This window comes from Xenopus laevis, chromosome 5S (assembly GCF_017654675.1).
Source record: "Xenopus laevis strain J_2021 chromosome 5S, Xenopus_laevis_v10.1, whole genome shotgun sequence".
Classification (NCBI taxonomy): Eukaryota; Metazoa; Chordata; class Amphibia; order Anura; family Pipidae; genus Xenopus; species Xenopus laevis.
The window spans coordinates 27,743,196-27,804,143 of NC_054380.1; the positions used below are offsets into that span (position 1 = coordinate 27,743,196).

The 60,948-nt window shown below is 38.5% G+C and overlaps 1 protein-coding gene across 1 annotated transcript; it reads left to right on the plus strand.

Annotated features, from left to right (window-relative positions):
* The first annotated feature begins 8,919 nt into the window (after window positions 1-8,919).
* On the plus strand, window positions 8,920-57,933 carry pnpt1.S (polyribonucleotide nucleotidyltransferase 1 S homeolog). The gene is made up of 28 exons (XM_018265094.2): window positions 8,920-9,155; window positions 11,077-11,137; window positions 12,244-12,318; window positions 13,850-13,955; window positions 16,312-16,361; window positions 16,865-16,928; window positions 18,366-18,413; window positions 20,539-20,652; window positions 22,568-22,754; window positions 24,332-24,383; window positions 24,489-24,546; window positions 26,419-26,515; window positions 26,595-26,697; window positions 29,396-29,466; window positions 32,507-32,543; window positions 37,291-37,357; window positions 37,719-37,808; window positions 40,160-40,213; window positions 40,305-40,414; window positions 45,094-45,165; window positions 45,248-45,311; window positions 47,986-48,069; window positions 49,226-49,309; window positions 52,604-52,710; window positions 52,790-52,845; window positions 53,509-53,587; window positions 55,618-55,665; window positions 57,682-57,933. The coding sequence occupies exons 1-28, from the start codon at window positions 8,977-8,979 to the stop codon at window positions 57,820-57,822; spliced, it is 2,358 nt and encodes a 785-aa protein (XP_018120583.1). The 5' UTR covers window positions 8,920-8,976; the 3' UTR covers window positions 57,823-57,933.
* The last annotated feature ends 3,015 nt before the right edge of the window (window positions 57,934-60,948 follow it).

The window sequence follows — 60,948 nt, forward strand, 5'->3', positions numbered from 1 at the left end:
ACTGTGTATATTATAATAAAATATACAGTAAGTGCTAAAGCCCTGTTATATATAGTGATGCTCCAGGTTACAATACCACACCAAAAGGCTGCTGAAAAAGACACAAGCAACACCAACACCACAACTTTGGAATAAATGTGTATCTTTGCTTTATGGTGATTAAAATAATATATAAAACGTATTATTTTAATGTTATTCGATTTGAGACTTCAGCTGATCAAGCACAGCATGAATCTTACCATCATCATTTATACTGTTTATTAAAGAGCTTTATCTGTACCCACCTGATTCAGAAGAAGAATGACTGAATTTAAATGAAGGCAGTTCAGACCAAACAAAGTCCTTTGATTAAATTAATTTTGTTAAAAAGGATTATTGGGGGGAACCCATCCATGGATTAATGACTAGAATTTCTAAACATTGGAGTCAACATGTGATCAGCATTCATAGGCAATCATGATAAAATGTAGTCAAAAAGTTACTGCCACCACCAGTTCCATCATGAGTGACTCTGGTTATGCATGATACATGTTTTGAGAAATGTTCAGTTGTGATATTAAATGATGAATAGATTAAACTTCTTTTGGAGTATGAAACTATTAAGAATGCAGTGAGAATCAAGTGGTGCTCTGTTTTCTGGTACTGTTGATGGGAGGGATGGCTAGAGAAGGGAGGTGGGCCAGTAGATGAGTTTTCAGATATGATCAGCCAAGTGAACAATGCTTTACAGAATTCCTTAATGGTTGCTGCTATGCTATGTTGACAAGTGACAAAGCCTGGAGAAGACTGAAAAAAACCCACTATTAGCATTAGATGGCACAAAAATACCTAGTAGCGTAGCTAATGGCTAAAGGCCCCCATACACAGGCCAATAAAAGCTGCCAACAGACGGCAGCTTATTGGCCTGTGTGTGGGTCCATCCAGCGGGCTTCCCCATCGATATCTGGCTGAAAGTCGGGCAGGTCTCGATCGGGCAGGATAAAAAATCCCATCTGATCGCACCCACATCTATGAGTCCTACACATGAGCCCACTGTGTGAGTGTATGTGGTCCCGCAATCCATTAGGATCCGATCAATCAGCCCAATATCAATGTAGGCATATCGGGGGAGAGATCCGCTCATGTGTCGATCTCTACATCTATGGCCTCCTTTAGAGACTTCCTACCTAATCAACAATGACTTAAGGAAGTGGTGTACCTACCTGGGAAATAGACTGCAAGACTGCAGCAGAGCCTGGGTAAGGATGAGTGGGCCTAGTAATTCTAATTTGAAGGCAAGGATTATTACTGCTGTAAGGCTGCTGAACATCTGAACTGGTTTACGAAGTTCACTATAAAAAAATAAAGTATTTCTGGCCATTTTTTAACTCTCCTTTAGTAAAGAGATCTTTAAATGTATAAGGTTACACTTGACTAATGAGTTCATGTCATGACTGTTCTTATCAATTACGAATTATACTTAGAATTATGAAGCATCTCCTTACCTACAGTTTTTTTTAGTTTATTGTGGTCTTCCATGAGCTACTATTAAATTTCATTAACTTATGAAAAAAATCCAGAACGCAATGGTTACTACCGGAGCTTAAGCCTGAAAAGTCTATCTTATCTCTACATTTCTGAATCAATCTCTAAATCAAAATTGAGAATTGCTCCAAATGTACATCTACAAATTCCTTAGCCAGCAGTACCAGTGGACAAATGATGCAAACTAAATAACTTATGGTACATATATGTATAGTATGCTTGTCAATAAACTAGCAAGAGAATATACAACAATCTTCAAAGGGCTTTTATCTGTGGTTTTATTAAAGATTCAATCAAGATGACAAGTTTCCCACTCTTAGTCAAACTGAAAATAGTTATCTTAATTTGAAAATAGTTTAGCCTTCAGGATCAGCTAGAACAGGGAACCTGTTTTTACCCATGAGTCACATTAAAATGTTAAAAAAAAGTTGGAGAGCAACACAAATGTGAAAAAAGTTCCCAGGGGTGCCAATTATGGGCTGAGATTGACTACTGGCAGACCCTATGTGGACTGGCAGCCTACAGGAGGCTCTGTTTGGCAGTACATCTGGTTTTTATACAACCAAAACTTGCCTCCAAGCCTGGAATTGAAAAATAAGAGATAACTGGAAGCAACATCCAAGACTTTAGTGAGCAGCATGTTGCGTGAGACACTGGTTGGGGATCACTCAGCTAGAAGATTGGCAGGATATAAAGTTGAACTTAATGACCCAGGAATATAAAAATCCATGGAGGCACCTCACTTGGTCACTCCATTGCAGTAAAGGCTTTCTATATAAATCTCACAGTTATAGTACAGGGCAATGAAATTAACAGTGGGATGAGAGTTCATTATTACTTCACTCAGACTCTGCAGCCACTGGGTCTGTCCACTTCTCATTATTATTACACCACTGACTAGTAGACTTAATTATTCAAAGAGCATTTTTCAAAACATTCAAAAACAAAAGTGCTGCACAAATCCTAGTAAGCAATCCCCAACAGTAAGGCTATGAACACAAATACGGAGAACCACCGAGGTTTCAGCATGTTTTTTTTTTTAAAAAAAAAAAAAAGTCGACCGATGTGTAAACACGCTAGCGGTTTCCAATTTATGCTATGGCGCTTTCGCTATCGTGTTTACACAGCGGTCGGCTTTTTTAAAAACCGCGTCGCAAACCGCAGCGGTTCTCCACATGTGTGTCCATAGCCAAAGCAAATATATAAAAACATTTTAAGTATATCAAGGGAACTGTTTCATTCTACTCACATATTTTAAAGAGAAACATTTATCTAATCTTTATTCATCAATTTTCATTACTTCCCAGACAAGATAAAAAGCATTGTTCTAAAGGAGAGGCTCTTTGACAAGCCATTTGTCTGTATCTCTTTAGTCAGACGTGTACTTGAAAACAAAAATGTCACACAGGCTATTAGTTTGAAAACTGTGTGTCTCATGCTCTGTGCTTTGCGTGACTTGAAGTAAAATAATTGAGATGAATATGGCAATGCGAGAATGTTATACTAAACTGCTAAGGGAATGGAGCTATTCAAGTCAACATATTGTAAAATTAATGGATAGAGCCTTTGTTTTGAGATTGTATAAAACCCTTCTGATATCTACAAAATAAGCCAGTGTTAGAAGAAATCTCATTTCACTGGAAAATATGTTATTCGAACGAATAGTTCCTTAAAAGTGTAAAGGCCAGAGCAGAGTCAGACAAAATGAAACAAACTTGGTGGGCCCCACCGACACAGGCCCAGTCCCTTAACGGTAACACTGTATGCTTCTCCTATTCCCGGTCATGGCAATATGAAGGTGAAACATATGACGGCAGAGGTAGGTTGGTGTTGGGTTTGACTTGGGCTGTAGTATGCCACTGGGGTGATTGGTCTATGGGGTGAGGGGCCCTGAGATGGCAGTCTTATGGGATGGGAGTCTTATCCCCCTGAAAATTTCACCATTTTCACAAGCCAGACTGTGGCGCAATAAAATTGGTTAAATGACTTGGCTGCACGAGTGCCATTCCTGTTGTTGTTTAAGTTTATATTCAACTGATGATGTCATATCAGCATTTACTGGTCACTTTTTTAAATACATACAATGGTTGCAATCTAATGGCCAATCTCAGTGCCGTTTGTTACATAAGAAGGTTTGATAGTAACACGATCACACTATGAAGCTTGCTTGTTGCCATATGTATTTGATCATTGCAGATCACTTTTGGAAACATCAATAACATTCCACTTTCCCATTTATATAGAATTTGCATAATTATAACATTTAGTTATCAAAAAAGTTTCTGCCTATAAAGACATATTGTGATATCTGTGTAGATGATGTGCATGATGATGAATATACACGTTTTTCTGCCCAGAGATGGCTTGCTGCCTCGTTGCTTCACTCTTGTCCATAAGTAAAGAGCTGGGTAGGATAGAGATAAGAATACAAAACACTTAAGCATAAAACTTGCTTGTAAAAATGCTTAATTTTATTATACATTTGCATTCTTTTGGATAAATGGAAGCTGGGCACTCAAACGGATCGACAGGACCAGAGAAGTTTAGTTAAAAATATATTTTATTTATACAAAGTTAAAAAATGTTTCTCTATCTGCCCAAAGCGTTTTGCACCCACTTAGGGCACAGTCGGCTCTGAGCACCATGTTTCTCTTAACATTTGCATTCTTTTGGCCCAATGAGATTTGTTGCTGTCTTCTCAGAGACAAGCATTCACATAATTCTTAACAAGAAATGAAATGGTATCCTGAAACACAGACTTTCACATACCAGCAATACGCAAGAGTACTAGTGTCTGGGCAGACAGATGTAGAATAGAGGGCATAAACTGTGCCATACAACCAGCACAGGTATAAACTCTCATAGTTTTGTCTACTTATTCATTTCAGCAAAGTAGGTGTATCCATTTCTAAGATGTGCAGTAAAATAAATTACAAAATAAAATATGATAGAACAAAGAATGGGCTAAAATAAGAAAAGCAGTACTTGAAATCTCAAGATAGCAGAAACTCAAGCAATAACAATGCTCCTCTCACACCTGGAAGACATAGGACTAGATATAGGATTTCACTCCCAGCACAATATGCTTCAATAAATGACTTTCTATGGAAGAACCTTTAAGGTGTCCCTCATTGGCATTTCAAGTATTACATTACAATGTACAAGATTGTATGAAGAAACCACTTTCTCATGAAAATAAGTTTTCTATTTATATCTAAATGTCCCCAGTGTCACTGCCAGCTACATTGCATTTAAAAAGGGGAGTTTCTTAAGATGCCTTATTATGTTTTCTTACCCTGCAAGTGATGTAAAAAGAGTCTGTGTTGCTGTGGGTTCTGTTGAGGTGTACCAGACAATATGCCCTGAGCTTATGTACTTTTAGCAGATCTGCAAAACATCAAACATCTGTCATTTTAAATGGTTGGTAAACATAAAACAGACTTATTTATAAGATGCACAGTAGGTAGTTATAATACTGCCCAGTAGTAACTTGCTTAGCCCATCTGAGTAGAAACATATCTGATTCAAGCTTAGACTGAAAGCTCTTCGGGACAGAGACTTGCTTCTCTTTTGTCTCTTTAACACTTACCACTAATTGAATTTTGTAATTATTATTACAATAACCTGTTCTATTAATGTATAGTACAGTTAAGTGGCACTATAGAAATAAAAATATACACACACATACATACATACATAGACACAACAAAAACTCATTTGTCTGTTAAGCAACCTTCAACTTTATTGAATGTAAAATATCAGGGTGAGTAAAAGTGAAGTTGTTAACCTAAACAGTAAAGCTTCCTTTAGTAAAAGAAGTTACATACTGTATATAACAAAAAAATCCTGCAGTTAAGGGGCACTCCTGCCATAAAGCAAATTCAGAAACTTGCCTCCAGTAGCAGCTCCCCACAGGTTACCAGGGGTCTAAAAAAGCTGCTCCTGGTAACTGTAAACGCTAAAATTTAATTAATTTTTTTACATTTTTACGCTTTGTGAAAAAACAGGTCCTTGCTTATATTATAGGATATGTGTACTTTATCAGAGTGATGCTGTTTCTGCTGGGTACCAGCAGTACTTTATAATATAACTCTGGCATTCACTACTGGTTAGTATTCCCTACATATCGAGTGTGGCACACTTATATGCGTCTATTCACATACAGGCAAGTATACATGTGGCATGCTAGTGCTGCGCTAGAGTCCTGCAGCGGGTGGAGTACCTGCGGGTTACCCGCAAAAACCTGCGGTACCCTGCGGGTTGTGGGTAGAAGTTCCGGGTGCGGGTATAGACGCGGGTCGGTGGTTCTGTGGGTTTGCGGGTCGGGCCACGGGTCTTCTGAGTAGCGATATTTACTCCTTTTTTCTCGTCATGTCTACTTCCGATGATGTCACTTCCGGTTTACAATGTCAGCACTTCCTAATTATTGATGGTCAGCGGGTCCGGGTTGTAGATAAGGTACTTGCAGGTCAGGTATCGGGTCCAAGCGGGTAAGAATGCGGGTTGTGGATTGCAGGTTGCGGGTACGGGTCCCAAAAATGGACCCGCGCAGGACTGCACTATGTGTAGAGTAGAAAGAATCAGAATAATATGTAGTAGACAAAAAAAAATTACAAGATTATAGACTGATAACAAAGCAACAGCCCATTGTTAACATTTTATTATATATTAACTGGATTACAATAAACATTAATTGACTCAGACTAAATCTAATCACAGTACCATAAATATTACCATTGTGGAGGTGCAGGTATGTACTGTAGCAGTAATTAACCAGTCGGTTCTTTATGAATGGGCAAAGTTCTGTTTATTTGGTTTCTGAAGACAAAGGGACATGTATAACAGTTGTCACTAGGGAAGCTTAGCAAAGCCATTGCGACAATTTCCAGCATCTATCGTCCAGTACAGAGCGCCCCGTACAATAGCATTTACATTCTCTTGTCATATTCGCTTATTTGTGCAGTGCAACTGTTAGAAAAACTAGGAAACATCATTTTCCAGGCATTTTCTCATTTTATTTTGTAGTTGTGTAGATTGTGTGAAACAAAATGATTTGTGTGACTTAAAGGCTTAGTCATATAAGGGAACAAACCACTTATACCTACTCTCACTGCAACTGTCTTATCACTGATGGGCATATTTAGCATAGGGCTTCTATACTGGATACGTGTTTTCCCTATGCTCATGGTGGGGGGTTTTCAAAGATCTCCAAAGCAGACCATAATGTACAATGCAGCCCTTTACTTTTTCCTGGCTGAATGGAATGCTTATAGAGTTGCACCTGTTCAGTTTTAACCCAAACAGTTCAGATTTTCTCAGGTCTTTGTGAGCCACACTTTTTAGGTTTCAGCCTTGTGAATGCCAAACAATAATCTGGCCAACAATAATCTCTGATGGCCCTGCCCACACAAAGCACATACATACCCCCAAATATCATATTACCACCCAATATATCACTTACTGCTCCATGTCACCCTCCTGCTCTCAGGTTTGTTTTTTTTTGTGGAAGACAAAAATGGCAACCCTAAAGTTAGATAGAGCTCACATTTAATAGGTCACTATTGCACTGGGATGGCTGCCAATTTTAAATGTGTTTATCTTTAGATGACTAAGCCAACATTTGCCAGCATTCAACGACAGAAAGGACAATAATATCTTTTGTACCCCGAACCCCACCCTAAGGGCAGAGACACACGTGGAGGTTCGGCGAGATTTAGTCCATACCTCCCAACATTTTGGAAATAAAGAGAGGGAAACTTTCTCCAACTCTGCAGAATCAGTGGCTGCTGCAAAATAATCCTCTGAATAGAATCCCAGTTTATCTGTTTAAATCTGGCTCCATTATCTTTGTCCCTGTAGCTGGAGTTGGAAACAGTAAAGGGAATGTAAAGGAAAAAAAACAAATCCAATACAAATCTAACACACAGTAGTCAACTGCTCTACAGGAAAACAAACAAAGCAGCTTGAGTTCTGCATGGCTGGGAAGTAAGGTGGGGGCTCCCCCTGCTGTTCATAAGTATGATTGTTTCCCTGCTCAGCAGTTAGGGACCGTCTGACAATTCCTATCCACAGCAGTAAATGAAGGGGGAATTTCACTGCATACAGTCAGGTTTCTTATAAAAATGGTACACATTTTTTAATTAAAGTATAATGGAGATAGGTTTCTTTTTCATTAAAGAAAGTAAAAATTAGATATTATTGTTTTACCTTTACATGCCCTTTAAGCTGTGAGTCTAACTTTTCCCAAGGGACCTGTTATCCTATATTGTTACAATTATTTATTTCCTTATCTTGAAATTCTTACAAAAGTATCTTATAAGCAGCTGTGGCTGTTCTGGGGTTCTCTGCCAAAAGCCAATTAAGTTAGAAACATTGTTTTTTTTTCTGGCTGTTCCGTGCAGAGAAAAACAGGACTTTCAAGTACAAATGAGGGACTGCAGGTTGAGCTGTCAAAAGAAGGACTGTCCCTCTAAAAACAGGACAGTTGGGAGATATGATTTAGTCGACCGAAGTTTCTTCGTGAGGCAACTTCGGAAAACGAAGCACTCCGAGTGCCATCACGCCGCCGATTTACATTGTAGCCGGTGGGAAGGCAGTTCGGGGAGATTAGTCGCCCGAAGAAGAGGAGATCTGTCGCCGGGCGACTAATCTCCCCAAATCTCCGTGTGTGTGTCTGCCCTTAGAAGCATGACAGACCCCACCTAAAAAAGGGGGTGTAATCGAACCAGGGCATGTTGGAGGCTTGCTTGAATGCAAATCCGCCAATAAAGCGGATCTCTTCCGGATGGGGGGTGGGGGGCCTGTAGTTACCTTACTAGTTAAAACAAATTCTCTGTAAGGCTACAAATTGTTATTGTTTCTTTTTATTGCTCACCATTCTATTCCGGCCTCTCCTATATATATATATTCCAGTCTCTAATTCAAATCAGTGCATGGTTGCTAAGGTAATTTAGACCCTTGCAACCATATTGCTGAAACTGGCAACTGGAGAGCTGCTGAATAAAAAAGCTAAAGAACTGAAAAAACACAAATAATAAAAAATGAAAACCAACTGAAAAATGTCTCAGAATAGCCCTCTCTACCTTCATTTAAAGGTAAACAATCCCACTGACACCAGATTCAAATCAGCGATGGTGACATTGTCTTTTCCCAGAGCAGCCCCATCTAGCGGCAGAGAGTATAAGCGCAACGCCGCAGTTTCCGGGCTTTTTTCTAATTAAAACGAGCTACAATTGCCAAATGTCTATGTATGTGGCATACATCACTAGTTTCTATATTATATTTTATATCTTCCATAGTTCTGACTGCTTACAATACAGAACGTCCCATTGTTTCCATTGAACAGCGCCACAGATTGTACGTGACGTCACTGCGCTCGGCGTGGCTTCGTCCCGCGATAGCCAATGAGCAGCCGTGTTGCTCCAGTATGGTGAAAGGGCTAAAGGAAGTGTCATGGCGGCCCCCATTAGATACCGGTGTGACGCGATGAAACGATTTCTCTACAGAGCTGGAGGCGCTGTCTGTACCCGATGGCCCGGGGTGAAACGCCCTACGTTGCTTTGTTGTCGGCTGCCACTAACAACGAGCAGCAGGGAAGCGAGTGGAGGTGTGACAGTGGATCTGGGAACCAGGTGACTAGAATGGCACTGAGTGTGGAACGTGTCACATGTCACACAAGGGTAGAAGGACGAGGGGGTGGGGTGTAACTATGGGCGATTTAGACTGGCACTGTCCGGATAACCAACAACCAAGGGGGCTTCTGGGAAAGTTGTACATTTTAACCCTTAGTGGAGAAACATTTCAAATGTTCAAAATGTTATTGTTTGTCATAAGCAGGAGAGTTTTCTACCATTTGCCAGAAAAGACCGCAGGAGGGCGCTATCTACATACATGTGTGTAACCCCAGGGTTTCCTCCCATACCAAAAACATAACTCCTGATAAAATTGTCCCTTGTGTGTGAGCATTTCCCTTAGATTGTAAGCTTTGCGGGCACAGGGACCAATGGGATCTCTGTTTGGTGCTCAGAGTAGGTCTGGACTGGGATTCAAAATAGGCCCTGGCATTTAAAGTTCAAAGAGTTCCAAACAGACCCTCCCCAGCCCATTAAATATTCTCTGTCTGTGGCATTTTACAGCAGCTCCTTAGGTATTTGCCAGAATCCATAGTCTAGGCCTGGTACAGAGTAGCAGCACAAATTAACCCCCCCGTGTGCAGTGTCACAATTCATGGGAGTAGAGGTTATGGCTTTCCCTTACACTGGCAACAAGCAAAACGTATTTACTGTATATAAATATGTTTATATAGACCAGGGATCCCCAACCTTTTGTACCCGCCGTGAGCAACATTCAGAAGTAAAATGAGTTGGGGAGCAACACTAGCATGAACAATTTTCTTGGGGAGTCAAATAAGTGCTGTGATTGGCCATTTGGCAGCCTCTAGGTGGATTGTCAACCTACATTGAGGGTCTGTTTGGCATTACAGCTGTTTTTTATGATACCAAAACTTGCCTGGAATTCAAAAATAAGCACCTGCTTTGAGGCCACCGAGAGTGACATCCAAGGGGTTGGGGAGCAACATGTTGCTCATGAGATACTGCTGGGGGATCATTGATATAGACAATCAAACACACGCATTTGTCCAGCCCTGTGAATCCTCAGACACATAGTGAGGGGTTTTAATTAGGGATGCACCAGGATTCGGTTCGGGATTCGTCCTTTTTCAGCAGGATTCTGATTTGGCCAAATCGTTCTGCCCTGCCGAACCGAATCCTAATTTGCATATGCAGATTAGGGGCGGGGAGGTAAACCGCGTGACTTTGTGTCACAAAACAAGTAAAAAATGTCCGTTCCCATCCCTAATTTGCATTTGCGGTATTAGTCTGAATCCTAATTTGCATATTCAAATTAGGATTTAGTTCAGTATTAGCCCAAATCTTTAGCGAAGGATTGGGGGATTCGGCCAAATCCAAAATAGTGGATTCGGTGCATCCCTAGTTTTAATACAACCGTAACTGGAGGGCTGACTGTTCCATTCCTAAAGGTTTAACCATCAGCCTTCCAACTACTGCTCTACTTATTTGCCCTGTCTTTTAATCCTTGATCATTTTTAAATAAGAGACTGGAATCTATATAGGAAAGGGCCTGACTAGAAAGACGAGTAATTAAAAGTAGCAATAACAATACATTTGTAGCCTTAAAGAGCATTTGTTCTTTCGATGACATCAATCATCCCTTTTTTGAAAGCTGGAAAAAAAATAAGAAGAAAAGGGCAATTAAATTAAAAAAATCAACTGAAAGGTTGCTTAGAATTGGCCATTCTATAACATACTAAAAGTTAGTGTAATGGGGAACCATCCCTTTAATATGGGTTTCTCTTGTTTCAGCTCTTGAGAAGAATAGTTCTGGACCCCCTCCCTTATTACTAAGTTTCCAACCACTTTTTAAATTCCACCAAACTATACCAAGCAAATTAGAAAGAAATAATTTTAAAGCTTTTATAGACAATTAAAACACATTTTAATCTCCCCTTTACTATTTTTCCTAATTTGACAGGAAGCTGGAAATTTCTTCAGGAAAGTTGGCCCGATTTGCAGATGGCTGTGCGGTTGTTAAGGTAAAACTATTACATACAGATATAGATTCTGTACAGATCCTGATCTTCCTAGGAGGTTCTGTTTTCTGAATTTAAAGGGGTAATTCCCCTTTAAATTAACTTTTAGTATGGTGCAGACAGTGATATTTAGTCAATCTATGTTTCTATTCCAAAAATTTCTTTAATTTGCAATCTGTGTAGATCAATATTGGAGAGAATGTGGGTGAAGTTTTTTTTTCGTTCCTCTGTTCTTTCTATTTCTGAATGTAGATTTCCTATTAAAGGAGAACTAAAACGTAACGAAAGAAGTAGCTGGAAATGATGCACATTATGTTTTGTGCTTCTGTATCAGCCCAAGGCAACCGCAGCCCTTTAGCAGTAAAAATCTGTACAATATACAGTACACATAGAATATAAATGTCACAATATAAGGCTGATTAGTAATTAATACAGATAATTACTACATGGCAGCACAGAAACCAGTGCAACTAGCATCAGAAGTTAATAATCAGCCCTGTAGCATCAGCTTATATTACAAACAAACTTCATTTTTTGGTTGAAAATTTGTGACGACCCCTAAGCTTAGCTTCTTAACAGCTGCTCAAAACCCACTGAGCATGTGAGTGTGGCAGACACATTCCAAGATGGTGACCCCCTGTGACAAGTTTGAAGTCCTGGATCATCGCTGCTATTGAGATGCTGAAACTTTAGGCTGGCGCAATAAATTCAGTATATATAACATGGCATTTTTAGCCATATTAATTTTTAGGGTTTAGTTCTCATTTAAAGGGCAACTAAAGCCCATGATAGTAGAGCTTGCTTTACTAGCCCTGAGCTTTGCCAGGCCTGTGACACTGAAGATCAATGGCTCAAAGTTGATCCCTGTAATTGCATATGTTTTCATCGAGGCTGACCCGCTCACTGTTGCTGATCAGCAAGGTCCCGGATGAAGAGTGCAAAAGTGTTTGGGGTCATAGATTTCTGTCACTGTACTCTTACTATTCATAAGTTGATTAATTTTTTTGTCCAAAGCCTTAGGGGGAAAAAACTTATCTTATCTTATAGATAAACTATGTTTTCATGTCATTGGTGAAAAGTGTGTTATTCATTATTCATGTTTTTTCAAGTTAGGTGATTCTTCTGTGATGGTAACCGCAGTCAGTAGGACTAAGCCGTCTCCATCCCAATTCATGCCATTGGTGGTAAGTGATAATATGTCATTTTTCTGTTGGTATTTCCTGTTTGTTTCTGGGATCATTACTATACTATTGAAAGCAAATTGTTATTGTGTGATACTGTGCTCATATTGATAGACAAGACGCTGGTTCATAAAGTGGTTGGCCCAAAGCAGTGGTAGGACCTGCTTAAAGGGGACCTGTCACCCTAAAAAATAATTCTAAATTATTGTGTTTGTTAAGCAAAATAAACTTTACTTACAATATATAAATTATTTAAAACTTGGTTGCAGTCAGTCTTGGAATTCACCACCACAGCAAGCAGGCAGCAGCTATTTAGTGGACAGTGTTATTAAGACGAGCATTGTAACACTTCAAAATCTTGTTTATGCACCAGAATGGGGAACCTAATGACCATGCCTTTGCATTGGCTACACAATTATAGACAGGGAGGGGGGATGCAGTAACATGTAGGAAATGCAGAATGGAAAGTGAAAGTAATTGCTTGCCCCGCCTCTATGCCTAAGGCATAGAGGAGGGGCAGGCAGTATATGACTGACAGCTAAAATCTTTAAATGCATTTATAACAAGTATGGTTGTTTAAATGGAAAAAAAATTTTGAGTTTCGTGTCTAATTTGGAAAGGACTTTTACTATACAGCTTTTTATGTCTGGGTGACAAGTCCTCTTTAAGTGCTGTTCTTAAATCATTTTACAATAATTGCAAAATATTAATAAATAGGACAGACACTTTTGCCATATTTTATTTCTGCAGCTATGTGTAGAAAGTGGTTGACTTTTATACTTTCTGCGCCTGCTGCCAATTGTTGGTTTTGCTGAAACGAATGGAATAAATTCTCATCGATCGCTTCCCGTGAATGCACAAGCTCCATTACGTGGCATCAGGCCCGGGCTGGCAATCTGTGGGTTCTGGCAAATGCCAGAGGGGCTGCTATAAGGTGCCATAGAAACTCAGTATTTAGTGGGCTGGTGGGGACTGTTTGGGTCTCTGTGTGGGCTGATTGGGCCTCTGTGTACCTGAAATGCCAGGGCCTATTTTAATTCTCAGTCCGGACCTGCGTGGCATTTGTCCTAATTATTCCTCTTCAACCAACCAAGGGTTTGCTATTTCTTAGAAGTGCTTTATTCAAAAGTTGCAAGATAGTACTGCTTGCTGTTATAATCTCTTGTTCCTAGAGGCAGATATTTTCCATAGGCTGCAGTTGAACTCTATGACTCATGGTACAAGCAACACAACTGATGTTCATTTTGGAATAGCTTTTTATTAAAAAAAAAAACCGTAACACACAAAAAAAATGAAAGTGTTTTAAAGTAGTGGGAATATAATTTATCGTTGCCGTGCACTTGTAAAACTGGCGTGTTTGCTGCAGAAAGACTACTATAGTTTTTATGAACAAGCTGCAGTGTATCCTGTACTTGAATGGCTACACAGCAGCTTGTTTGTAGTGGCCAGAATTTCTAAAAAGTGATCTACATGAGAAATATCATGCAGGGGCGCTATATAGTTCTTTAACCATAATTTAATCTTCTTTTTAAAGGTTGATTATCGTGAAAAAGCTGCTGCTGCTGGAAGGATACCTACAAATCATCTCAGAAGAGAAATGGGCACCACACCTCATGAAATTCTTACCAGTAGAATAATAGGTACTTCACTGACGTGTAAACATTGTAAATGTTGTCTTCATCTGAGGATTTGATGTATCTTCACAGCTTTTCTTTATTTGCAAATCCAAGGAAACTAGCACACTGGTCCAGTTATTAAATTGCAACGGTTATTATTGGCTCTTGGTAGACAAAGAAAGGCAACGTTTCGGACCATACTGGGCCCGTTATCAAGCAATTATCTGCTTATCAAGCAATTATCTGCTATCTACATTTAGCTTGGCAGTGTAATGGGTGCAGCATGAGGCACTTGAAATCCTTCTGGTTTGAGAAGACTTCTTCTGTATGTCTTGCGTTTTGAAGGGCTTCTATTACAGATTCTCACTGTAATCTTGGTGGTTCCTCTGCTTTGCTGTCCATGTCCAACCCCCCCCCCCATATTCCAATAATTAGCCTGTTTAGATCTCATCAGAGCAGTCTTCAAGTTTGGATATATGACTCTGAGTTATAAGTCTGTATCTGTGCTATAAAACCAGTGGTTCTGGATGCCTAGTTAGTCACAGGGAGAGCAATTTGCACATCCAGACCTATAATACTTTAATTGAGTGTCAAAAGCCTCTAGTTTTAAGGCAGTGCTATGATTGTAGCATGAAGCATGTGAATAGATTGTGTTTTAAGAAGGCCTTATACTGCAGGTGTTGCATTGGGAAGGACTCGTCAACTCGTTTAAGCCCTTCTCATCCTAACTATCATGGTTTCTCTGCTACAGTACATTTCAATTTGTACATTTGTTCCTGGGCAGTCACCCAAAAAAACCCAATAAGAAATGTTTTTTATTTATACTGTTTTAAACTAATCAATACTTTTCTTGTTGGCTGCCATGAGTTACTGCTCTGAAGATATAGCACAAGTGTACATGCAGGTGGAGCAGGTTTATTGATGTCTCTGATGCACAATACTCATAACATTCAAATTAGAGATTAAATACTCTTGTGTGTAATCATTTTTATTTAAAAGGATTCTGTCATAATTTTTATTGCATAGTTATGGTGTAATAGTACTCCAACTTGCAGCGCAGCAGTAAAGAGTGGCTGAAGTTTATCAGAGCATGTTGGAGCAGTACTATTAACTTATGCATTTTGAAAAAAAAGTTTTCCCATGACAGGTTTCACCTTCCAAACACTTTTTTTCAGTTCAATTGTTTTCAGGTTGTTTCACAGAAATAAAGACTTTTTTCAATTACTTTCCATTTTTTATTTTTAGAGTTTTTTCAATTTCTAAGTATAAACGTATGTTCTTTAATGACTTGGGGCAGCTGGGAAATTGACAATATGCCCCATGTCAGATTTCAAAATTGAATATAAAAAAATCTGTTTGCTCTTTTGATAAATGGATTTCAGTGCAGAATTCTGCTGGAGCAGCACTATTAACTGATTCATTTTGGATTTTTTTCCCATGACATAAACTATTGTTTATATAAATAAGCTGCTGTGTAGCAATGGGGGCAGCCATTCAAAAGAGAAAAGGCTCCGGTTACACAGTAGATGGCAAATAAGCTCTGTCTGTCTAGTGGTTTTATCTGTTATCCATCTGTTCACCTGTGCCATATAGCCGTTTTTTATCGTGGAAAAGTACTATTTACCATCTTTGGCAGAACTGGAGGGAAGGAGGATCTAAGTATTTTCAATGCAAAGATTACATTTTTAGCATAATAAAGCAGCTGTAGGTAACATATTCTGCAGTAGAACCGAATTTGAATGTCGTCTATTACTCCCAGTGAGCATAGTTCTGGTGAACGGATATTTGGGAATGCTAGCTTTTCATTGAGAAATTGTAGCATGTCACCCCAGAATCTCTTGATTGCTGGACAAGTCCAGCAGACATGAAACATAGTGCCTATTTTCTCCATGTTTGTGGGACATTGATCAGATACATTATTATAGATTTTTGCCTGTCGATAGGGAGCTAGATCCGCTCTATTTAAAAATTGTATCTGTATGTATCTATCCCTCATTGAGATAGATAGATCAGGGACCAGCTTAAGAGCATCAGACCGCATATCATTGTCTAGCATGCAAATGTGTCTTTGCCATTTTCTTGTTTTTTTTCCCCGAAGGAGAGGGTCCTGTGTAATAAAATCTTAAAATAATCAGCTTTGATCTGTGCATTGGCAAACATGGGACACCTTCTGGGTAGGATTGCCATCAACTGGTTTTTAAAGATCCATTAAATTTCCTATCCAAAAGAATGTGTTGATACCATACTAAAAAAATATTTTCCTGTATTGAAAGCAAATAGATCAGATGCCGAATAGATCTTGTGGAAATTGAGGAAATTGAAATATCAGTTGTATTTTGTATATGAATTTGCTTTGACTAACCAAATTGTTTACCTGCAGATCGTTCTGTACGACCGTTGTTTCCTGCTGGCTATTTTTATGACACGCAAGTAAGTTTTGTGTAGAACTTTTACAATTTGTCTGAAGTCTATCCTTATGTTGCATATTTTTGCGAATAAATTACCTCAGCCAACTTAAGCACAGTCATATTTCTGTGACAGTAGCAATTTGTGAAGTATACTCTAAAACAGACGTCCTCAACATTTTGGAGTTGAGGAGCAACACAAGCATAAAAATGTTCCTGTGATATGCCAAATAAGGGTTATGATTGGCTATTTTGTAGCCCCTATGTGGACTGGCAGTCTACATTGGGCTCTGCTTGGCTGTATATTTGTTTTTTATTATACCAAAACCTGGCTCCAAGCCTGTAATTCAAAAACAAGCACCTGTATTGAGGCCACTGGGAGCAACATCCAAGAGGTTGGGGAGCAACATGTTCAGGAACCACTAGTTGGGGACCACTGCTCTAGAAGTTAGGCTAGAGCTTGCAATATTTTACGTGTTCTGTTCAGTGTTTTATCTCTCATACAACCATGTTCTTTCCATTATCCAGATCCTGTGCAATTTATTAGCAGTGGATGGTGTGAATAAACCAGATGTTTTGGCAATAAATGGAGGTGAACTATTTTATTTCTCCTCTTTACAGTTTTTAATTTTGGGTTGTTGCATAGGTATCTTTATTGAATCTTTTAGAGGAACTGTACCACCAAAGAAAATGTTTTAAAGGAATGACTATTTAATGTACTGCTGCCTGCAGCGATAAAACTAGTGTGTTTGCTTCAGAAAGACTGCTTCACTATTAAACAAGCAGTTGTGTAGCCATGGGGCAGCCATTCAAGCACAGGATGCACATTAGATACGGTAACAGATAAATTGAATAATCTGATTGTATACTATAGAGCATAACTGTTATCTGCTGTGTACCCAGTGTCTCTTCTCCTTTTTAAACATTGAATGGCTGCCCTCATTGATACATAGTAGCTTGTTTATATAAACTATTGTAGAGTTTCTGTTGCAAAAACACCAGTTGTGTCAGTGCAGCTAAACAGTACATTATATTTTCATTACTTATGAAAACTTTCATTTTTTGGTGTTACTGATCCTTTAAAGGGATACTGTCATGGGAAAAAATGTTTTTTTTTTCAAAACGCATCAGTTAATAGTGCTGCTCCAGCAGAATTCTGCACTGAAATCCGTTTCTCAAAAGAGCAAACAGGTTGTTTTATATTTAATTTTGAAATCTGACATGAGCTAGACATATTGTCAGTTTCCCATCTGTCCCAAGTCATGTGACTTGTGCTCTGATAAATTTCAGTCACTCTTTACTGCTGTACTGAAAGTTGGAGTGATATCATCCCCCCCAGCAGCCTAACAACAGAACAGTGGGAGATAAAGAGATAGCAGCTCCCTAACACAAGATAACAGACGCCTGATAGAGATAAGAACAGCACTCAATAGAAGCCAGGTCTCACTGCGACACATTCAGTTAAATTGAGTAGAAGAAACAACAGCCTGCCAGAAAGCAGTTCCATCCTAAAGTACTGGCTCTTTATAAAAGCACATTACCAGGCAAAATGACCTGAGATTGCGCCTACACACCAATATTACAACTTGAAAAAAAAAAAACCTTGCTGGTTCAGGAATTAAATTTTATACTGTAGAGTGAATTATTTTCAGTGTAAACAGTGTAAACAGTGTAATTTAGAAATAAAAAATTTTTATAAAAATCACGACAATCCTTTTAAGTTCCACATACCATAGAATCTGCAGTGCTGGCATAATCGTATCATTCCCTTCATTCTAGGGGTATAAACAGCAGTGCACATTTTTTTGTACATTCCCTTATTTAAGAAATTAAGCCTTCAAAGTAAAACTAATTCTAGCAATAGTATTAAAGCATTTAGCATTAAAATATATATATATATATATATATATATATATATATATATATATATATATATATATATATATATATATATATATATATATATATACTAAACTGTATTTCGGTAACTGATTTTTTTTTAACTTTTTTTTTTGTGTGTGTTTTGTAGCATCAGCTGCACTTGCGCTGTCAGACATACCATGGAATGGGCCTGTTGGTAAGCATATAATGCATATATTTAATTTGTATTAAACTATGAAACAATTACTATAAAAAAAAAAAAAAAGCCATAAAATGAATTTGATGTCTCTGTCTCGGAATGAAATGTTGCATTTTGAATTGTTTCTAAATGGTTCCTGAGTTTTAAGACAATAACATGTGGCCCATAAGCACCACAGTTACCAATATGTGTAATGAAGAGAAATTTGAGGCTTGTTATTTGCTCTTTGCTTTCCAAGGTTTGACTGTATAGGTCCATGTCAATGATATATGCTACAAAGAAGGACACTCGGATAATTACCCTAAATGGATGTTTTACTAAACCATTTTGGGGGGCGTTGGACACCATAAACATGTTATATGACTGTTCTTGTGACTATAAGGAGGGTACACCCTTGTCTAAGAGATGCCTCATCCACAGCTACTGTTCTGGAAATGAGCATTTTTTTTATTGCAGTTTATGGATGATATTCTCTTCTTATGGAGAGCAGAAAATGATTGCACTGCCTCTATGCCTCACATACTGCACATTTCTCTCCACCACCGCACTGTCTGTAGTCTCACATAGCTTGGGCATCAGGTCCTCCTTTCAAGCACATACCTGAGATTGAGGGATGGTGACAACTTCCACAAATTGCGCCTGCCAATTTGATTGATTGTGACTTCTAAATAGTTACTTAGTTAAATAGTTACATAGTTAAATCGAGTTGAAAAAAGACCAAAGTCCATCAAGTTAAACCCCTCCAAATGAAACCCATTATCCATTCATACACACACTCACACTGACCTTTCTATACACTCACACAAACTATATATACCCATATCTATACTCATTTTAATATCACAATAGCCTTGGATATTGAGCTTGTCCAACAAATCATACAAGCCCCTCTTAAAAGCATTAACAGATTCAGCCAAGAAAACAAGGTTTATGAAATGTTTAATGTAAGCAAATGTTATTTTGATAACAAGGTAGAATAGGATTTGGAATTATTTCATACAATTCCCTTCTAAAACAGAAGCGATCATTAAAGCGGTTGTTAACCTTTGAGATAACTTTTAGTATGATGTAGAGAGTGATATTCTGAGTTAATTTGCAATTTGTTTTAATTTTTTATTATTGAAGGTTTTTGAGTTATTTAGCTTTTCACTCAGCAGCTCTTCAGTTTAAGCAATCTGGTAACTAGGGTCCTAGCAACTATGCATTGATTTGAATAAGAGACTGGAATATGAATAGGAGGGGGCCTGAATAGAAGGATCGGTAATAAAAAGCAATAACAATACATTTGTAGCCTTACAGAGCATTAGTTTTTTAGAAGGGCAAAGAGACGCCCATTTGAAAGCTGTAAAGAATCCAAGGAAAAAGGCAATTAACTATAAAACTATAAAAAAATAAATAATGAAAACCAATTGAAAAGTTGCTTAGAATTGGCTGTTATATAACATAATAAAAGTGACCTTAAAGATGAACCATCTCTTTAAAGGAGAAACAAGCTCCCTCCTTCAACCCCCCCAGCCTAGCTGCTACCCCGGGCAAATGCCCCTAACTTTTTACTTACCCCTCGTGCAGATTCAGGGATCACACTTCACGGCAGCCACCTTCCGGGTCTTTGCGTCTTCTTCTGGCGCTTTGGCAATTTCCATCAATTTCGGCGAATGTGCAGTTGTCGCCGCTACGCCAGTCTTGTTGTCAGATTACTGAAGACCCGGAAAATTGCTGCACTGAACTCATCCCTGAATGTGCACCGAGGGGTAAGTAAAAAGTTAGGGTTATTAGCCCGAGGTAGCAGCTAGGCTGGGGGAGAGCAGGAGGGGGGTCTATGTTGGGTAGGGTTTTTTTAATAAGGGGTTTGTTTCTCCTTTAAATATATAAAGTACTTCTGTAGTCTACAGTGCCGCGAAATATGTTGGCGTTATATAAATCCATATTAATAATAATAATAATTGTGGTTTGTAATTTCAGTAGTGTTATCCCTGGGGTCTTCTTCACATCAAGTACACACTTCTACTTTCCACCGTATGTTAGCAAAGCATCTGCTGTAATAATGGTCTGAAGTGGAGGTGGTTATTGCCTAGGAAGCATGAAAAGGTTCATTGTAATGATTTTGTTTTGTTTTGTTTAGGTGCAGTGAGAGTGGGTCTGGTTGATGGAGAATTTATTATTAACCCTACAAGAAAGGAAATGTCTTCCAGTGTATTAAATTTGGTTGTGACTGGTGGAGTGCAAAGCCAGATAGGTAAAAACGATCACACTTTTCAAAATCCTATCACATTGTAAAGGGCAGTTTCCTACTGAAAAGATTCCTGGTCCCATGGACTATGGTATCTTGAGAACTAAATGCAGTGGTTTTCCAATTCACATATAATTAACTTTATAGTTAAAGTTAGAGAGAAATATGCGGTGAAGTTAATAGCAATACGTATTTGCGACTAATTTAAACATGTTCATCCTTACACACATTGCATTATATTTTTGGGATCATATCTGCAGGCCAGTCTGAAAAATCAATAATATAAACCCCCCATTAATCAAAAATCCCCATCCCCTTCCGACCATTGCCCCCCTCACTGCTTTCTCCCTCCTTAGTAACTCAGTGGAAAAAGTGTCCCTGTCATGTACCATATTCATGCAGAGTAGCGCAGCGGAGCTCTCCGGCGCCATCTTCTTTCTATACTGGTTCCTCGCAGAAATGAGTGCCGGCATGGAGCTTTTTCACGCATGCGCAGTTGGTACCATCCTGGTATTCGTGCCTACTGCGCATGCGCGTAAAGCTCAGAAGATTGCCGAAGGAAAAGAAGAGTATACACAAGATGGCGCTGAAGAGCTCCGATGCGCTACTTTGCATAATTATGCCGAGGTACATGACAGGGATACTTTTCCACTGAGTTACTAAGCAGGGAGAAAGCATTGAAGGGGCCAATGAATGGAGGGGGGTGGGGATTTTTGATTAAGTGGGGGTTTAGTTCTCCTTTAATATAAAATTAATTATGACGGGTTAGAGCAGCTGCCTCTTATACAGGTATGTGACATATTATCCAAAATCTTCAACAATAACTGTTTCATACACAACCTTTCAGCAAGGCCACCTTTCCACGTGCCGCCCAAAACGCACATGTAACTTCAATATTATATAGTAGAAAAGAATAAGGCAAAAGGCAGAATAACTGTAATGTGCATTTAATGACACAACATGTTTCAGGTGTAACAACCCTTTATCATCACTTGATAAAGGGTTGTTATACCGGATACATGTCATTAAATGCACATTACAGTTATTCTGTATTAGGCCTTATGCTTTTCTGTTATCCAGAATGCTTGGGACCAGGGATTTTCTAGATAACTGATCTTTCTGTAACTTGGATCTTCTACTAGAAAATTATGTAAACATTAAATAAACCCAATAGGCTTGTTTTGCTTCCAATAAGGATTAATTATATATTAGTTAGGATCAAGTACAAGCTACTTTTTTATTATTACAGAGAAAAAGCAAATCATTTTGAAAAATTTGGATTATTTGGATGAAATGGAGTCTATGGGAGACAGCCTTTCCCTGATGGATTCTGTAATAGAACCCATTTCTGTATAATGGGTTTCCGGATAACGGGTCCCACACCTGTACTGAAAAATGATCTACTGTACATGGTTAACCATTTTTCAAGTGTGAGACTTGAATTCTGTATGAATGTGATAGGAACCTTGAATTTTAGCATGCATAACAAGTACACAGGAAAATGGTAGGTTTTATGTAAGGATATAAGTTCTCTGTATAAGTTATAGTTTTTAGGGATGCACCGAATGCAGGATTCGGCCTTTTTCAGCAGGATTCAGATTCGGTTTGGCCGGGCAGAAGGATTTGTATTATTTGCATATTCAAATTAGGAGCAGGGAGGGAAATCTCGTGACTTTTTGTCACAAAACAATGAAGTAAAAAATGTTTCCCCCTTCCCACCCCTAATTTGCATATCCAAATTAGGATTTGGTTCGCTATTCGGTCGAATCTCTCGCGAAGTATTCGGGGTTTCGGCCTAATCCGAAATAGTGGATTCTGTGCATCCCTAATAGTTTTAGGAAAACAAAGTAATCTTTGCTCTGATTGATACACAAATGAGAAGTTTGTGCTTATCTTAAAATGAATCCCACTTTTCTTGCAGTCATGATGGAAGCTGCTGCAGAGAATGTTCTACAGCAGGATTTTTGCCATGCAGTCAAACTGGGCGTGAAACACTCACAGCAGATAATCCAAGGCATCCAGCAGTTGGCAAAGGAACATGGGAAAGAAAAGAGAACTATACAGAAGGTTTTTCAGGCTCCCGCGGAGATTGTGGAATTTGCGAAGCAGTGAGTAGAAAGCCAAACTTTTCATTTGAATTAGAAACACAAGTTATATTGACAGTAGTTTTGTGTCTCCAAAATAAACCTAAACCCAGTTATAAGATTGCTGGAATCCCAGTATCATGAGACAGGTCCGACAGACTTTGAAGGTTAAGATGCCCGTATACATTCACATTTTATTCCTTGTACAACAAACATTTCGATATCAATCGACCATTCCATTCTAAAAGTCTAAAACTAACCATTCAGATTTAAATTGTACAATTAAGGTAGGAAAATAACTAATCAGACATTTTTCTGCCATTAACCAAGAGACCGCAATCATATGAAAGTTATGTCCTGGAAATAGTAGTTTAGTGTTGGTGGGGTGTTCGGTAATGGCCCTGGCCAAGCCACATGCCAGTAATTAATGCAATACAAAAAGAATGTCAATACCTTTGGATGCTGCAATAGGGGTGATCCCAAATTTATTCCATAGTGCTTTCAGACACTGCAATCATGATCAGAAGTTGGCATTCTTTTTGTATTCCGGAAATAGTAGTGACTTTTCGTCTCAAAACAAGGAAGTAAAACATTCTTTTTCCTTTCCCGCATATGCAAATTAGGGTTCGGTATTCGGCCGAATCTTTCATGAAGGTTTCGGGGATTTGACAAAATCCCAAATAGTGTATTCGGTGCATCCCTAGTTGTTTTATACGATTATATCTGCTCGTCTAGGACCAGCTTTACTTTTAGAAAAATTATTCTCTGTGCGTCCATGGGTGCAAATGTGCTTGTGAATGTGTTTACATATTGCTTGGGCACATCTTTGGGGTTGGTTTGTTTGTGGGTTGGTTTGATCCAGATTTTAGGGTAAACCGATACAGTAAATGACTCTGTTTGGGAGTGCTATCATCAAAGTGATATATGCTTTGTTTTATACACAACCTCTTTTCTATTATTATAATTATTTTTTTCATGAATAATGTTTGGTGAGTAAAATTATTCCATCAGGTGCCTAACCATACAAATACCATATGCATAGTCTGTTCTTTAATATTAATCTATTAACATAGGTGCAAAATTGCACCAGTGCAATTGCCGATTGCAACCAGTCAGCAATTCACTTTAGTCAGGCTACTACAAGATATAAAATGAAAGATCTGACTGTTTCCCACTGGTACCTGAACTGCAGTGAAGCACATTTTGTATATTTGTCCCATTGCAATGAATTGCATTTTACATTGTGTGGTTGTCATAAAAGTATCTCGCTTTAAGCAAATTCATCAGAAAATTAAGTTTGAGGCAGTGGTTTGTAACTGAAAGAATCAGAATTATAAGGATTCCTGATTTGCTTATCTCCAGCCTGCAACTGAAAAATCTATCTAGATGGCAGTTAAAATACATGTGGATTTAATCTTATCTCTTTGTTTCAGCCTTTATCCTTCCTTCCAAACAGCTGCCTAGTTACTAAAGTAATTAAGCTCTATCAACCAGATAGCAGCTAAAATTCCATTAAGATGTATATTAAATGCTAATCGTATGGTGAATTATACCTTAACTGATGGAACCTTTATTATACTGTGATTATTTTTCCTTAACAGGTATGCTTCTGAAAAGATACACGCGGTATTTTCTGATTTTACACATGACAAAGTGAGTAAAACTTTGTGTCATCAAAAATGTTTTTTAATTTAATCTAAAATCCCCCTATAAGGTTAATAAAAACCAGATTCTAACACTATAACATTGTGTGTTTAGATTTCCAGAGATGAAGCTATAAACAAGATTAGACTTGAGACAGAGGAAATCCTAAGAGGTATAGCTTACATTCTGTTTCTTTCCCTTTTGTTGCTTCAGATGCTACAGTGTTTTAATCGTTTTCAAAGGTTGCTTATGGACTTTCCCTTTTGTTGCTTCAGATGCTACAGTGTTTTAATCGTTTTCAAAGGTTGCTTATGGAATGCTTTAATTCTGCATAAAACCTGGCAACTCTCTTGCATTTGTTATAGTAAATTTTCATATGGAAAAGCATTAGCAGTCAAAGTAGTATGGCAGCTGCCACTCTAATATTAAAATTTGTATAAAACAGTCAAAGATTACATTTATATTTAGGGTATAGTTGTTTATTATATGCTTTATTAATGGTGGAATATATATCTAATATATATTAGATATATATTCCATTAATAAAGCATATAATAAACAACTATACCCTAAATATAAATGTAATCTTTGAATGTTTTATACAAATTTTAATATTAGATATGTATTAGATATAGGGATGTCGCGGACTGTTCGGCGGCGAACTTGTTCGCGCGAACATCGGCTGTTCGCGTCCGCCGCAAGTTCGCGAACGTCGCGCGACGTTCGCCAATAGGCGTTCGCGTCAAAATCGTTCGACCATTCGATCGCTAAAATCGAACGATTTTCGTTCGATTCGAACGAAAATCGTTCGATCGAACGATTAAAATCCTTCGATCGTTCGAATCGAACGATTTTCGGATGTTCGAAGTTCGCGAACTGTTCGCATTTTTTGCCGGCGTTCGCGAACACATTATCGGCGGTTCGCTACATCCCTAATTAGATATAGTGAACTGAAATCATTTTTTTTACGAGAAAGACCCTTTTCTCTGGGTTTTCCTGCCATCAACATTGATGGCACCAAACTGGCATATATATTTAAGTAAATATTGCCCTTTTACATCTCTTGCCTTGAGCCTCAATTTTGTGATGGTCTGTGTGCTGTCTCAGAGATCACCTGACCAGAAATACTGCAGCTCTAACTGTAACAGGAAGGTCTGTTAATTTGCTCATGTGACCTAACAAGTATAGTTTGTATGTGTGCACAGTGAATCGTATGATGCCAGGGGGTGGCCCTTATTTTTTAAAATGGCAATTTTCTATTTATGTTTACCCAATGGCACATACTACTAAAAAAAGTATATTGTTATGAAAATGGGTTTTACACATGAGCTGTTTTATGCAATATCCTTTTATAGAGACCTACATTGTTTGGGGGTTATAGTTTTCCTTTAGTAACATTGGGCTCAACCATCGTTTTTACAGGCCAGGCCGGTAAAATACCGGCCAGGTGGCAACCCTATTTGTCATGAAGCATAATTCAAACCTGTTATTGAGAATGCTCCAGACCTGGAGTTTTCTGGATAATGGATCTTTCCTTAATTTGGATCTTCACGGGCAATTTTAGAAGTTTTATCATGTATTTCTTTGCTCAGTTATGATCCCAGGGTAAATTGCAAATCTCTAAAATGAACACAAAGTTGAGTGTGACTTGATGCCGTTCATAAAAGGTACTTTTACCCATAAATGATGTTTGTACTTGCAGGGAGAGCCAAAGCATCCAAAAACAGCTATTTGTAAATGAGCCTTCTATTGTTTTATTAGATCATTTGCACATTCCAAAAAATCAAGTCAGTGCTAAGTAGCTCAGGGAAGTATACAGCAAAAAGGAAAATCGAAAAGGAACCAAGCAAAAAAAAAAAAGAAATAAAAATATAGTGCATCTTTCTTAATGTTGTAGTTACACAACACCAAAAAAAACATCATTTTGTAAATGAGCCTTCTATTGTTTTATGACATACCTGTTTTTAATTGTAAAAGGTTTTATACTACCGGGATTACTTATAACAATAACACCTTTTTTTCTTATGTATAATTTTGTTTTTAGAGAAGTTTCCAGATGCAGAACCATTTGGAATAATGGAGGCGTTCAGTGTTGTTTCTAAGGACGTTTTCAGAAACATTGTTTTGAATGAATACAGAAGGTACTTTTCTTGCATTGTTTAAGAGCTTGCAGGTTAGATGGTTGATTCAGATTTGACAGAGAAGCTACCCTTTCCATAGGTGCGATGGGAGAGATTTGACTTCTCTGAGAAATATAAGCTGTGACGTTGACCTCTTTAAACCACTTCACGGATCTGCCATATTCCAAAGGGGCCAGACACAGGTAAGGGAACAATTATGTTAATGTTGGGGGTGATGTCACACACAGCCAGTGTTCTTAGGCCCCAAATTGTCTCCTCTGCAAATGTTGATTGTGACCCTAGTTGCTTTAGTTTTCCAACAGTAACAGCCACAGGTAGAGAAGCTTTGCCACTTTCTGGCAGTTATACTTTACTCTGATATATGTCAGGAGGGCATTGTTTGGGGGCAGGCCCGGACTGGCAATCTGTGGATTCTGGCAAATGCCAGAGGGGCTGCTATAATGTGCCATAGAAAGTCAGTATTTAGTGGGCTGGTGGGGGCTTATTGGGCCTCTGTCTACCTGAAATGCCAGGGCCTATTTTGACTCTCAGTCCAGACCTGTTTGGGGGCAGGCCCGGACTGGCAATCTGTGGGTCCTGGCAAATGCCATAGGGGCTGCTATATGGTTCCATAGAAAGTTACTATATAGTGGGCTGGTAGGGGGCAGTTTGGGCTGGCAGGGGACTGTTTGGGCCTCTGTGTACTTGGAATGCCAGGGCCTATTTTGACTCCCAGTCCAGGCCTGTTTGGGGGTTATGCATTGGTCAGTAGAATGCCATCCTCATCAAGTGTGGTCAGGTTTGCAGCCCATATAGTTGCATATAGCTGAGATTCAAAATAGGCCCTGCCAATTTTAAAGGGATACTGTCATGGGAAAACATGTTTTTTTTCCAAAACACATCAGTTAATAGTGCTACTCCAGCAGACTTCTGCACTGAAATCCTATTCTCAAAAGAGCAAACAGATTTTTTTTATATTCAATTTTGAACTTTGACATGGGGCTAGACATATTGCCAGTTTCCCAGCTGCCCCAGTCATGTGACTCGTGCCTGCACATTAGGATTAGGCTGTTATTTCTCCTACTTAAGGTAACTGAATCAGTCTCAGTGGGACTTGGCTTTTACTATTGAGTGTTGTTTTTAGATCTACCAGTGAGCTGTTATCTTGTGTTAGGGATCTTATCTTCCCATTGTTCTTTTGTTAGGCTGTTGGGGGGAAGCGGGTTGATATCACTCCAGCTTGCAGTACAGCAGTAAAGAGTGACTAAAGTTTATAAGAGTACAAATCACATGACTGGGGGGAAGCTGGGAAACTGACAATATATCTAGCCCCATGTCAGATTTAAAAATTGAATATAAAAAAATCAGTTTGCTCTTTTAAAGATGGATTTCAGTGCAGAATTTCGGCTGGAGTAGCACTATTAACTGATGTGTTTTGAAAAAAACGTTTTCCCATGACCGTTAAGTAAAGAGAAGCCCAAACAAACCCAAACAAGCCTGATGTATATGACTGTCTATAAAACAGTAAAGCAGCCCCTTTCTGGCCAGCTTTATAAGAGTTTGCTAGTCAGTGTGCAATGCTTATTGAGTTTATTTAACCTCTATTTTATTTCTGGAAACTCTTTTCTGTAATGTAAATACCCTACTATAAACATACAGTGTAAAAGTGAAATGTGTGCTTTCTTTTTCTGTGTATATTGTATATTTTTATAAAGGATGCACCAAATTTAGTATTTGACTGGATACCAATATGCTTTGCAAAATTCTGTGCATCATTAGCGCTTGCTAGAGCCAGTCCATACCTTTATGTTGCAACAAAGAATCTACAGAACAAACACTATTGAGTTGTATGCAGGCACCATAGATACACCATGTAAGGGAAGAGGGTTAAAATATATTACTTTTTTCTCTATAATATTAATATGTTGGTGCTTTTTGAAAACCACACTCAAATTTAAGATGTAAACCAGGATTTGGATTTGGCATTAAAGAGATACTGACACCTGAAATTAAACTTTTTTTTACATCTATTATAATATTGGCTTTGCAAGCTACTTCTAACTTTTCCATAAAGTATTTGCATGATGCTTTTACATTACCTGTCTGATCCCCCATGTTCCTGTATGAGGGGCTGCCATATTTGTGCAGCAGGAGTCCGTTAGCATTAGAAACTGTAACTGGTTGAGATGGGACAGTCTGGTTGGCAAAGTCAGAGCGTCAGAGAGTCAGGCTTAGGAACTTCAACTAACAATTATATACAAAAACAAACCTCTTAGCAAAAAATGATCACCATGACCTATAGGTAACATTTAATGTGCATTCATATGCTAAAATTCATTTTTTAGTGTCAGTATCACTTTAAGTAGGGATGCACAGAATCCAGGATTCAGTTTTGGACTGGGCCAGGATTCAGCCTTTTTCAGGAGGGCTCGGATTCAGCCGAATCCTTCTGCCCGTCCGAACCGAATCCTAATTTGCATATGCAAATTAGCGGTGGGGAGGGAAACCACATGACTTTTTGTCACAAAACAAGGAAGTAAAAAAATATTTTCCCCTTCCCACCCCTAATTGTGTATGCAAATTAGGATTCGGATTCAGTTTGGTATTCGGCCAAATCTTTCGCGAAGGATTCGGTGGTTTGGCCGAATCCAAAATAGTGGATTCGGTGCATCCCTAGCATTTAGATCTCTTTTGTGCATGATTAAATTATGGACATGGGGCTGTTGTCATTTTCATGGGACTTGTTCAGAATTTAATTCTCAACCCAAAATAAAAATGAATTGTAATCCCTCAAAAAGTTTAAAAGCTCTTTATCAACTATTTGCAGCCCTGTTTTCTATCTATAAATGTAATGTAAAATCTCATATGTATTTTAAATATTGCATTGTCACCCCATAATAGGTTCTTTGCACAGTTACATTTGACTCATTAGAATCAAGTATGAAATCTGATCACATCACCACAGCACTGAGGTACGTAAAGTCTGCTGCCAGGTCGTTTTTTTCTCTTCATTGCAGAAACACAAACTCCCATAGATTCGATTTTATCCAAACAGTCCAAATTTTTAAAAATGATTTCAATTTTCTTAATAATAAAACTGCCTTGTACGTGATCCTAACAAAAGATGAAATGAATCCTTATTAGTACTATTAGTAGATTTAAGGTAATTGCAGCTTACTTTATTTTACCACTAGAGGGCAGAAGAGTAATACACTTTATCTCTATAGACCAATACAGTGTATGCAGTGCTGTACAAGGTATAAAACACAAGTAGTTTCATTATATATAAACACTCAGTTGTGTTTCAGATATTCATACACAGACTGTGCACACTCCTACCAATGATTCTCCATTTATTCCAGTATATAGAAATACATTTTATTAACATTTCGGTTTTGGTCAAAGAACCTTTGCCAAAATGCTTGCTGCTACAAATTCATAAAGTTACATAATTTAAAAGGTACTATTCCCCGCTCATCCGACTGCAAGCCAACCTCATTTCCCCCCGTGTCCCAAGCCAAAACGGTTACTATCGCAACTTATGAACTTGGGAAATAAGGGAAAGAAGCAGCAAATACGATGCAAAAACTCTGGATACTCACAAGTTATATAGATAAAGAAATCATAAATATTCCATACTATTATACATATTAATACAGTAGATTATTCCATGATATCTAACCATATAATGTTACCGTATATATCTAAAAAAAAAAAAAAAAGTTTTGTGAACAATATTCATTGATACCTTCAAAGATATTTTGACAAAGGTTTTTAGACCAAAACCGAAACGTTACTGCAATGTATTGTTGTATACTGAAATAAATGGAGAATTTGGGAGGAGTGTGCACAGTCTTTGTATGAAAATATATATATATATAGATAGATAGATAGACAAATACAAGAATACAAGAGTCCTCTGCACTCAACCTCATTGCACCCCCGCCTAATGGTTTTAAAAATTAGTGGTGAGCATAATAAAATGCTTCAAGATGGACCAGCACACAATTCTTTAAATCGCCGATTTTTATTGAATCATCACTTGTGCATCCAATGTTTCGGCCATCATTGGGGTCTTTATCTAGTGACAACATAATTTATATGCCCATACTTCCCCCTCCAAAAAGCGGTCAAAATGACATCACAACAAACCTTTATACAATTGGTGACAATTACATCTGTGAAAACATTTTGTCAATCACACCACTAGGTGTCGCCATATGGCTCTGTGATAAATCTACGTGTTAAGTCCATTTAAATATTGCTAAACCGCAGGATACACAATAACACCACCTGAAATGAAAGAAAAGGTGTTTTTTTTTAACCTTACTATAACATGTTTTTTCATTTCTATGATGTCATTTTATGAAATAACTTTGGCGCCTTTTTGGAGGGTAAGTATGGGCGTATAAATTATTTTGTCACTAGCACTTTATCCTTGATAACGACCCTAATGAGGGCCGAAACATTGGATGCACAAGTGATGATTCAGTAAAAATCGGTGGTTTAGGTATGCTGGTTCATCTTGAAGTTCAAAAGGTACCTGCACTCGTTCACTGAAAGGAGAACTAAACCCTAAAAATGAATGGCTAAAAATGCCATATTTTATATAGTGAATTTATTGCAACAGCCTAAAGTTACAGCTTTTCAATAGCAGCAATGATCCAAGACTTCAAACTTGTCACAGGGGGTCACCATCTTGGAAAGTGTCTGTGACACTCACATGCTCAGTGGGCTCTGAGCAGCTGTTGAGAAGCTAAGCTTAGGGGTCGTCACAAATTATCCAGCAGAAAATTAGGTTGTTCTGTAATATATGCTGATGCTACAGGGCTGATTATTAAATGTTGATGCTAATTGCACTGGTTTCTGTGCTGCCATGTAGTAATTATCTGTGTTAATTACTAATCAGCCTTATATTGTGACATTTCTATTTTATGTGTACTGTATATTGTGAGTGGGTCCCTAAGCTCAGTAAGTGACAGCAGCACAGAGCATGTGCAGTAAATCAGCAGAAAAGAAGATGTTGAGCTACTGGGGCATCTTTGGAGACAAATATCTTTTCTGCTAAAGGGCTGTGGTTGCCTTGGTTAATACAGAAACCCTAAACATAATGTACAACATTTCTAGCTACTTCTTTAGTTAGGCTTTAGTTCTCCTTTAAGTGATATATATATATATATATATATATATATATATATATATATATATATATATATATATATATATATATATATATATAGGCATGAAAATAAATTGATGTCACAATTGCTGTAGACTAATTTCAGTCCAGCTGAGTTTGACCAAAGAGCTTACACTCCCATGTGTCAGTATTCTACTTACTGTGGTTGCAATTCTGACCATATTTATTGATTAACCCAATAGTGTGGTGTTCATCTGCGTATACAGGCTGTTATGGATTATCTTTTTATTTCCAGGATTCCATTTGAAAGCAGTGTATATTTTTTTTTCTAAACCATTTTTCCTTGTATTTGAGCTAAAAATAACCAATTGATGGCTGATGCTGAAAGCCTGAAATAATAACCTTTGTTTGGATGCCCTAAAAATACACGTATGAATCACAAGAAAACACATAGCGTTCAAAGGCATCAATATGCGATCAGTCCTTCATGTGCAAATCACAGTGTGAAGAATAATGTTGGCTTCCCATTTACCATCCCTTTCAATAGTAATTGAGCTGAAGAAGCCCCCAGATTCTGCAAATTTGAAAACGTGAGTCACCAAGAGACATGTCACCAGGAGGATGGAGTCATACATCTGACATTTAAACGTGTCCTCTTGTAGTTGCTTCCAGAATGACAAATTGTTGAAATTAAGTGAGTGCGTGGGGTGCACTTTGTACAAGCAGTGTTTCCATTTGCAGCACTTGAAAACATTTATCTGGCTGATAATTGCCTGATCTTTCATCTGAAAGAAAGTACCTTATGATGAACTTGGTTAACATATACAGTAATTGCTGATGAAAGTGCCTAATTTTTGTTTTTCTTTTTGCAGTGGTGTGAAAGATAAAAATTTTATGCTACACTATGAGGTAAGTATTCACTGACATGTAATATAATATATATAATGCAGCGTCAAAAAAAGATGGTTGAGGTGCTCCGGTCTTGACTGTGTTTTTAATAGACAATTGCATTCACGTTAAAACAATATTTAGGGCAGAAACACACATGGAGATTCGGGGAGATTAGTCACCTGGCGACAAATTGCCTCTTCTTTGTGCGACTAATCTCCCCAAACTGCCTTCCAGCTGGCTAAAATCTAAATCGACGGCGGGATGGCACTCGGAGCGCTTCGTTTTCCGAAGAAACTTCGGGCGACCTCGGAAAGCGAAGCATTGAGTGTCATCCCGTTGGCGATTTAGATTCTAGCCAGCGGGAAAGGAGTTCGGGGAGATTAGGCGCCCGAAGAAGTCGATTTGTTGCTGGGCGACTAAATCTCCCCGAATCTCCACGTGTGTCTCTGCCCTTAGGGGGTAAATTTTTTAAGGTTCGAATGATAAAATTTTTTTTTTTTTTTGTGTCAAAACTCAAACTTCATATTTTAAAGCACCAATTCGAATGTAAATTATATTGTGATATTTAGCACACCTCGACCATGGAAACAGTTTTAATTCGACAACTTATACCTTCCGAGTTCATTTACAAGTCAATATTTTAATAGCCTTCCAGTTTTTTTTGGAGGAAATTTGGATTTGAGTTTTGTTCGTATTCAATTCAAATAAGAAACGAATTTTCAGATCTTTCCCATTCGATCGAATTCTAGACGTTCAAATTTTTCCATAAATAACCTCTCATTCGGGTTGTCAGTACATTCGAATTTATTAGAGTAAAAAAAAATTCACATCAATTCGAAAATCAGACCTTTGATAAATAACCCCCTAAATGTCATTACTACAAAGCAGGTGCTTTAGCAAATCATCTAGCGCTCACCAAATCCGGTTCTGGTGCCCATGCCCCAGACCTTTCATTTGATGTAATCATAAAGGTGTTCTATGAAGAAGGTCTTGACTGTTTTTTTTTTAGGGCAGAGACACACGTGGAGATTCGTGGGAGATTAGTCGCTGGTGACAAATCGCCTTTTCTTCAGACGTGAACTGCCTTCCTGCTTGGTAAAATAGAAATCGACGGCGGGATGGCACTCGGATCGCTTTGTTTTCACCAGAAACTTTGTGCGACTTAGGAAAACAAAGCATTGAGTACCATCCCGCTGGCGATTTGGATTCTAGCCGGCGGGAAGGCAGTTCGGGGAGATTAGTCGCCCGAAGAAGAGTCGACTAAATCTCCCCGAATCTCCACGTGTGTCTCTGCCCTTAGGGGGTAAATTTATTAAGGTTCGAATGGTAAATTCAAATTTGAATTTTTCTTGGGTCAAAACTCACCCATTCAAATTTTAAAGCACCAATTAGAATGTAAATTAAATTGTCATATATATCACACCTCGACCATGGAAACAGTTCTAATTCGAAAATTCGCCAACTTAAACCTTCCGAGTTCATGTACAAGTCAATTGAAGAGGTCCATTGGCCCATTTCAATATGTTAATAGCCTTCGAGTTTTTTTTGGAGGAAAATTGGATTTGAGTTTTATTCGTATTCTATTAAAATACAAAACTAATTTTCAGATCTTTCCCATTCGATCGAATTTTCTATAAATAACCTCCCATTCGATTTGCAATTTATTAGAGTAAAAAAAAAAAAAAATTCACATCAATTCGAAAATTCGACCTTTGATAAATAACCGCCTAAATGTCATTAATACAAAGCAGGAGCTTTAGCAAATCATCTAGCGCTCACCAAATCGGGTTGTGGTGCCCATGCCCCAGACCTTTCATTTGATCTAATCATAAAAGTGTTCTATGAAGTCTCGGTTACTCAACACTCCTTGGTAGTCCAGGTGCAGCCCATTAAATGTAACTTGTACACACACTCTTCAGACCTGCATGCAAAAATCAATGATCAAATCAGTGGTAAAATCAATCAAGCTTTACTTCACATGTTGAAATCCAGATGAGCTTTGTGTGATAATACATGTAATCGTAGGCATGCCTGTGCGTATTATTGCACAAAACGCATCTAATTGATTTCACCACTGCCTGTGAATCCGACGAGCTTGCATTTATGTTACATTTGCCAATCATAATCGCTTCTTTACTACACTCACAGTCCCCTGAAATTATTCTCTCAATTCACGGTTCAAAATGCTGAACCTTTTTTAAAATACTATGAAGGTGTATTTATCACTGTCTAAGTCATTATGACACATCCAGAAATTGTCTTACTCATAACTTGGGGCGAAGAAGTGGATACGCATTTCATTTGGCTGCCCTTCCCCTTCTCCTTTTTGTTAATGTTCACACAACAGGAGCCCATACGCTGTCACACAATGGCGTCATCCTGCTATGCTGGTTCCCTGGCAATGACAGATAATAGAAATCAGAAGTAAACAAATGCCTTATTCATGTCTGAATTTTCAAGAAAAGGAAAAAACATAATGTGCTATTTTCTGACATTTTTCTGACACTGGCTCTTCTTTGCTTGTGTTATATGAATTTATACCTGTGTTATTATATAACCAGCCTATGATGGGTCTCTTGTGGATCCTAACCAGAAGTACCAAAATTAGCAGATGGCTTTCTAGTTTGAGTTGAATTTGCTTCCAGCTGCTTTCAGCTAAAATCATAGATTTTTTGGATACATAAAAAGCAGTCCTACATTAGGGATTTATGTTATTAAAGGAACAGTTCAGTGTAAAAATTAAAACTGGGTAAATAGGCTGTGCAAACTAAAAAATGTTGTACTATAGTTAGTTAGCCAAAAATGTAATGTATAAAGGCTGGAGTGACTGGATGATAGCCAGAACTCTACTTCCTGCTTTTCAGCTCTCTAACTCTGAGTAAAGGTGGCCATACACTATACTATGCAATGGCCATATACTATAATATGCAATATGTTGGCGCTATATAAATACATGTTGATAATAATCCGCTCGTTTGGCAAGGTCGCCAAACGAGCGGATCTTAACCCGATATGCCCACTAACGGCTGGGTGATATCGGATGAATCCGAACGTTTGGGGCCGAACGATCGGATTACAATACTACGAATGGGCTCCAACGGATCACAGGACTGCATCAACTAGCCGAATCGGTCCTGGAATGTACGTAAAAATCAAACTTGACCGATATCTGGCTGATTTTGGCCTGATATCGATCGGGAGCACCCGTTGGGAGCCCCCACACATGGGTCTAAAGGACCGATATCGGCAGCTTTAAATCTGCCCGTGTATTGCCACCTTTAGTCAGTGACTTTTAGGGGGGGCACATGGGACATAACTGTTCAGAGAGTTTGCAATTGATCCTTAGCATGTAGGTCAGATTCAAAAGCACAAATGTGCCCCCCTCCCTCAAGTCACTGATTGGTTACTTATCAGTGGAAACTAAGAGAGCTGAAAAGCAGGAAGTAGTGTTCTGGCTATTATGTTAGAAATCATATTATGTTAGAAGTCACTCCAGCCGTTATACATTATATTTTTGGCCTTGGTGGGGCGTAACTATAGAGGCCCTGTGGCTGCAGGGGGGCCCTGGAGGTATAGGAGTCCCATGAGGCCCTAATTCATGTACAGTTTCAATAAATTTTGGTAAAACAAGTCAACTGCTAAACATTTTGTGGGTCTGAAAAAGAAGTTGCTGTGGGGCCCAGTAATACCTAGTCCTGCCACTGTTTGGTTTAAGTATGTTGAAAACATTTTTTACTCTTCACAGCCTATCTATTTACCAACTTTTTATTTTTATACTGAACAATTCCTTTAAAGGGGCAAAGTTAAACTGTGGTCCTCAAGCCTAATATTTCTCTAACTAAGGGCATGGTTGTTTATGGCTAGAAGCCTAACGCGTTTCATGCCTCTCAGCACTTAATCATACGCCATCTCAGTGAACAAAGCTTATGCTCCCCCTTTACAATATATGCATTTGCAAACAGACCCTCCCATAAATTAAAATCAATCAAATTGGGGTCAGATCATTACTGCTGGAACGCCTCATTAACCATTGTTGTTCCTGCCCACACTATATTCAGAACATTCCATTAGAAAAATATCCAAAGACCTTTTTTTTTCCTTTTTCCATGTTAAGGGGTACAGTTACAATTATTACAATTAGTATATAATATTATATGCCTTGTGGGCACTTAGTCATAGGCTAGGGAAATTCTGCACAACCAGTGATATAACACACCAATCAGAGAAGTGTTCAGGACAGCCTATCAGAGTGCTTAACACGTAAGTGATTAGATTGTCCAAAGGAAATAAAGTACATATAGTATTTAAAATACTAAAATACTATACTGATTAAAATTAAATTTTGCAGAAAAACATGTATTAACACCTTGGGAAAATACTTTTTGCAATAAAAATTTGTAAATTACGTAGTTTTGCGGCTAAAGTGACAGTTTCACTACTAATTTAAATAACTTTGGATATGAGAGATTGGAAATATTTACTTAAACAAAATTTCCAAAAATATTTTTTTGGCAGATCAAAATGCATTAAAGTTTAGAATCATTTAAAGGCAGAAAGTGTTTTTTAGCGACAGAATTTGAAAGACTTTTAGACAAAACAGGACACATTATATTCTAAATTCATTCCTTCAGATACAGTAAATGCCTGGCTATACAGGCTGCATGTGAAATGTCCAACTGAGCCTACTCTTTGCTGTTGTGTTTTCTTCTCAAATTCAATAAAGCAGCAACTGTCCACTTTTTTTAACATTGTTTTTTATTTTCAGTTTCCACCATATGCAACTAATGAAATTGGTAAAATGATTGGGATGAACAGACGTGAACTCGGTCATGGTAAGTTATAAAACAAAAAAGACATTTTGCAAGCCACTTATTTAGGTGCTGGGTTTTTATTTTTGTGTGTGTCGTGCGTGCGGTTATATGTATGTATATGTATTGCTCTACTTATCAGAAGTTAGGCTCCAAAGTTATTTTCCATCATTCCTATTCTGGAAAAAGGTAATTTTAGCCTGCCCCATTAGTTGTAGGACCTTGGAATGTCTTCAGGAACTTCCATTTTGCCTTTTTTCTTTTTAGTGGTCTGATGCTGAAGCACGTAGCCAGAGAGCTAGGCTAAAAACTAAAAACTTGGCTGGTGCTTTACATTAAATTATTAAATCACAGGAGCATGGTGTTTTTTTTTTATTTGTTACAGGTGCCCTTGCAGAGAAAGCATTAAGACCCGTTATACCCAAAGATTTTCCTTTCACAATAAGAGTGACCTCTGAAGTATTGGAGTCCAACGGTAAGTACTTTCAGGAACTTGCATTGCTGTTAATTTCCAAATGGTGTTATGCATTTACAGGGGGGGGGGGATTTGGTCTGGTCCAAACTTTAGACCCCTGCAAGCTAATTGCTTAATGGAATATTGGAGTTAAATGTGTAAATACTGTTATTTTAAAGGTCACCATAGCCGTTAAAGTGGTGGTTCACCTTTCAGTTCACTTTTAGGGGCACATTTATAAAGGGTCGAATTTGAAAAAGTTTGAAATTCGAATTCAAATAGACCAAACAAAATTAAGGCGAAGTTTTTTGGCACGAAATTCGTATTTTTTGAACTCGAAAGTTCACCTCGACCCTGCCTCTTAGTATGTTATAGAATGGCTAATTCTAAGCAAACTTTGTTAAATTGGTTGTCATTATTTTTTTTATATATAGTTTTTAGATTATTTGCATTATTCTTAAAACGATTTCCAGCTTTCAAATGGGGGTCATTGACCTCATCTAAAAACAAATGCTCTGTAAGGCTACAGAGCCATATTCAAGCCCTCTCCTATTCATAGCCCAGTCTCTTATTCAAATCAATTAATGGTTGCTAGGATAACCTAGACCAGGGGTGCCCAGACTTTGTTACACTGGGATCTATTCATGACACCTGGACCCCATCAGGAGATCTACCTTTATAACGTGGCATAATTTTTTTTGACCACGCCCATTTTGTGACCACACCCCCTAATTACCAAGTTAATTTTACCAAATTTGGTAGGTTATGAAAGTTTGAACACACTCCCTTCCCCTCCGTGCTTGTTGCTCTCAGTCCTCCTTTCAATCTCCGTGCTTACTGCTGTGAGCGAGACCTCCCTCCCTTCCGTGTCCGTTGCTGTGAGCCCGACTACCACTTCCGGATTCGCCCCCCCCCCCCATTGTGGGGTCTGCAGGGCCTTAAATACACCACTGGATACAATAAAGAAACTATTTGCTGTGCAGAACAGAAGTTTGTAAGACTCTTTTAATTGCCATATCTAATTGAGCCTTTTAGACATTGCTGAACTATATCTAGCAGCAGCACCTGCCAGACTCAGGCTGCAGGGTGCTGCTGGGAAGTATAATTCAACAACATCTTCAGTCAAGTTGGCAATGTCTAAGAAACATGATGCACCAGCAGACACATTGTCATGGTTTCTTAACAGCAGAGAGGCAGCAGCAGCAAGTCATCTATAAGCAGAGCTGTAATTCCAAAGGCTTACCCTGGCTTCACTCTGATAGAAGAGCTACGTCTCAGCCACACAGGCCACAAGTAAGGTTGCCACCTTTTCTGGAAAAAAATACCGGCCTTCCTATATTATTGACATTTTTTCCTATTAATAACATTGACATCAAGCATAATTTTTATCGGCCAGGCCGGTAAAATACCGGCCAGATGGCAACCCTAGCCACAAGAAATGCAAAGCTGTAGTTCAAAAGCGCATGTTTATGGCTGATATTCCTTAGCCAAGGCAAGTGGCTCTATAGGTTCTTTAAGCTCTGAGAAATTCCGGGTTCGTGCTGCGGTGACCCGAATGCGGCGGTTGTCGCAGGTCCTCTCAGAGCCCGGCAGTTAGGCCCTTCTGGACTCGGAAGCGGGGGCCTTAAATACGCCACTGGAGAACGCCCGCCCTTCCCCTCAGCAGAGGGGAAGGGCAGGTGGTCGATCTCACAGCAGTCAGCCAAGCCAGCGCACTTCTGACTCCAGGTCGCAGTCTACCAGGAACATGACTGCGATCTACTGGTAATCCGCGATCAACGTGCTGGCCACCCCTAATCTAGACCCTAGCAAACAAATTGCTGTAATTGCAAACCAGAAAGCTGCTGAATAAAAAGTTTAATAACTCAAACACAAATAATAAAAAATTAAAACCAACTGCAAATTGTCTCAGATTGTCACTCTCTACATCATACTAAAAATTAATTGAAAGGTGAACAACCCATTTACAATTTGCCTCCTTAACCGATTTTAGTGCGATCTGACAAATTATTTTGAGGTAAGTGGGCACCAAACGATCGTGCATCTAATGAGTTTTCATCCACCATCAATCAGAAAATTGATTGGGCAGGTTAAAAAATTTCAGTGACAGTGAAATTTATCCATTGCCCAATTGTTTGCAGGGCCAAGCAGGCAGCTACCACAGTTTTTCTGGCTTCAAGTAGACTATATTGCTCAAAATGGTATTTTTAGTTGATGGACAAATCATAAATTTAAACGATTGTTTGAAAATAAGCTTGGTCTTACAATAAAGAAAAAATCTTTAAAATCTTTACATCTATGGCCACTTTATCCAGGACAATCTCCTGGGCTAGTTTTCCAGAATATAGTAACAATGACATTAAACATTGCAGGCTCATCATCCATGGCTTCGGCATGCGGTGGCAGTTTGGCATTAATGGATGCAGGTAACATTTCAAATTATTAAAGACTTTATTCTGAAATCTATGTTGAGCATAACCACTTCATAGTTGTTGCTGTTTTTTTTAACTCTTTTAGGGGTACCGATTTCAGCTACTGTTGCTGGAGTTGCAATAGGTTTAGTAACAAAATATAGCCCTGAGAAAAATGGAGAAATTCAAGATTATCGCTTACTCACTGATATCCTGGTAGGTGCATTTTTTTAATAATCATCTATGATGCCACTGCGAGGATTAGAAATGCAGAATTCCTCCATACAGTGTCTGTTTTCTAATCACCTTAAAATCATGGCCTTTCAAAATAGAAAGTGATAAGGCATGCTGCAAGATATTACAATTTCAAGTGTGTTTGCTTTGTGATTTTTGTTTTGGTTTTTTTTTGTTTGTTTTTTTTTTACAAATTGAGACACTGTAACATAAAGTGACCGTATGTAATATTTTTTCCTAGCAATAGTTCACTGTTTATACTGAAAAACGATTAACGTTAAAAGAATGCTTACAGGCATTTTCCTAATGCTTAATGTTTATTCCTTGTGTTCAGTTTATATACTTACGCCTACTCCTTATTCCTCCCACGCTTAACCATCGACCTTATGCTGCATTTTAACATTATCAGAGCTAGAAATATTTATCTATCTTGGTATGGAAACCCTTATGCAAAAACCCATTATGCAGAACGCTCAGAATTACAGGAAGGCCATTTCCCATAGAGTCTGTTTTAAGCAAATACTTAACTGATGCCTGAAATAACCCTTTTTTTTTTTTTTACATTGTCTTTGTATGCTATTTAAAATTTTGCCATAAAAGTATTTGTACAATGCTTTAAAATTACCTGCCTAATGCTCCTTTATGAGGGGGCTCCCATATTTGTGCAGCAGCAGTCCATTCACATTAGAAACCTGAGAAGAGAAAGACAGCTTGGCAGAATAGTCAAGTTTATGCAAACCTAACCGCGAAAAACCGTTAGGTTACTTTTAATGTATATTTATATTTTAAAGGAGAAGGAAAGGTTAAAACTAAGTAAGCTTTACCAGAAAGGTCTATAAAAATACACCAGTAAACCCTCAAAGTAATGCTGCTCTGAGTCCTGAGTCAAAAGAAACACTGCATTTCTTTCCTTCTATTGTGTACACATGGGCTTCTGTATCAGACTTCCTGTTTTCAGCTTAGTGAGCAGGGAGAGACTCAGGCAGTAGGTGATGTCACAACAAGCTAATATGGCAGCTGTTAGAGAGCTTATAGAGGTATAGTAAAGCATTATACAGAATAAATATAGCATTAAAGCTTGCACTATTGTGGCTAATCTATTGGCACAAAACTGCTTTGGCAGCTTTCCTTCTCCTTTAAGGAGTATTTTTTTTTGTGTCAGTATCACTTGAAAAATGATTTCCCTTTTCTCTGTAATAATGCATGTGTAAAAATATATAATGATGCAATAATACAGTGCCTTGTGCCTGATGGTAGCTAAGCTGAATGAATCTTAATTGGTGACTAAGCAATCCTACTGTCTTTAGTTGCGGTAATGATTAAATGGTGACCCAAATTACGGAAAGATTAGTTATCTGAAAAACCTCAGGTCCCGAGCATTCTGGATAACAGGTCCTATACCTGTAAATGCAGATACACACACACCCAGTGGCACATTTACTAAGGGTCGAATATCGAGGGTTAATTAACCCTCGATATTCGACCATCGAAGTTAAATCCTTCGACTTCGAATATCGCGATTATCTCCCTGAACTGCCTCAGCGTCTTTTCCCCATAGGCTACAGCGCAAAATCGCCTGCGCTAATGCACACGCGGCGATGCGTTTTCAATAGTCGCCCAAAATTGCCCAACTTTGGGCAACTAATGAAAACGCATCGCCGCGTGTGCATTAGCGCAGGCGATTTTGCGCTGTAGCCTATGTGGAAAAGACGCTGAGGCAGTTCGGGGAGATAGTCGCGCAAAAGACGTGGCGATAAGTTGCCAGGCGACAAAATCTCCCCGAATCTCCTCGTCTGGCCTTACCCTAAAAGCACCACAGAGGGAATTAACCTTTAATTATCTGTAACAGGAGCAATTTGTGTATAAAAACAAAAAAAAGTTTAAATACCTTAAATTTTTTTTGTATTCTCCTAATGGAATTATGACAAGACAATGACCACAGCAGCTACAAAAAATTGTAGAAGCACCATTAGGACAAGGCACACTGAACAGATCACCCAATATTCACATGGCCTGTTTCCAGCTTTGAAGCCGGAAACATGTAATGGTGATTTGCAGCACAGCTCTACAAGTCTCCTTTGCCACATTTCTATGATTATTGATCCAATGATTATTGGGAATTGGTGCGACCGGTATAAATAAGGCATTTTGGAACCAGTACATGCAGTTCTGAATACATACAAGCACAAGATGATAGATGGTAGTATTAAAGGTACGGTATACCCATTGTTCAGCATGAATTCAAGGAGTAGGGCTTGTGCTGAGTATACTTTTATTTAACATAAATGCGCCAGTGTAATGATGCAGTGCATTGTGGGAACAGGAAGTTACTTATAACCGAATGCAGTATGCAAATGTTAAGAGAACCCCTGACCAAAATCAGCTTGAATCTTCTTGTGTTCATTTATTTACATAATTACACTGCTGAGGGAATTTTTAAAAACAATACACGTGGCATTAGCCTAACGATGCATTCCTTTGCTTTCACATTGTCTACCTCCCCTGTAGCTCAGGTTAGTTAAAATACAGATAATAAAATTCTATGCAAACACCCCCTCTCTTCCCTTTGTTGGCACTGTTTTGGTTTACAGATCAGTAGACATCCGTTATGCATGGGGGGGGAGGTGAGTTTTTTTGTTTGTTTTTTGCTTGCAAGAACCAAGAAGTTAGAAGCCTGCAATAGCTTCATATTTAGGTTTAATTATAAAACCTAAGGAAAATATAGATTGATTGTATTACTGAAAGAGTAGGCAAAACATATTTAGGATGGTGGCACACGAAGAGGTAAGTCGGCAAGCGACAAATTTCCTCTACTGCAGGCAACTAAATCTCCCCAAAATGCTTTCCCGCTGGCAAGAAGTATGGGTTTGGCTTTCCGAAGACCCCGAACCCGCAACCTGAACCGCAACCTGCATATTTATCCACTTTGATCCACTACACGACCGGGACCTGCAACTGCCTTATCCGCAGCCTGACCCGCAACCCATGGTGCTGCAAACTGGAAGTGACGTCATCAAAAGTGGGCGGGACAGCAACACGTTTTGTAAAACTTTAAAAGGAGTAAAATATAGACAATATTACATAAGAGAAAAATTTAGATGAGACCCGCAACCTGACCCGCCACCAATAGACCGGCAGCTATACCCGTACCTGAAAATCCTCCCCTCATTCCACAGGGTGCCTGCTTTTTTTTTGTGGGTAACCTGTGGGTATCCGGCCTGCTGCAGGACTCTACATCGAGCCACTTTGGAAAATGAAGTGGCGCGTATACCATCCCTCCGGCAATTCGCATTCTTGCTGGCAGGAAGGCATTTCATGGAGATTAGTCGCCCTCAGTAGAGAGGATTTGTCGCTTGCCGACTGGTCTCCCCATGTGCCACCACCCTTAAAGTAAAATTACTATTTATGTTGCTCCTGTTGAAAATGAATTATACATGTGCACACTGTCCCTTTAAAATCAGTAAAAGCCATTAGCATTTTGGCTGTTCCCGTCCCATCCGGACATATATATGGCTACTAAACCACATGTACACCATTCTCTTACTATTCACAATTTCTATGCAGACATCAGTGAGTTCACTGCAGTCAATAAACTGGTGCAGAGCCAAACTTCTTACTATAAAGCAAATATCAATATGCTGACTTATCATTGGGGGAAATGGCTGTGTATAGAAGCTGCTTATGCATTTGTTCTTGAGGGAACCTCCTATCCTTTACTTTTCAATTGATATATCATTTTTTTTGTTTTTAATCCTTTGCCTTCCTCTACAGCTTTACACTGATGCTGGCAGCTAAAAAAAATTATTGCTGTAAAGCTACAATTTTATTGTTGTTATTCGTTTTATTGCCCCTCCATTATCATCTCCTGAGAGATTTTAAAGTGTGTTTTGTTTAATTTTATATGAAAGACAATTTTTTTTATAACATGTGAGAGAAGGACTTTATTCCCAGTCACGTGTGTGTTTGTTTAGTGTAAATGTTTGCTACAAGAATTAAAATGAAAATCTGGCTAAAATAAAAAATAGCCTGCGGCAAATCACACGCAGGGCTTCGTCTTCCGAAGTCGCCCGAAGTTTCCTCATGAGGCGACTTCGGAAAACAAAGCACCGAGTGTGAATTGCCGCAGGCGATTTTCATTTTAGTCGGTGGAGGACAGGGGGAAGGCAGTTCAGGTAGATTGACGCCCCCAAGAAGGGGCAATTTGGGGCGACTAACCTCCCCAAATCTGCTCGTGTGGACTGACCCTTAATGTTGCCAGAATGAACGCGTTCCTTGAAACACAATGTGGAACCACTATAGGTATGGGACCTGGTATCCAGAATGCTCGGTACCTGGGGGTTTCCAGATAACTAATGTTTCCATAATTTTGATCTTCATATCTTAAGTCTATTAGAAAATCCTGTAGATATTAAACAACCCCAATAGACTGGTTCTGCTTCCAATAAGGGTCAATTATATCTTAGTCAAGTACAAGTCACTGTTCTATTATTACAAAAAAAAGAAATCATTTAAAAAAAAAAATTGGATTATTTGGATAAAATGTAGTCTATGGGAGATGGCCTTTCTGTAATTCGGAGCTTTCTGGATAATGGCTTTCCTGATAACGGATCCCATAACTGTACCTTATATGAAACCTTTGCATATGTTATGTTCTTTTCCAGGGAATAGAAGACTATAACGGGGATATGGATTTTAAAATGGCAGGTACCAGCAAAGGTATAACTGCTTTACAGGTAATGGACTTTTCTGCATTTCATTTCACGTGCTCTTTATTTAAATACCCTTGTAGTAAAATAATAACTCTTCTAATCCTAGGCTGATATTAAAATCCCAGGATTGCCACTCAAAATTGTAATGGAAGCCATTCAGCAGGCGACGGGTAAATATTGTGTTCATAGTAACATTACTTATTAACTATTAAAGATTTGCTTTTAAGAGTTGGCCTTTAAAAGAGTAAGTCACATTTAAAGGGGAACTATCGCAAAAATTAAAATTATAAATGAAAATTAAAAGATATATTGGATGGTTTGGATCTAACTGTCATTGAATATCGGTTTGGATCTAACTGTCATTGAATATCTGACACCCAACTCCTGGGAGAGAGAATGAAAAGAAAGATGTGCTGAGAGAGTAATAGTGAAGATAAACGTGATTTAATTCAGAAATCGTACCGAATATGTAATTAATTGTATTTACAACGTTTCTTATTTTAGTATGATGAAGCTTATATTAAATTTTCATTTTCACGATAGTTCCCCTTTAAGGTAACTTTTAGTTATAGAATCTCCCATGCTTAGCAACTTTTCAATTGGTCTTTTATTTATTCTAGTGTTTGATTCATTTAACATCCTGTTCTTCATCTTTACAGCTTTCAAATGGGGTCACTGACCCCAGCAGCCAAAAAAATATAGCTGTGAGGCTGCAATTTTTATATTATTGTGATTTTTGATTACTTGTCTTTCTGTTCAGGCCATCTTCTGCTAGTCTCCCATTTGAAGCACTATGCTTGGTTACTAGGGTAAATTGGACCTTGGCAACCAAATAGCTGCTGAAATTTTGAACTGGAGAGCTGCTGAACAAAAAGCAATATTATTAAAAAAAAAACACAAAATATAAAACATGAAGGCCAGTTTATATCACAGTAGACCAATTTTAACAGAAGCAAGCATGTCCTTCCATTGTTTATCCTACATTAAGTTAATGGCATATGAGGATTTTGATGCCGCAAAAAATCAGGTCATGGTAATAAACAAGTGGATAAACCCCTGTGTCCCGATATGGCAATGGCCTCCTCATGGTGGGTGGGAGGTCAGGTCTTTACAATATACATGGGTTTCCGCATGTACCATTGACTAATGTGTGAGAACAAGACTACACTATATTAATGGGTATCCATGCTCATGGTTTTAGTGCACAGGTTTTAAAATGTTTTTTTACGGAGTACAGGAATGGGATCCGTTATCCGGAAACCCGTCGTCCAGAAAGTTCAGAATTATGGGATGTCTATCTTCCATAGACTCCATTATAATCAAATAATTCAAATTTTTAACTGATTTCCTTTTTCTCTGCCTAGGTGGCAGCCCTAGTTGTAGAATAAGAAAAGGGGGAGCGTCAAAGCACAAATCAGAGTTAAAAACTCACCAGTATTCAAAGGTAGTCCAGGTGCTCCAGACCCTCAGCTCAGGGAAGCAGACAAGCCATAACAATGCAAAACATATAGGTATAGGGCACTCGACAGACCAGTAATAAAATAGGAAAAATCTGTATTTAGATCATCATATCTAAGGCCTTACACGCTTCATGCCCAAAGGAATGTAATCATAGGTTTAATTGCGTGCAACACGATATTAGTATTTAAACTAGAGGACACCAATAGGAAAAGAGCAAGAAAAAATGCAAATTTAAAGGAACCGCGTACCTTATACAGGTATAGGATCCGTTATCTGGAAACCTGTTATTCAGAAAGTTCCGAATTACGGATTTGCCATCTCCCATAGACTCCATTATAATCAAATAATACAAATTTTTCAAAAAATGATTTCCCTTTTCTCTGTAATAATAAAAACAGTAGCTTGTACTTGATTGCAACTAAGATATAATTAATCCTTATTGAAGGCTAAACCAGTCTGTTGGGGTTATTTAATGTTTAAATGATTTTTTTTGTAGAATTAAGGCACAGAGATCTAATTTATGGAAAGTTCCCTTATCCGGAAAACCCCAGGTCCCAAGCATTCCGGATAATAGGTCCCATATCTGTACTGGTTATTTTATTTATTTGAATGAAAATCGTATACATATCAATTTATACTCCCTGTTCATGTTCTGTGGTCCTTTAAAATGTAATGGGTTTGTTACTCAAAAGCTGCACATAGGCTACAGACTGCTGGTGTGTATGTTTGTCATGGTATGTCCATGAAGGTTCTGCTTTAGAATCTATAGCAGCATTAGGCCATGTAATACAAATAAAGAGTAACTATGTCTGTGGGGTTTCTCGCCCATTGTATTTAATCCTACATTTAAGTTTATAAATAGAAGGTATTCTTTTTACACATAATGTTAGTACTGTACTACGTACAAATACCTACCTGAAATCAAGGTTTTTAACCACATATTACGTAGTTGTTGCTGGACGACAAATACCAGCATGCTTTAACATTATATCAAGCGTTAAAGCATGCTGGGAGCTAGGGCTGTATTTTGGTCTGGAGTTGCCCTAAGCACCAGATCGCTTCGTACCCACTGGCACATGCTCGGTGTCATTGGTAGAAGTGATGTCACAATGCAATGCGCCTATGTGTGATGTCACTTCCGCACCAGATACCGCCCCCACCTCTGCTTCCAGATTTCATAGGAAAGCATCCAGCAGCGGAGGAAAAGCATTTTTGGTATGTTTTTGGTTATGTCAAGGAACAATTGTTGATAAGATTACCCAATAGGACTATTATATTGTAATATCAAATCAATTTATGGAAAAGGTATAATGGGTCTTACACAAAAAGTATACGAACTGATTCATTTTTCACATTGGTTGTTTCCTTCATTTATTCCAATAGTGGCAAAGAAAGAAATTATACAAATTATGAATAAAGTTATTGCAAAACCAAGAGCAAGCAAGAAAGAAAACAGCCCAGTAATAGGTAAGTGGCCTGTTTAGAAGAAAGGCTAGAACCGCTGCATATGATGGGCCTTTTCATTAACCCAATGCAACTACAGCCCCTCGGCGGTGAAGATCTGTGCCTCCATTAATATGTTGTAGCTTGCTGATTCACAGGACATGCTCTGTGCTGCTGTCGGTTGCCTAAGCTTAGGGTCCAACCCACAGTATATATACAATTGTTAAGTCATTATACAAGGTAAATTAATAAATTCAGATTCATATTACCTGGCAGCTCAATCACCAGGGCATTGTGTATCATAAGCATAAACTACCTGATACAAAGTGCAATCTTTCATATTTTTTTCCAATAATGCAGATTTTTCCTCCGGTATTTCATCTTATTAAAAACCGATGTAAACCCTTTTGCTTAAAGGAGAATAAAAGGGTGGTGGCAGACGTGGCTACTCAGGGAGATTGGTGGCCCGGTGACAAATCACCTCTCCTTCGGGCAAATAATCTCTCTAAATGCCGTCCCGCTGGCTAGAATGTAAATCGCCGGCAGGATGGCACTCGGAACGCTTCATTTTCCGAAGTTGCCTCATGAGGAAACTTCGGGCGACTTCGGAAAGCAGAGGCGATTTGAGTGCCATCATGGGGGTGGGAAGGCATTTCAGGGAGATTAGTCGCCTGAAGAAGAGGTGATTTGTCGATGGACGACTAATCTCCCCGAGTAGCCACGTCTGCCACCACCCATAGGAGGGGGGTTTAATTCTCCTTTAAGAAAGGGGTTTACATCATTTTTATATAAGATGGCGCCCGTGAGCTCCCCTGCGCTACTCTGCATGGAGAGTTCTGTGTGACCTTCTGCAACACTTTTTTTTAAGTAGTGGACTATGCAAGGAGGAAGCGAGGAGGGGGTGAATGGAGACTATCAGATGGGGACTCTTTTTAGGAGGGGCGTTAAGTTCTCGTTTAATGTTTTCATCGGCAAATACCTTATTAAAAATCGAAATGTGTATTGGAAAGTTTCTCAGTACTGCAATCTTTCATTAGGCAAACTTTTTTTTTTTCGTAGGTTTACATTGCCTTTATGACTCCGGTCACTGATTGTCAAAAAAATATTGAACCTCCATTGTAATGCATAAAATCCACAGGGTGCAAAATATTTAAAATAACAGTTGTTGCCTGATTTGCAGAAACGGTTCAGGTGCCTTTGTCTAAAAGAATGCGTTTTGTTGGCCCGGGAGGATATAACTTAAAGAAGATACAAGCTGAAACAGGTCAGTCTGTGAATAAACAATCCCAGTCCCCAGCAACAACACCTTCATTGTAACAGGAATAACAGAGTATTAGTGAAACTGTTTTCTGATATTTCCAGCTTCAGCTATTATAAGGCCTAATCTATGACAGAAATCTGCCATACAAATGATGCAAAACAAGCTCTAGTAATAAAGAATTTCGGCTTTGCCATAATAATACTGAAATAATTTCCCCAACTCAGGCCATCACTATTGTATGGACAATGAATTTAACATTGCTTTCTTTTGTGCTGAAATGTTTTTTTTTAAGCCTTATAAGCATTTCCAATATCCAGGGAAACTGGAAGCAATAAACATTACCACTTTGATATTTAAATGTTGTAGTGAGCATTATCTTACATATTTCACATATACTATGTTGTGGGAAAGCCTGTAGCTTTTTTGCTTTAGCATGCAAAACCCAACTACAAAATGCTGCAAGTATCTTTGATCATATTTAACATTTTAATTATAACTTAGTTACAAAGTTAAATTGGGTTGAAAAAAGACAAAGTCCATCAAGTTCAACCCCTCCAAATGAAAACCCAGCATCCACACATACACCCCTCTCTACTTTTACATAAATTCTATATACCCATACCTATACTAACTATAGAGTTTAGTATCACAATAGCCTTTTATATTATTTCTGTCTAAAAAATCACCCAAGCCATTCTTAAAGGCATTAACAGAATCAGCATCACAACATCACCCGGCAGTGCATTCCACAACCTCACTGTCCTGACTGTGAAGAACCCCCTACGTTGCTTCAAATGAAAGTTCTTTTCTTCTAGTCTAAAGGGGTGGCCTCTGGTACGGTGATCCACTTTATGGGTAAAAAGGTCCCCTGTTATTTGTCTATAATGTCCTCTAATGTACTTGTAAAGTGTAATCATGTACCCTCGCAAGTTCCTTTTTTCCAGAAAAAACGACCCCAAACTTGACAGTCTACCCTCATAATTTAAGTCTTCCCTCCCTCTAACCAATTTAGTTGCACTTAGTCTCTGCACTCTCTCCAGCTCATTTATATCCCTCTTAAGGACTGGAGTCCAAAACTGCACTGCATACTCCAGATGAGGCCTCACCAGGGACCTATAAAGAGGCATAATTATGTTTTCATCCCTTGAGTTAATGCCCTTTTTTATGCAAGACAGAACTTTATTTGTTTTAGTAGCCACAGAATGACACTGCCCAGAATTAGACAACTTGTTATCTACAAAAACCCCTAGATCCTTCTCATTTAAGGAAACTCCCAACACACTGCCATTTAGGGGCCCATTCACTAAGCTCGAGTGAAAAAACTTTGAATTTCGAATGTTTTTTTTGGCTACTTAGACCATCGAATTGGCTACTTGACTTTCGACTTCGAATCGAACGATTCGAACTGAAAATCATTCGAATATTCGACCATTCGTTAATCGCAGTACTGTCTCTTTAAAAAATACTTTGACCCCCTAGTTCGCCACCTAAAACCTACCAAGGCCAATGTTAGCCTATGGGGAAGGTCCCCATAGGCTTTCCAAGGTTTTTCTGATCGAAGGATAATCCTTCGATCGATGGATTAAAATCCTTCGAATTGTTCGATTCAAAGGATTTAATCGTTCGATCGAACGATTATTCCTTCGATCGAATTGCGCTAAATCCTTCGACTTCGATATTCGAAGTCGAAGGATTTTAATTCGGCAGTCGAATATCAAGGGTTAATTAACCCTCGATATTCGACCCTAGGTAAATGTGCCCCTTAGTGTATAACTTGCATTTAGTACTTTAGTACTTTCAATGCCCAAAGAGTTAATGGTTGGGGAGCACCGCCCATCAAACACAGAGGATGGTGTGCAGGGTCAAATAGTAATTATAATAGAAGAAAGAAAAAGAGCTGACCCATATAGCTGGACCTTCCCATCCGTAAATTCCGAGACTCAAGTGAAGCAAAAATTAGTAGTAAAACTTAACCTTTAATAAATCGTTAAAAGCAAAGTCTAGAGAGAAACATTAAAATGAAGGTTAGGCATAGGAGGCTGATTGACACGTTGTTTTTTCTAGTCCATGTAACTCTTCGGGTAGGTCGGAAAGGGAGAAAATGAGTACAGTACACAGGCAAAACTGTGTTAAGAAGGTGGCACTGTAGATAAAATTTAAGCTCTGTACCATGATTCAAACTAACTGGATTCAGAGTATAAATGAAGTTAATATAGGAGTATATTATGCATTCAGATGCACTGATAAGAGGGCTATGCTTCTAGCAGCGTCTTAAAGCTTTGAATGGCTACAGTCTGCACAACAATGGCATGATTGTTACTAGACAATAAAAAGCCCATTAGTAAAAGGAACAATGGCAAAAAGAAGGAAGTGACAGGACATACAGAGTGCAGAAGAGGAAATGGCAGACAAAAGGTGATAATAGGAGAGAAAGTGCAGGGGTTGCAAGAATGTAAGGTCAGAAGAAATGGGTGGGAAGAGAGAAGGCCCAGCACAGAGCTAATTGAGGGGGAGAGCAAGCAGTGCCAGAAGAAGGATAGAATGGGGTGAGAACAAAATAGAGCCATTTAAAGTGGAACTGTCATCCAGACATAAAAATCTGTATAATAAATATATATTTCAAATTAAACATGAAATCCAAATTCTTTTTTTTTTTTTATTAAAGCATTCATAGCTGTTGTAAACTCATTTAAAAATCTCAGCTTTCAATCAAATATTGCTTGCCCCTCCCCTATGCCTTAGGCATAGAGGCTGGGAAAGCAATTTCTTTCCCTTCAGCACCTCCTATCTGTCACTGCTCTCTCCACATTCCCCCAGTTCTCTTAACCATTTAATTGTGTAGCCAGGACATGGGGATGGACATTGGGTCCCCCATTCTGGTACACAAACAAGATTCTGAGATGATGCAAGGCTTGTCTTAATAACAGTGTCCACAAAATGGCTGCTGCCTGCTTGCTATAATTACAAGTTCCCAGACTGATGGAAACAAGATTCAAATCATTTTATACAGTGTAATTAAAGTTCATTTTGCTTGACTAACATGATAAAATAAGATTTTTTGGATGACGGGTCCCCTTTAAGATAAAGGTAAAGTGGGGTATTAAAGAAAGGCACCCTCATAGAATCTGTTCCCGTTTATCTCATAACTCACAGAATTATATCCATATCATCTGTTAAACAAACAGGCTTCTCCAACTAGAACTTTAATATGACATCAGGAAATTGTAATCTAGAGCCCAAACTTTTGTCTCCTATTGTTTATGTAAACGGCCTCTGGTTTTTTTTTTTTTTCCTCAGGCGTCACCGTAAGCCAGATAGATGAGGAAACATTTTCTATTTTTGCTCCTACGCCCAGTGCAATGCACGAAGCAAGAGAATTCATTAATGACGTCTGTAAAGATGATGTAAGTAAACCACGTTTTTTGGGGATTAAAATGGAATTTACCTACATTAGTTTTATATGCTGCTTTATATGTTTTTCAGCAAGATTATCAACTAGAGTTTGGTGCAGTTTATACAGCCACAATAACCGAAATCAGGTAATCTTTCCATATTTTTCACATACATTGAGTGCAGCTCTGCAGATACACATCTAAGATATTTAAAAATGAGTTCAAGTATGGCACCTGTTTTCCAGAATGCTCGGGACCTGGGGTTTTCCAGATAAGAGATCTTGCTGTAATTTGAATCTCCAAACCTTATATCTACTAAAAAAAATTATTTAGACATTAAATTTTTTTTTTTTATCTTCAATAAGGATTAATTATATCTTAGTTGGGATCAAGTATAAGGTACTGTTTTATTATTACACAGAAAAAGGAAATCATTTTTAAAATGTTAAATTATTTGAGTAAAATGGAGTCTATGGGAGATGGCCTAATTTAGATCTTTCTGTATAATGGATTACTGGATAACGGATCCCACACCATAGCCATTGGCTTTATGGTGTCTTTGTTGTTTCTAACAATATAGGAAGCGCACACTGCGCTTATAACAGGTTCATATCACTTTGCTGTGCAACAGTTCGGCAGTAATAAACATTATAGCTAAAGACGTTTAGGCCCCAAAGCAATGAAACTAATCTTGCATAATTAACAAATGAATTGTTGCATGCAAAACAAACGTTTATCTAGATAAAATTTATATTATACTGTTAACATAAAATTGTAATCTTACTTTATGTGAAATTGATGTTTTTGCAGGGATATTGGTGTGATGGTGAAGCTTTATCCCAATATGACTCCTGTATTACTTCATAATTCGCAGCTTGATCATCGAAAGGTACTGCAAAATAAAGATTGCATCTTATATCATTGCTTATTGATTTCACCAGAGATAAACAGAGATGTAATTTAAAGGTACTCCTTTCATTTCACCACACTTAGCAAGTGAATTGGGCAGTGAGTGAACCAGCATGATGGTAATCAGACTGCTCGAATACCTACAGTTAAAGGATACTGTCATGGGAAAAAAAAGGTTTTTTTTAAAAACACATCGATTAATAGTGCTGCTCCAGCAGAATTCTGCACTGAAATTTGTTTCTCAAAAGAGCAAACAGATTTTTTTTATATTTAATTTTGAGATCTGACATGGGGCTAGACATATTGTCAATTTCCCAGCTGCCCCCATTCATGTGACTTGTGCTCTGATAGACTTCAGTCACTCTTTACTGCTGTACTGCAAGTTAGAGTGATATCACCCCCTCCCTTTCCCCCCTGCAGCCTAACAACAGAACAATGGGAAGGTAACCAGATAGCTGATCCCTAACACAAGACAACCGCTCCCTGGTAGATATAAGAACAGCACTCAGTATCAAAATCCAGGTCCCACTGCGACACATTCAGTTACATTGAGTAGGAGAAACAACAGCCTGCCATAAAGCAGATCCAAGTGCTGGCTCTTACTGAAAGCAAATGACCAGGCAAAATGACCTGAGATGTTACAATTAAAAAAAAAATACACTTGCTTTTCAGGAATAAAATTTTATATTGTAGAGTGAATTATTTGCAGTGTAAACAGTGTAATTATAAATAAAACAACATCATAAAAATCATGACAGAATCCCTTGAAGAAGTTAGAGGACAACAGCAGTAAAATATGTGTGACTAACAACTGTCCATCCAATTAGTTACCTTTTGGTTTTTTTAGCTAATTTTTGTGTACTTTGACTAGAGAATAGTCCAATTCAATTCAGATTTCGAAATTTATCATGTACTGTCTCTTTAAAAATTCAACTTTGACCATTTGTCATCTAAAATCTGCCGAATTGCTGTTTTAGCCTATGGGGTCAATTGGAGTCAATTGGTGGACTTCGAATGCGCTATTACTTCAATTTGTATGATTGAAAACTGACCTATTCAATCGAAAACAGACCAATTAGGCCGAAAAATTGATTTTTTTTTTTTATATATATATATAAATTACGGTTGGTCTTCTTTAATTAGAATTTTGAAGTTTTTCACATTCAAAAGTCGACCCTTGTTAAATCTGCCCCTAATAGTCTGAGACAATTTGTACTTGTTCTTCATTTTTTATACATTGTATTTTTTACAGAAAGTGAAGAGAAGACAGAGCTGCGGCTCCTCTTCACTTCCTTTCAGATAGACAGCGGAAATTTCCGTTGAGACCAATAATCATCGACCCACCAAAATCACTGAGTATTCAGTCTTAAAGGAGATAAATAAATGCGGTTAAAAATGCCATATTTTATATACTGAACCTATTGCACTAGCCTAAAGTTTCAGCTTGTCAATAGAAGCAATGATCCAGGACTTCAAACTTGTCACCATCTTGGAAAGCGTTTGTGACACTCACATGCTCAGTGGGCTTGGAGCAGCTGTTGATATGTTTATATTCAGTATATCTGTTTATATTCTATGTGTACTGTATATTGTGAGTGGGTCCCTAAGCTCAGTAAGTGACAGCAGCACAGAGCATGTGCAGTGAATCAACAGAAAAGAAGATGGGGAGCTACTGGGGCATCTTTGGAGATACAAATATTTACTGCTAACAGGCTGTGATTGCCTTGGGCTGGTACAGAAACATAAAAAATAATGTACAATATTTCTAGCTACTTAGTTAAGCTTTACTTCTCCTTTAAAGGGCCCCTGACTTTCTAAACATGCACACATGGTCCAGCAGAAATTGGCCGAAGCGCACAAGCAAAGCTGGGTATATATAACCTTAAGGGCAGCCAGATGGAAATTTATGCAAAACATATATACATTATTTTCTTCTACTTGTTTTCCTAAAAATAATAGATGAATTCATCATGTATCTTGGCTTTAACTGTTTTCCATGTTCTGTTCCAGATAAGACATCCAAGCGCTTTGGGTCTTGAAATTGGTCAACAAATCCAGGTATGATTTCAAAAGGCAGAAACTGCTTTAATAAAGATTTAGCAAAGTTGCACAATTACAGCAAACCAAAGTGAGAAAAGCACTGTTCTAGGGTCATGATTTAATATGTGTAATGCTGTATAATTAATAGTGTCTTATTTGGCATTCAGTCTAGGCTTACATCACTGGATCCCAAGTATAATCCACATTACCAGTTAGAATTTATTTTCACAGGTGATTTTTTATTTTGCTGTGCCAGTGACTGTGGTACCAGTGTTTCAAAATAATCCTGGGTTTATTTGAATCGTAGATGATTCTCTGCAGTCTTAAAGGAGAAGTAAAGCGCTAATCCAAGGGGGTTGCCAAATGTTAAGGCACCCCCTAGGATTGTAATGGCCTACCTGATACCCAGCTGGTGCTCCTGTTAGCTGAAAACTGCACCAGCCTTGGGCCCTCTTCTCCCTTCTTCTTTCTTCAAAATCCAGTGGCCGTTGCATTCACAGTAGAAACAGGAGCACCGGCCCAGGATATCTGGTAGGTCATTACAGTCCTTGGGGGCTGCCCTATTGGATTGGAGCTTTCCTTCTCCTTTATGGTATAGTGATCCAAATTACAGAAAGACATCTTATCCAGTAAACTACACATCCCAAGCATGCACTTGAACTCATTATTATTATATTAGGATGATTCAATAGGGAACTCCGGGTTCCAAACCAAAATTTGATAGAGGCCCACATAACACAGAACCCCTAATATACCTGTTTCTTCAAAAAGTATGAATAAATGCCATTTTCTATGCTGAAATCCATCTGTTTTTAGCACACGGGCAGATTCGCCTGGCGACTAATTGCCTCTTCTGCGGGGCGACAATCTCCCCGAACTGCCTTCCCCCTGCCTTCTTCCTGCTATAATCTGAAAACACCACCGCCAATGTACTCTTTGATTTCTGAAGTCGCTTGAAGTTTCTTCGTGAGGCAACTTCGGTCGACTTTGGAAATCGAAGTGCCGCGAGTGCATTAGCGCTGGCATTTCCCATTATAGCAGGAGGAAGGCAGTTCGGGGAGATTGTTGCCCCGCAGAAGAGGCGATTAGTAGTCAGGCGACTAAATCTCCCCGAATCTACCCTTGTGCTAGCTCCCTAACAGTCCTTCTATTTCTGCATCATTTGAAATCCTAGCAGGGAAGGAGGGACTAAACACTGATGTTACAAGTTGTAACAACTTCTCCACATCTTACATACAGCATGCAGGAACTACATATACCCACAATGCATTGCACTGTGATGTTCTGTTCCTTTTTTAAATCATGTGTGCAGGGAATTTTGGGGTTTGGAGGATGCAGGCTGAGGACAGCTGGCTGTTGATACAAAGTAACAGTAGTCAGCCAGCTCAGCAAAGTATTCAGACAGATCAGCAGGAGAGCAGGGGGCTGAAATATGCATGAAAAATCTGCATATTTCTTAATTGATGTATATTGCAAAGTTGCTTAAAATTATGTTTACTTTTCCAAAAGCTTGTATTTTTTTTGTGGCGTTCCCCTTTAAAAAAAAGAATTTCTTCTTTGATACGCACATTGAACAGGCTGCAAGAGGAATCCAGCATACTCCTCCTGTGGACTATGTACAGAGTCCAGTAGAAATGTTTGCTGACTTCTTTACTGTTGCTAAGTTGCTTTTTAAAGAAGGGTTACTATAGTATGAGTTGATTTAGTACAGCGATAAACCAGTCTGTTTATGAATGATTATACTCCTATAGTGACAGTTAAGATATGGTTGTGCTGTATATCTGCTAATAAACCGGTAGTTCTGGATGGGAATATAATAGATCATTTGTATGGCTCTTCCCATAATTCCCTAGGAGTGAATTGTTCCCTTGTTTTTGGTTTTCAGGCAAGGCCTATAATTATCTTGTGTTTTAAGAAGCTTAATCCTGCATCATATATCAGTGCTTTATGCATGTTGAATGGTAATAATGATCATCAATCCCACCCTCATAATGCTAACACCAGCCTAACAGAGCGCTGTTTTACACTTTACAGGTGAAGTACTTTGGCCGTGATCCAACAGACGGCAGAATGAGGCTCTCCAGAAAAATCCTTCAGTCTCCTGCAGCCACTGTAATAAAAACCCTGAATGACAGGAACAGTATTACCATGGGAACAGCAGACCCTTCCTCTTAGAACCCAGCGTAAAATAAGCACCGGCTTTTTCTCACCTGAAATGAACGTGTATGTTTGTATATTCTGTACATATATATTTTAATTATTTTGATTAAAATGTATTTGATACAAGTGCTGCGTTCTGTTTTTTTAATACTGTACATTGATAGAAAAGCAAATGGAACATTTTTTTACTACGTGTAGTAGAGTAGTCCCCTATGTCTACATTTCTCTATCTATATAATACCATGCCTTTGTGTGTTTTGACTTGTCCTGCAGCCAGGGCCGCCATTAGAAATCTCAGGGCCCCTTACAACAATTTTCAATGGGGGCCTAACCCCAGATCCCGCCCACTCCACACAACAGTTAAAAGACCACACAGACATCAGCGCTAAAGAAGGTAACCCCCCCGAACACACACACACAAGTTATAAAAAGCTATTGCGGTGCCAGGGCCCCCCTTAAAAGTTTTTTAAAAAATTGGTGGTCAGGGCCCCCCTACAAGTTGAAAAAAAAATAATTGGTGACCAAGGCCCCCCTATTAAAAACATTGGCGCCAGGGGCCCCCTTACTAGTTAAAAAAAAAAATTGGGGCCCCAAAGAATACTTTTTAACAAAACATTGGTGGCCAGGGGATTAAAAAAATATAAAAAAACAAATTAGTGTTCAGTACAATTGAACTCATGGCTTCAGTACTTCAACTTCGCCTCCTTTCGTGACTTTGGGTCTTTGTGCCGCTTCAGGACTTCAATTTCGGCTGTTTTCGTGACTTCAGGTATTTTCACCGATTCGGGAGTTCGGCTTCGGTTATTTTGTGGCTTTGGGTCTTTTCGCTGATTCGGGAGTTCGGCTTCTGCTTTTTTCGCCGATTTAGGTCTTTTTGCCGCTTCAGGAATTCTTTTTGGCACTTCCGCATTTCGGCTGTTCGGGACTTCGGAAATGGCGGCACAGCTTTGGCGCTGTCAAGGGGGGCCCGGCTCTTTCGAAGGTGCAGCACTGCCGGGCCCAGGACATCTGTACCCCCTGATGGCGGCCCTGCCTGCAGCTCACGAGACTGCCAATTGGATTGCTTAGTGGTTGGTAGATTCAGTGACCCTAGCAACTAAGCATTTCAGATTAAACAGGTGGGATGAAAAAGTAGCTGGTAAAATACCAGCCGAAGCTGAGGCTAGTATTACAAATGTACCGGCAATGTATTTGGGGGTAAATTTTTAATTGTAATGTTCTGCCCCTGGCCTGCCCCCAGTCCCTTCCTTTCCCAACTCTCCATCTCTCCTAAGTAACTAACCAAATTTTTGATCCGATTTGTAAAGCACCATCCCTTTTACGTCATAGCCCCATCTCCCTCATATTTCTTCCCTTTTCTGAACAAGCCACAATTTTGTATAGAAAAAAGTGGCAACCCTAGCCGTAGAATAAGAAAACGGGTGCACCAAAGCACAAATCAGATTTGAAAACTTGCCAGTATTCTAGGGTAGGGTAGGGTTTATTTAATGTTTACACGATTTTCTAGTAGCCTTAAGGTATGAAGATCCAAATTACGGAAATACCCGTTATCCGTAAAAGCCCCCAAGTCCCGAACATTCTGGATATTAGGTCCCATACCTGTATATACATACATGCAGCCAATGTAGATGTTAGAAAAAAATGCAGAGGCCATATTTAATCAAATATTGACATTTTCTGGACAGTCAGAATTAAATGTAAACAAGCCATATTTCAATAATCAGGTATATTTATTAAGGTTTATTTTTTTACACAAAGGAATTGATCAAATATGAAGGTAACTGCTATACTATTGAGACTAAAACCATTGGAATTATTGAAAAAAAGCTGCAAATGGAGAATTAAGGCATAAATCTGCCTGATGTGAGGATGATAATGTGATACATGAAAGTCAGAAAAATACCTCTATAATACACAAAAGCCATGAATATTGTAAATTATATCCTTATAAACGGTGATGTCATAAGTTATAAACGGTGAGTAGTGATGTCATTTTTGTCACATGACTCAAACTTGTGTATTATAATAAATAACGTACCCCTTGTTGGCAAATATAAGGATATTAGAAGTCATGTTGGAGTTCCATGACTTGTATAAAACACTTGTCCTTGTATATGGTCATGGAACTCCTCAGTAGCTTATAATATCCTTATATTTTACAATCGGGGGTACTTTATTCACTATATGTAATCTAGTGTTGTTGAATTGAGTCTGCCTCCCTCTCACATGGACCATGTTCCCACCCTTCTTTGGCTAACAGCCATCCAAATCCTCTCTCACCTTGTTCCACATTAAAGAGATGGATTCTGGGATTTGAAGCCAATCTAATGTCCCTGTTGGGCAGTACACAGATTCCCTGGAAAGTAGAGGGACCTCAAGTCCCAGAATGCATCACGAGGAAGTGATTAAATGGCTCCCTGTTAGGCTAATGCAACTTGAGGCTGAAATATGCTACGGTTTCAAGATGGTACCAGCAATTCTTAAAGGGGTGGTTTAATATGGTATACAATAGCTAATTCTAAGCAACTTTTGGTATTTTTTTTATAGTTTTTAATTATGTGCTTTTTCTTCTGACTCTCAAGCTTTCAAAATGGGGTTACTGACCCCATCGGAAAAGCAAATAATCCGTAAGGGTTTCAATTTATTGTTATTGCTCTTTTTGCTACTCCTCTTTCTATTCAGACCCTCTCTTATTCATGTTCCAGTCTCTTATTCAAATCAATGCATGGTTGCTATGTGGGCCCTAGCAACCAGGTTTGTGAAATTGCACATGGGAGAGCTGCTGAATAAAAAGTGAAATAATTCAAAAACCACAAATAATATAAGCCAATTGCAAATTATCTCTACACTCCCTACGTTTTAGTAAAAGGAGAAGGAAACGTTAACACTAAGTAAGCCTTATCTGAAAGGTCCACCGAAATATACCAGTAAACCCTCAAAGTAGTGCTGCTCTGAGTCCTCTTTTCTTCTATTATGTACACATGGGCTTCTGTATCTGACTTCCTACCTTCAGCTTAAACCTCCTTGCCCCGGGTGTGAGCATGCTCAGTTTGCTCCTCTTCTTCCCCCCCCCCCCCGCTCTACTGTAATCTGAGCCCAGAGCTATAAGTGAGCAGGGAGAGACTCAGGCAGGAAGTGATG

Bases quoted from the DNA above. Each gene is read 5' to 3' on its own strand.
- pnpt1.S (XM_018265094.2), top strand. From the start codon at position 8,977: ATGGCGGCCCCCATTAGATACCGGTGTGACGCGATGAAACGATTTCTC. The intron at 40,415-45,093 runs GTAGGTGCATTT...GTTCTTTTCCAG, and splicing joins GCTTACTCACTGATATCCTG to GGAATAGAAGACTATAACGG. The intron at 49,310-52,603 runs GTCAGTCTGTGA...TTTTTTCCTCAG, and splicing joins GAAGATACAAGCTGAAACAG to GCGTCACCGTAAGCCAGATA.